The sequence below is a fragment of the Diadema antillarum genome, unplaced genomic scaffold (assembly GCF_040938485.1).
Source record: "Diadema antillarum isolate AM-2024a unplaced genomic scaffold, OU_Dant_1.0 seq00000927_RagTag, whole genome shotgun sequence".
In the NCBI taxonomy this organism is placed as follows: Eukaryota; Metazoa; Echinodermata; class Echinoidea; order Diadematoida; family Diadematidae; genus Diadema; species Diadema antillarum.
The window spans coordinates 1,401,488-1,473,576 of record NW_027271778.1 but is presented as its reverse complement, the minus strand read 5'-3'; the positions used below and the strand labels follow the sequence as shown (position 1 = coordinate 1,473,576).

The window sequence follows — 72,089 nt, the reverse complement described above, 5'->3', positions numbered from 1 at the left end:
TGGTAGTGGGATGGAAGTAATTTAGATTTACTAAAGCAATAAATTGATCGAAGAGTCAAAGGAGGGGTTGCATCCTTACAATTGCAGCTGGTTAAGCTTATGTATGTGGATCGAAAGATCAGTGACAGTCTTTATATTCTGTTGTTGGGGATATAAATTTATATTCTGCAGAGACTAGTCTATGTCTGGCTTCATGGAATCTCCTCCTAGACCATTAAATTTGAAGTAAAAAAAACAAAAGAAGTTTTAAAACTCCTTAGACAAAACAGACAGATGGATTGTTCTGTTTAAGCTTGATGTAAACCTCTGGTTCTGAGTGCCTGAATGAGCTCCGCATGGACTGCTGTGCGGGGTACCGGTAATTTATACTGTTCCATATCCTAATCAAATGTTATATTCCCTTTAATCAGACCTCCGCAAAGGAGACTCAAAGGAGTCACAGAGACTCAAGCATTTAGGGGCCATCTCACGATCTCATGCACGACACCCATTTTTCTCACCTTTGGGCGAAGTCTGCAACTTGGGCCTATAATAATGAGCTCAAAAGATTAAAGTGATAGTTGCAATTGAAGGTATATTTCCCTTTTGTCTTTCAAAATAAGTATAAAAAAAAAATAGTCATAAGTATGCACCTGATCATACCATTAAGAGCTAAAAATTGAAAAACCCCTCCCACACCCTCGCATGCCGAGATGCCAAGTCATGAAAATCTCACTCATAAAATTTTTTTGAATTTGGCATCCCTGGAGTCAATCAATGATTGCATCATAAATTACATGATTTCGGTTGTGTTCTGTGTTCTAAACAAGGACAATAATTTATGTGATTGAGATCTACAATTGATCTAGTTCTCGACTGACAACCAAGTAGCTCAACACCAGATTCTGTCTTATTACAATTTGCCTTGTATGAATATGTAAAATTCAATAACAGTTTCCTGCATCCATAACAATATGAGTTTTATAGACATTAGTGTGATTCTCACCAATTGTATATGGATAGTGACTTCATAATTCAGCTGAAGTGATATCATTCTTACTTGGTTTGTTTTTCAAAAACTTGCAGACAATATTACAAAAATTCTTAATCTGGAATTTGCACACATTATTTTGATTTTGCTGTGTTCAACTCTTTATTTCTCAATTTGTTTCATTTTATGTTGATGATCTGCTGATTATTTTTCTCCATTGCAGGGATATGGTGCTGATCATATATGGCTTTCCAAATGAAATATCAGCTCTGAGGGTAAGAATTTAGATTACAATACTTAAGCCTGATTTAAAAGGCCCACAAGTCCATGTGTCACAATAGTAATAATGATATAATAATAATAACAATAATAATAATAATAATAATAATAATAATAATAATAATAATAGTCATAATAATAATAATAATAATAGTAACAATGAAAATGATAATAATAATGAAGATAATTTATGATAATTGTAATAATATTTTCATTATTATTGCTGTGATTATGGCACATTTTTATCATATTATGTTGCCATAATTGTTATTGTAAATGCACTTTTCAAGGGAAAATGTAGTCAAACTATTGTGCACAATTTCAAACAGCATGTCCAAGACAATAATAGTGCCTAAATCTTTCTTGTTTAGTTTGAGTGGGCGTGGCAACATCCCAAGAAATCCCGGCGCTTGAGACATGTGCCTGCCAAGAAGAGCAGAGAGAACAGCTTCCAGTACCGGTTCCGCGTTGTCTCCAACATGCTGCGGACAGGTCCGTGGTGTCGCCTGCCCCTCACCATTCAGTGGCTCCTGCAGGAATACCAGCAGGACTTTGATGTTAGTCTCCGGCCTCCTGAGCACATGCCGATCTCCTATGGTCAGGTGACCAGCACAAAGGTCAGTCATTGTCTCTTAATGCAAATTTAACTGTCTTTGTAGGTTTGCAACTTGTGGACTTTCAATACCCTTTCTTTCTTCTGTGACAGACATCAATGGCTGTGAAATGTGCATGGAATATCTCCCATTAGAAACGCAAATTAGTTAATTGAAAGATTGCTTTGGCATGTGTAATTACATTTTCATTGTATCATACTTGTGCATATGTGCAGTAACAAATTGCTAAGACAATGCTCAGTTCAGCATTACTATAGGCATCTCAAATTGATGCTCATGTTTGATAGAATATCATATTAAAAAAAACTTTTAAAAACTTACTGTTTTATGTAAACCTCTTTGCATATGGTGCTTTAGTGCCTCTCAGTTCATTGAAAAAAATAAAAACCTTTATGTGGATTTTTTTGAGGCATGTGATTTTGTTGCTTTGAAATTTGGTCTCATGGTAGAGCAGCCATAACTATATTAGTAAATACAATGCCATTTTGATTGCTATGTTTCCTGCATGTTTTCACATGTACAAAGGTGCAGGATCATTGAAGCTTAATTCAACTATACTTTTCCTGTCATACATTAATCAAAAGACATTTAGATGGCATGCACTTGACATTTTTTTTTTCTGTTTTCTGTTCATACTAAATAAAGGTTGGTGACTTTGGGAACCCTAAGAGGAAGAAGAAGAGGAAGAAAGGGAAGATGGAGGCAGAGACCAGTGAGAGCACAACAGAGATGTCTGATGATGAACCCATAGCAATCCCAGCAAGCCAGACAGCCGGCAAACGATGCTTCATCTGTGCCACGAGGTTCACGGTGAGATATTTGTGTAAACCAGCTTCTGATGACTTTACAAGTGCATACACATGAAAACTGGATATCCTTTGTACATTTGATCTTGTGGACATTTTAGGTTGTTCTCTGCAATGTATACAGTGAGTGTAATACGCCAATCATTGGTGGCAGTACTTATGTTTTATAGTCGTGGTATTTTGTATTAGACATTTTTCTCATCTCTCATGAGATTAGAAAAAGAAGAGTGTTGGAGTCATGCCGAGATATATATTCAGAACTGATGATCAAATTATATAGGGAAACAGCAAACAGCACGCTCCCTTTTTATGCACATGAACATGTGTATTTTCTATAATATATTTGATTTCAGTAATATATTGTGAAATGACAGATTTCTTAGGAGTTGCATTAAATGTATGACAGTCTTATGAATATTCTTTGGGAGCAGCAGCAGATTTTATTTTTTCTGGCTTGATAAGTTTCGAAAAGAAAGGATAAATATTGATGACATAGATAGGATTTATTTCTTTCATGTAAAGTGTCTGACACTTTGATATGTTAAAGTTTATCTGGATTTCTGAAAGCATAGTTAGACTTTTTTGTCAGTCTGGTGCTACTTGTGACCTCTCACTGCACAATGTTCTTTAATGTGATCGCGGGATACTTGGTCCTGTAGTGCAAAGAATTGTAATAGGTCATAATCTTCCAAAGATAGAAAATGACAGACTGAAGCATTTAAATAGCACAAGGTAGGTCCTTTCCAGGAGTAGAAATCATCCTAAAACCAGTATGTGCTGGACTGCAAAAATCACAGGGACAAGATTGTAATGCTGATATCAATAATCTTCACTCAATGAACAAGCTTTGAATTGTATGTAGCTGTTTGCCATTCACAAGCCTTATGTAATATCTTTATCTCTTGCAGGCAGATGATTCCACACTGACATGCCTCTACCCACAATGCCAAGCAGAATATCACACGTTATGCCTCTCACAGCGCTTCCTGAGAAGAACACCAGACCAGCTTCTGCCAGTAGAGGGCGCCTGTCCAAAATGCAAAGAAGATGTTCTGTGGGGCAATCTCATCCGCAAGAAACAGGGCTGTTTTGCACAGCTCTCTCAGGTAATGCCTGTGGTAGAACCACATTGATTAAAGGTGACAATCCTTTCTTTTTTTTTTCTTTTTTTTTTTGGGGGGGGGGGGCAGCTTACTTACCAGTAATTACTGGTAAATATTTGTCAGCTGCTTCCTTTATGCCTCCATGCCACATTACATGGCTGTTCTGTAGACTTCCATATTAGATTTTTGTAATAAAGATTTCAAACCCTCTTTGTTCTTTAGACTCATCTGAGATTTTCAATTAAAAATTTACAAATTCCCTTTGTCTATAGACTCAAATAATAGATTTTCATGCAACAATTAAAGATTTTATTTTGCTTAATGATTCTTTTTAGTGCAAATTGTATAAATTACCGACATATTGTCATTGACCATAGTTTTTATATTTTGTATATATTTTATTTTCTCACTTCTTTGATTGAAAATTTTACAAGTATTTTGCCTGAAGTGAGCACCAGATAGATGAATTTCAGTTCTGAGAAAATTGTCACTGCACTCCCTTACTTCCACGTTCCCACAAATATTGAACATATTCCTTTCTCCCAAGAAAAAAAAAAAAAATTCTGGTATGGTTCTGAGTCTGCATGTATGAAGTCGAAAATCAAAGTACATGTACTTCAAAAGTCACATGACATGAAAGTGTAAATATTACAGCAGATTCATGATATTGTTTTGCACTATTTTCATTGTTTGAATGGGGATTTTACCCCAAGTACACGAGGGTTCAGTGAATGCAGAATATTACTAGGAAACATCAATGAAGCAGGTGCAAGGAAAATTGGGCAATCCATTTAGAAGTTATTAATTTTTTGAAGTGTTGGTTTTAAGCCGTGTGGCGTCATTGCTGAATAAGACGATTACAAAAATATGTGATGTCACAATACAGGAATGATTTTTCTAGGATAACGAAAGAGCCTAAGACTTACCTCTTTCAGAAGATGGGTGAATGATACTTGTTTTACCCTTAACATATGTCAGTCACAAGTCAAGGGAATGTGCATTTTAAGTGACAAATGGAATTTTGTGGAATTCTCTTTATATTTTGATTGTACCATTTCCCTGCCATGACATCACAGACTGTAGCCTTCTCATTAAACATTGACAGTAGATTGATTTAACCAAAACTTTGGAACTCCTGATTTTTGAAAGGATTGTCCTGTTCTCAAATTTGATTGATGTGTACTTCTGTATGCACATGATTCGGGTAAATTTCCCTTTAAGAGTCAGGTACATTGTACAGTGAACCCCAGTTACGACTAGCAAGCTTAAATCTGGTTACAATGAAGTAAAAATTCAGGGTGCTGTTTCATCAAGCCTTTTGTCAGATGTATTTACTGACTAACTGTTGTAAACTACCAAAATCCTTGCATATATGATTCACTGAGAACAAATTTGTCCGAAAAAATATCAGACAGAATGCAAGATGAAATTCTTCCTAGGCCCCAAATTTATCATCTGTGTATCTTTATATACTTTATCTTTTTGGCTATAAGGAAATTTTGGATGTAATAAAAGAAGACTGCTGGTCCCAAAAACTTCGGTATTACAGGAGTTGCCTGTATTACCAACAATTTAGGTTGCTGGCACATGTGATTCACTCCAGATTTTTGTAAGACACTTCGCACAGTTCTTCAGGCAGCTTGCATTTGATGTACTACTATCCTGAGCACAGGTATGCACCATATTGTCCTTTCAATTATTATTCCCTTAGATATCTGAAGAAGATGAAGCTGGACACTGGGCAGACGACTTGAGAGACTGACCATCGAGTGCAATGCATTTTTACCGGAATCCAGCCAAGGTTCAAACAGTGAAGCCCACCGTCAGCGGATGAATGCAGCCTGATGTTCATACTGAAGTCTTAATTTCGTAACCATCCAGCTAGGATCAGACTGAAAATGGACACAAAGTTAGCAAGCGATGCCTGATAGGGATGGCAAAATCCCAAGCTACCATTCACCGTGTGGAGGATCTGTCTGGCTTACGATCATATCCGAATTGGAACACAAGAGGGCACTGTAGTAGTTACAGCTCTGTTTTTGTTTAAATTCCTCCCCATCCTATCTAAAGGCAAGATGAAGGGTTGTCTTTCCCTGAAAATACAAATGTTAGACAGCAAAGAAACTTGTACACATTATGACATACCACAAAGGATTGTGCATGTGACCTTATACACTCCACAGCACTTACATTTTGGGCATATGAATTTATAAATACCTATTGGTTAAATTACAAAATTTACAAAAGACAAAAAGTCACTGCCAAATATATGTTTTGTGCAGTTAATAATTGTGTATTAGTACCCTGCACTGATTTTCTTATTTCAGTAACAATGAATTCTCCATAATCCAAGCTTCTCATTGGTATACAGTACATGGATATCTCCTTCTTTCCTTCAAGAAGCCTACCAGAGAAATTACAAAGATGGCCACCAGATAATTACACTTTGAGAAAATAGGCCTAGAGGTTCAGATACAGTTATTGGAAAGCAAACTGGAAATATGGTATCCAAATGCAATACTGGTAGGTCAATTTAAAACAAACACTGCAGAAGTATGCTTCGTTGAAATTGAAATATTCTATAGACTTTGAAAAATGTAGACACGAGGAAGTCAAAATATTGTACTGTATATGCCATATATTTAGCGAGTCTAAATTTGTGCGAATCGGGACTTCCCAACAATTTGGCGCGTGGTTAAATTCGCGATTGTGGAATACAGTACTGATCACAATAAAATGTATCCATGCATGTCACATTCACGTCAGGATCAGAGTCGATATTTTTGTGTTTTTACATTCTAGAATAGCACCCGACTCACGAAATTCACAATGATTTAAAGCATTGTGAAATATTCGCCGTAGACAGTATTCTACCAGAGTACTCAAATGTATGTATTTTTCAGCTGAATCACTATATTTTGCAATTTTCCTGGATTGAAGGTCTGCAATAGACCAGTTTGTAATTCCACTTTGCGCATGAGCAGAAAAAGGTCATTTGTACCAACAGGCATTTCAGTTTGTAAATTCACTGAGATAAGCATCTGTGATGCGATGATTATTCGTGAGATCCTCATCTAAATGGTGCTTGCCAGCTCATCCACCTGACAGCAAGAATGGTATTTTGCAACATAAAAGGAAATAAGCTGTTATTGCATTCTATACAAAACAATGAAATGGATGCCTGCTAAATTGTCAACTGATGGAGTATTCTGATCACCTGCTCTAAACGCGAGATAATTCTTTGTTTGAACATGAATTCCATAAATTGTTACGTCAGGCAAGCTTAGGCATTATGCCGCTTTGAAAACGAGTGAAGTGCCTAACCAACTGAGAAAAAAGAAAAGTCATTAGTACCAATGTGTACATGAGCTAATTACGAACTGGCTTATTGGATCAGGGTAGCATGTTGCCAGATCAAATATTCTTCATGTGACCTGCAGTGTGACTGGTAATGAAATGCGTGGCTGTAGCATGGAGCAGATGTATCACCACATCTCTTTTGTGTTTTGGACTCTAGGACACGAGTCCAGCAGCAATCACTGTGTGTTGACCACTGTCTTGACCAGTATCTTGACCAGTGTCCTGGTGAATCTAGTCATTGTGTCTTGTTTGGCAGTGTCACCCTGTGTAATTTTTTTTTTCAACATCTCTCAATGACGTGGGTGAGAGATCTTGTAGGTTTACACTGTATATGATATAACTGTGTATGTGAATTGTGCAATACATTTTTCTATTTATTTCACGTGGTGGTGTATATTTCTTACCTTTGAATACCTCTCAACTCGGATACATGTATAGCAAGTATTTTCTACACTTTGTATTTGACATTTGGCATTAGACTATTATGGCATTTCTCATTATGACAAAGTCCTTGAACCGGCAGTTTTCTTTGTTACATTAAATTTTGTCATAAGCAATCTCCCAAATACTGTAAAAGTGGATATTTTCGCACGAGTAGTTTTTTGCGCTTGGCGGTGAGATGAATGTCGTGTGTTTTTAATTTCACGGCATCAGGACATTTGACTACTGAAACATATGGCAAGCAAAAATATTTGCATGCTTTTATTTTCGCGCTAAAATGCACGAAAATTTCCACTTTTACAGTACATAGATAAACAGAAAGTAATTTTGGGATGTGAACTTTTACTTTGTCGTGTCATAATTTCGTTACAGCCATGTTGGTTATAACAGGAGTGCAATATATCACTGAAGCAGAATTGGATTTGAATGTATGATATTTCACATACTGTAGTGCACATGCTATGCATGTACATACACTGTACATGTATTTGTTTGTATGAATTATGATTTGACAATAAACCAAGATAAATCAACTACATGTACAGGCTCGTCTTGGAAGACATTCTTTTTTTTTACACATTAGGCATACAGCCAGTTGTGTCTCACTCTGTTTTGTAGTCAGGGCTTATTTTTATGAACAGTTTTTGCACAGGCCTTATTGCCATATATGACAAATACACTATGTCATTGTGATAGAAGCTTATAAGCTGGTTTCTCGGCTCTCATCGAAGTTATATGTATGCAGTTATTGTGACTAATAATAATTTGAAACACTTTATAGAAGTGGCCCCTGAAGAAAAATAATGTATGCAGTCAACTCTTTACAAGTCAAAATCACATGCACATATATTGTCAAATTTTCCCAAACTCCTAATAAATTCTTATGAAGAGTGTCTGTTGAATGATTAAATGTCAGACATTGCATACATTGAAGTACATTGTAAACACTCTTAAGTTCCAACATACTTAGTCTACTTAGAGTCATATGAATCCAGTACATGTATATTGTAAATGTACTTTTGAGTGTGTGCAAGTGGGTAGATGGGGGTTCTAGTGTGTGTGTGTGTTTATACCATTGTGCAATGTACATGTATGCTGGGACTTTCTGTGTTTGGGTTGTGCTGCAATTTTCTTTAAAAAAAAAAAAGAATAAAAAAAAAGAAACTAAATAGTATTTGACCTATATATTAGGTATTGTTTGCGTGTGGTCATGTTGAGCACAGAGCTCTGATGTTGTTTTATATGATTTGGTAAGTGGGACATATACATTATGTATGCTTCACCATAGAGGCTGGCGGTATATGTAGAGGTATGTGTTGCCACTTTGTGCACATTGCAGCTTTGTGTGCTATCCACACACACACAAGAGACAAAAACACAGCTCTAACACCATATACACTACATCGATAAACACATGCATATCATTACTTTGATGTACAAACATTAACAATGGATGTACAGTACAATTGTATGTTGATAAACACTGCATGAAACTGCATCATGGGGGGGGGGGGGGGGGGGTGGGGGTGGAAAAGGATCATTTCTGTGGATAATACGGTACAGTTGAACCTCTCGTATCCGGACAAGTCGGGACCGGGGCTCATCCGGATAAGGGATTTGGCCGGATACGGGAGACTCAATTCTTTATACATGTACATATATACATACACATGTACTGATGTAGCCCATTGATTGTAGTATAGGTGCAGAGAATGGCTAAACTGCAGCAAAAAACGTTAAGTATACTGTACAAATTTTAGTAATAATCGCTGAAATGTTGATGTTTGTTATTCTGCGTTAATAACCCCTTTGAAAATCAGTCTTGTGCTGAAAGGGCTATCCACCCTGTGAATGGAAATAAATAAATAAAATAAAATAAATAAACATTGACCGAAAATGCAATGCCTAAATTTCCCCATACAGAGGGGGCATGTTCGGTAAATACAATACGATTTGCGTCGGTAAAAAGACACGGTTTTTGTGGTAGGGTTATTTGAAATACTGATTTTGTTAAGTGCGTGGCTTAGTTTTCAAATAATACTGTTACAGCTAAATTTATCAGAATTTTAACTATCTTCTAGGAGATCTTTAGCTAAATTGAAGCATAATGTTACGCGTCTGGAGAAATTAAATAAAAATCGTTCGGTAATAGGATACACCTCCATACCACATGTAGTAATGTGTATACTGCAACCTTTTCATTGTTACACTCAGTAACAGACCCCACAATAGAGGTTTGTGTTTGCAAGAATGAAATCATTTTCTTTTATGAATTCTTGGGATGATTTACCTAAATGATTATTAAGAAATGTATCAAGTATATGTACTTCATGTGTGTTTGTGTAGGAGTTCTCATGGAGTTGGGAATCCCCCTTTCCTCCCGTAATTATATTAAAAAAAAAACATCACGGCGAGATTGCGTCCGTATAATAGAGAGATCCGGATAAAGGGAGGCCGGATAATAGAGGTTCAACTGTATATGTTGTACACCATGTGAGCATTCAACTCCTTCATGTCTATGTGTTGCAATCTCTGTTCATAAAATTTCATTTCATTTCATTTCATTTCATTTATTGTTTCTGTATGGCACAATATAATCAACTCTGATCACTTTCAGAAATAAACATATGATTCATAATAATTCATGGCTGATTTTGCACATGACAGGTAATCAAATCTTAGTGACAACACTGAAAACTTTTGTCTTGGAAGATGAACAAGTATCTTGTTCTGTGAAATACATGTACCTTCAGTGCATTCATGATTTTTAACCCGCCGAGGACGAGCTGATTTTGCTGTACAGGGGAAACTCGGTATAACGAACACTGCTATAACGAGATATCGGTTATAACGAGGACATTTTCTCGGTCCCAAATTTCCTTCCACACAAGTCTATGTAAAATGCTACTCTTATAGCGAGATCGGCTATAACGAAATAACTGCTATAACGAGATAAATTTTGTGACTTCCAAACAAAGAAAAACATAGTAAATCAACCCTGCTATAGCGAGGTAAAGCAAGATGCCTTCGGTAAAGCTTTACTTCGCCTATGCTATCATCTTCCGAGATTGTAAAGCTTGATGCGCCAAAAACTGTCTTGTATACACATAATCATTTTCTTCAATGCACTCAAGCTAGCACTGCATGTTGTAGGTGTGAAGTGTGTGTGTGCACGCACACTGATACATGCAGAAAATGTGGTGGGACGGCCATATGTATACATGACATCATCATGATGTTTGGCAGGTGTGAGGCAATCTGATGCTGTGATTGGCCTTCTACTTAGGGAATTCCCCGTCTTCACACACACGCAGTCATAATGTACATACAGAATGTGTCACATACACACACAGCATTGTGCAGATCATATTCAAGCTTTCCACACAACACACACCCATACGATAACCATGCACATACCAATCCACAGACGATCTTGATACAATCGCAAGCTATATAAATTTACAAATTCAAACATCTACAATTAATAAGAAACACATTCTTGATATTGGATTTCCTTGGCAAAAACATCTTCTTACCCATCCCATAAAGGTGAGTAATTCCCTCACACACAATATCAAGTTTTCAGTATTGATTGAAATATGATGGGTAGTCCCACATGTGCAAATTAATGTCATTATTTTATGCCTTCTTTTATGCCTACTGATATAACGAGATATCGGCTATAACGAGGAAAATGACTCGGTCCCGACCATCTCGTTATATCGAGTTTCCACTGTAGATATCTAGCTGGGTAAACTCGGAACTAGACTTCTACAGGTTAATGTCTGTGACAAACTGCAATCATAATCACATAATGAATAATAAAGTTTGTTTTATTGTTTTGAAGGTTCTTTATTACAAAACACACAGATTCTGATACACCTAAATGTCCGTTAGTTCGGAAATGAAATAGGGCTTGTTATTTGTTCCCTTGTTTCCTTGGTTTTGTTATATGTATTTGTTCGATTATGATGAAATTTCGTTATAATGAAAGAAAACTGCCGGTCCCAAGCATTTCATTATAACGGGAGTGCACCGTATGTGATCTACATGTAACTAGGCCTTATAATTTTTTTTTTTTTTTAAATGTAGGAGCCAAAATGGGCCATAGAATGTAAAAGGTTGAGAAGAACAGCTTTATAGCCAAGTTTACCCAAATATATGTGAGGATTGAGTGAATGCAGCAAAACAGTGTATTTGTAAAACTGATCAATGAAAGCTTGAGGAAAATTGTACATTCCCTTCAAAGGTTTTAGAGAATTTGTTCAGCCATTGCTGGATGACAAGAACACTAGTTTGTGATGTCATATACAGTGTATGTACGATATAAAGAAAATACTGTATAAAGAGAATTCCATTAAATTTGATTTTCTATGAAATTTATACACGTTCCTTGACTCGTTACTGACACATGTAAAGGGTAATACACATATTGTTCCCCCTGATTTCTGAAAGCGACAAGTAAAGCACTTTTATTTTGCTACAAATACAGTTCGACCTCGATTATCCGGCCATGTCGGGACCAGCCCTCATCCAGATAAGCGAATTGGCTGGATATGGGAGACACAATGTTAATGTATACAGCTGCCGTCCAAGCTGCCATCCCAGTGCACTGGCAGCTAGGCAGGTAGCGTACCCCACAACGGTGGTGATGACTGCTTACTTTTACGATGATAATGTGGTGTGAATTTATGTCAGTTCTGTCGGAAATATTGTAAGTAAAGTGTGTGAGTTTTGTAGAAATTTTAATTGAGTTTAAAGTCACTGTTGTTTCTCAATTTTTGGATGAAAAAAAAAAGTCCTTCACTGCGGGAACGCGTCCGCATAAAAGGAGACCGGGGGAGACCGGAGACCGAGGTCGAACTGTATTAAAAATACAGTGTATACACAATTTACTTAATCAGCAATGACGGCACTGAAACTTGAACAATTCATAATTTTTTAATCGATTGTCTGATTCACCTCAAACTTTCACTGATGCATTACTAATATTTGTATTGCTGCTTTCACTCAACCCACATATTTACAAGGGTAAATTATTCAGTTGTATGAGTACACACACAGTAGACTACAATATTTGATAATAATAAAATGCCATGACACCATAAAGTGTATAATTCAAACTCTGTAAACAATTTAATTTGAATGCCAGGTTCTCTTTGTTTACATGTCTGTACATATAAATACATATATTGCATGTGAACAGACATTTCAAATTTTGAACACAGCATAAAGATTTTTCAAACAAAAGCAGTTAACTTCGCACACATCATTTTTCCTTCTGCTGTTGTTGTCTGCCACAGTACAAGGTATGCATTTTGTTTATAAGATGACCATCACCTTCTTTTGCTCTAAGAGAGTAGCTGTATACAGGGTAGTATTGGAGCTTTGAATTACCAAATGTACATAAAGAAGTACATGTAGAGACATTCAAGATTAATCAATCTGATCAGATATCAAGAATATTAAAAGATTCAGGATGATTTTCAGAACACAATAACATCCTTTGTTTCGATGACTATGCAACATTCATTGAGGACAATGCTGGATGTTACTTCATTTTGTGCTTTTATCAATTTTATGTTCTGAACGACTGGAAATCAAATGAAAATAAAAGGCTTGTAAAGTTGTTGCTCCTGCCGAGTCGATGCTCATAACTACGGAATCTTGCCCGGTACTTTCCCCATCATAAAGCAGAAAGGATCCCTAAACAACAGACGTGTGATTGCTGCTGCTGGATGGCGACTGATGATGACTTGAAAATGATGGCACAGCCAAGAGTCACGATGTGGAAATAGAGGTAATCATTTTGAGGGGTAGCTTCTTCTCGTTGAGTTGGAGAGCAGCACAGGACGGGGCTCAGTGAATTCCAACACAGACAGGCAATACAAAGTGTGGCACAAACCGCAAACTGTTCCAACCATTTCTGTCGAGTCTTCATCAGCAACGTCAATAGCTGGACAGTTCTCTTGATGGATGCAGCACCTCTGGGAATCACACGGTTGTGGCAATATTTGGGATGGCTGAAGGACAACTGACACAGACTTTTCTCTCACTGTTCCCTTGCTGAACAGCATACGTATGCAGGGATGAATGGGGTTAATCATCATCCTCTTCTTCGTCACCACCTTCCAACCTCTGGAGGATGGGGCCACGGATGTCCTTCCATTGTTTCTAAGTATAAGAATGAAGAGAGTAAGACAACTGCATTTAACTTGCACACACAAGATTTTCTAACATGCTTCAAACTCTTAAAGTAGAACACCGACATACGACAGTACATCCAAAAGAAAATTACAACACTCTTCAACAGGACCTCCGCAACAATAATTTTAAAATAATAGACATCTATAGTGAATCCAGTGAAATACAATTTCAGGGTATGAAACTTGTCTAGATCTCTAATAGATCTACAACTTATTAGAATATTCTACTTACATCTTACAGAAAACCCATAATAATGCTTCAGCGGTAAAAGAGAAATGAGGATCTTTGTAGAGCATGAGCATGTCAGGAATCGACCCTTCCTTCCAAGTTCTGTTCATTGTGTTCACTCATTAATATGCCGCTCCAAGACCAAGAGCATCCAAGTGCTAAAACTAAGAAAAAGAAAACTTGGAAGAAGCCGACCCATGATGATAGCACAGGCCATGGCTATCCTATCGGCTATGACATGTCATTGTGTATACTTGGGTGACCCGCACCTCGTCATAGTTAATGTTTGCGCATATTTGAATCACATTTCGCCACTGAAATTCTTTAAAATCCAACTCACATACAGGAAAAATGCTGAAAATTCCAATGGAATCACAAGTTCACTGATCGATATCGAAAATTTGCAGCTATCGTCGTCAAACGCGAACGATGCGAAAAAGTTGTGCACTAAGGAAGGGGCCCGCAACTCGTCACCCGCGCTCCCATAGACAAAGCACGTAAAAGACGTGTGCGGGTGACCGTGATGCTCCAATAGACATACAGGTAAAAGATGCGTGCAGGGACAGTGCATGGTGATACTTACAATTGTACATGTACAAGTCTAACAGGTATAACAGTAACACGTAATCCGATTAAAATTTCAGATTTTCGCTAAAAACTGTTCGGTTTTCACAATTTGCTTGGTTGTGGTAGCCCTGCCAAGTTTCAAGCGTACTGAACACAGTTCTGGGCTTAAATTTTTGTTTAGTGCGCTCAAAACAATTTTAAGCGGGGTGACAGTATTCGGGCCCCTGACGAGGTGCGGGCACCTCACTGGTATACAACTCAGTTAACCGGTTACAACAATTCACATTTCTCTAGACATATTCTATCAAGAACACAAAGAAGACCAGACATTCATATAAATCATATAGAAACCTCTGTACGTTATCAACCACATCAAAGTGTTCTTGACCATTTGCCATCGCAAAGCTAAAAAGTTTCGGAGCGAGGAATGTCCAACATCATTTTCACAGTCTGGTGTGCTATCTTATTGCATGCAATGTCATGAAGAAGGTCACTTACGCCTGGGTTCATGTTGTCGAATACTCCGTCGCCAAGTCTGTCAAAGATCCTCTCAAAGAAAAATGCTCCTACCAATATTGAGAGGGCAAATGTCGAGGATCTTCTGAACAGGTTGTTGTATATTGTTTTTGACAAAGACATGGTGACTTCAATGAAATCCCTCACTTGAACGAGACGGAGGAAACACGAAATTTGGCGTCAGATTTACTCTGAAGCTGCAGTACAACTCGCCGGTTATCGTGCGTAATAATATACATGCGTTGTGGCAGTCTAGTCTAGTCTAGTCTAGTAGAAATCCGCTACACGGACTAGTGGTAGATGGTACCGGCGAAAGGTCATGGTTCAATATACGAGTTTGCATGGAATATAGAAAGCTGTTTTGTTTTTCATGAGAGCCAGCATAAGATCAGCAAAAATAAATTATAGAATACAATGAAATAAATTGAAGATCACTCACATCATTAATGAATTAAAGAAACATGTTTAATTTTGTTTAATGCATTCGAACATTGAATAGCGTTACTGGCTAGGAACTTCGTGTCACTTTATAACGTAGCATAGATTTGCCAAGTATAGTCTATATTCCCAGACCGTTTTTTTGTTGTCTTTGCAATTATACATAGGTAAATTATCATAATTCACTTAGTACCACTCATTGCATTATAGATTGTGATACCACAGAGACAGCAATTCAACTTGTTTTTATTGTACAACGTGACAAAAATCATCATTGGCTAAAAAACACACAAAACAAGATGTTCAGCAGACGTTTACTCAACACACAACGCATCATCCACGTGCAAACCCTCAAATATCCTTCAACACATATTTCTCATACATAAGAATATACATTAATTCACACAAACCTTATAAAATAATAAGTAATTCAGTAATCTTTATTTTATTTCATTCAAGATACCTACAGAATCGTTGCATGAATCATAAGCATTCGCTTTAAAAATATGTGAAAATAGAAAATTCAGTACAATCATCAATCATTTCAAAACAAATAATTACGTACCTCATACGAGGATCATTTCTAAAGAGTGTAATAGAAGTTAACATATTATTATTGTATCATGAAGAAAAAAAAAACACAATACACACTTTTCCCATGATGTTGATTCACCCCCAATCTGATGATGCCAAAACAACAACTGATATTTTGTTATTACATGTGCTGTACAACGTAACCAAGAATGGTTCTTTTTAGTGTGTAACATTTCCGCACTTATAGGGAATATTGAGACACACATGTCATTCTTTATTTCATTGAATGGAATTCAATGCAATTTCTATCGCAATCTTATATAATTCTAATGAATTGAAATCAGCTAGCTGTTATAACCCTTATCTAACTAAGAACCTGCATTATGGGATTGTTATACGTATATTCTATAGCTCCTATTATTAGTATATGCTTAGAAAGGTTAGGATATTTCCGCCATTATTCTACCCCTATATACCTTGTTCTTGGAATTCTTGTGTCACGTTTTTTTCTCGACATACTTCTGACGAGATCGCTGTTTCTGCTGAACGTTTTTGTCTGTTCTGTTCTCTTACCGTTATGTTAGTTTGGTCTCATTTTGTCTCGTCTCATAAGGACTCATAGTCAACTCTCCGTTGTACTGTATACCCCTATTTCAATCCCGTTTCATGTTTACTCGTGTGTATACGTGTCTGTTCTTGTTGATCTGTCTTTCTAGTCGGCTTCCAGGCTTTTTCCTTGCTTTCAACTGATGTTTTTCTTCTGAGGGACCCACATCCTATAAGCTTTGTCTTTTTAGTGGGTTCCTCCATTTTTCAAATTTTGCATATCGCTTACTTACTTCTATTATTCACTTGAGTTATATGACTTTTATCGTAAGGTGCCACAATCATTGTATATTCTTTTCATCCTACATTGTTTTCGCACCTTATTTTCTGTTTTATAAAAAAATGTTTATATGCTCTTGTCGAAAAATGAAATAAGCTTGAAAATGACTTGAATTGAATGAGAATTGTATCATACAGCAAAATCCAACACTCTCTCCTGTGCATGCACTATATAGCTGTCGATAGCCCACAGAAATATTCACTGTATTTATAACGCACTTTAAAGTTAAAACTGTCTACACTTCTAAATGCATGATTTCATTAAAATGTTCACGGATCAATAATTGTATCTTAAAAATAAACATGTATCTTCTTTTTTCTTCCTTAGATATCAGATGATAATGAATTTTTAATAGATCCTCTCGAAAGTATTTATCAATCATACCAGTAGCAGAGCAACGTCTTAACAATTCTTACAATACACAAAGACAATCGACACAAGTTTTCCACCAGTGGCGGATCCAGAGGGGGGCGCACCGGGCCCGCGCTCCCTCCTTAGTTATTGTTAAAACAAAAGAAATAGAAAGAAAAAGAGTGAAATGAAACCGGGAAGTAGCACCAGAAATATTGTTTGCACCCCCCCCCCCCCCTCTTACGGAATTCCTGAATCCGCCCCTGTCCACTGTTAATGGATCAAGGGAACACATGCAACTTCCCCCTCCCACACCACCCCCTTTGGACAATCTTAACTATGTATACAGTGAATTTAAGACACACAATGTCATGTGGAAAAAGATGTGATAGACACCACATACAATCAGAAATTACTTTGAGTTTGGGTGGAAAATTCATGTTCTTACTTTTTGTTTGACAATTTTCCAATTATTCCCCTCAAAAGTGTTTACCAAATTTTTGAATTTCAGTTCTGAAAATACAAGTTAAGCTCCCTCGTGCAATGTGCATGGGGGGGGGGGGGTATATACTCCCTCCCATTGCCACCCTAGCTCTCCCTTAATTCTGTCCATCTCCGTAGACAAGGTATAGACTTAGTGCAATAATTGAAGACACAGACACGGAAAAGGGGGGTCATATAGATACCACATTAGCTATTTACGTTGCCTCTGAATATTATTATGTTTTTTTACTTTTTGATTGACGATTTTACAAAATATTCTTCCAAAAAGTGTGCACTGCACATGGATCGTTGGATTTCACTTCTGAAAATGCAAGATCTCCCTCGGGACCAGTGGGAGGGAGGTTTCCCCCTTCCCCTCTTCGTTCGAACTTCCCTCGCTATACAGTGTTCCCCCAAGAACATAACATAGGGCCTACTCTTGATCCGGGGAGGGGGGGGGGGTCCTGCTTACGGCCATGCTCCGCCTCCCTTCCCACCCCCGTGAAAACGGATCGACGTCTCTAATCCCAACTTTGAAAAAGGTATACTTGTGCATGCGCATCGTGCAATTATATAGGAGTGAGGTTTCCGTTATAATCATTATGTTCTGTTATGTAACGTATGATCTTGAAAAAAATTTCTCCAGCACGGCAGTGATAATGACAATTTTGACTCCCAGGTTGCTCCTGAAAAAAAAAAAAAGTTCATTTCCACATTTATACGTTTGCATCATTATACATCTAAAGATCAGTAGTGACAATTTAATATTTGAAAATTCAGGGTATGCAGACTTTATATAATATTTCATGATGCAGAATGGATTTAATTCAGTCACATTCATATTGGATGATTATAACTTTATTAAGTGCGAGGGAACCTACAGAAAAGCAGATGCTTGCGGGGGTATAGGTCCCCAGAAAAAAAAAAAGTCAAACATAATCACTCACACGCACACACTGCACGCACGCGAAGTGCACCTGGACAAACATGCGTGCACACTTTTTTTTTTCAACGATGTTTATTCTGTTCCATTCAAAGTAATAGAAAAAAAATAACAATTTTCATTTGCTACAATTGAAATGACGAAAATATACATTTGTGATCATAATAGCAAATTTGCTATTGCTGTACATAATGACATAACAAAAATTACACTTTCATGAAAATTATCAATTTACATACAGTCACTTCCCCTATGCTCTCAAAAAAATTGCTTAAATTTAACAGTGATAATTCAATTCTTCTAGCATTAATCTTAATAATCATCCAAATGAATTATGCAGCAAAATTATACAGTAATGAATAATGGAACCATATTATTTATCAACCAATACCCGCCCACCTACTAACTCATATCCCTTACTGAGTCCCTATGACCACCCCCACCAGTTCCCTCCCTTCCTGTTTCCTCCCCCACCCCTATCTGTACACATGCAACACACAAACACACACAAACACACACATACACACACACATACACATGCACCTAATTTGGTTAACTGCTCTTGCCTACACATCACAATATAGTAAATATAGTTATATAATCAGCCCGCCAACAGGCTGACAGGAACGCATGGGAAAGGAGGGGGAGAAAATACAAAACAACACAAGAGAAAAAAAAGAAGAAGAAGAAGAAGAGGAGGAGGAATGAAGGAAAGGGAAAAAATGAAGAAAAGAAAGAGTGGAATACTATGGAAACATTACTATTTTCATAAAAGTCACAGACGTTGCACGTAGCTTCAGACTGGTTTATTCAACGAAGTCTCAAAATATTCCCATTTTTGTAAATGTACATGTAGCTTCCCAGCCTTGGTCGCAAGGATTTTTTCCTCATTTATTAATTCAACAATAATCTTTTGCATCTTTTCTCCAGTGGGTAACTTATTTCCCGTTCTAGATTTAAAAATGATGTATTTTGTTAAAATAATCAAAGTATTTACACATTTTGATCTATTTGAATAACCAGAGATTCCCCCAAATATATCTCTCCAATTCATATTCCTTAACTCATTTATATCAAAATAATTAATTATGAATTCCCATAACGGTTTCACTTTAACACAGTGTAAAAATAAATGCAGATAAGTTTCAGGCTCATGTTGGCAGAAGGAACAAAGGCTGTCTGTTACAAAACCAAACTTCATTAAACGCTCCTTAGTGTAAACTACGCCATGTAACATCATAAATTGAAATTCTCTATATTTTCTTATCAATGTACACTTACTCGGTTTAATAAAAAGATCTTTTATTTCTTTGTTTGTATAATCATAGCTACTGTGGTCATCTTTGATTTGTAAAACATAAGATGACTGTAAATCTTCCACCATAGCCTCATATATTTTTCTCGATTTTAAAACTTGCAAATTTACTCTCTTACCAGAAAAAATCAATTTTAAGTCAAAGTTTGTGGAATCAACTTGCTGAAGTGTACCTGCTCTCATAGAATCCTTCCATTTCTGGGGTATAGCATTAAATATATCATTCAGTTTAAGCAATTCTTCTACCTTAAAACCAAGACCCAAGCTTTGAAAATGTGACTGAGATCTCAAATGACCGTTATCTAATATATCTTGTATTGTAATTATTCCTGCATCAAATAAATCTCTATGAAAAAACATCCTACCTGCTATACGTACACTCCTATTATTAAATATTATTGGATTTACAACCTCATTTTCCAATTGTCTATATTTATAGATATCGAGCCAAACCTTCAATATTTCCGAATAAAAAGGTGGTACATTATCTGTCATAATAGATGAATCAAAGTCACACATAAACAGGAATCTACCTCCTACAGTACTAAAACAGAAGTCAAAAAATAATTTCCACCCAACTTCTTTTTCTCCATATAGAAGGCGTTTTAGCCACATAATACGTTGTGCCTTAACAAATAACCGAAAGTTCGTCATTCTTAAACCCCCAAACTCATAATCTTGATACATAATATTTCTCTTTATACGGTCTTTGCCATGCCATAAGAAATCAAAGGTAATTTTTTCGACTTCTGAAAATACCCACTGAGGAACAACAATAAGTGATGCTACATAATTCAATTTTGACAAGGCGAATGTTTTCATAAGATGTATTTTTCCCATAAGTGTTAAATCTCTTTCTTTCCACCATCCTAAAAGACTTTTTATCTTACTTAATATTTCTTTAAAATTTAAATTCTCTTTTGCCTTAACATCTAAGGAAAAATAAATTCCTAATATTTTGATTTCTTGAACAAAATTCCCAAACAAATGAATATTTGGCCTATCTTTTTCCTCCCCAAGCCATAAGAAATTAGTCTTCCCTTTATTTATTTTGAGACCACTTATTTTCCCAAATTCATCAAATAAAAATTGTAACCTTTTAATTGAACCCTCATCTTTCACAAACAAAGAAATATCATCCGCGTATAAAATTTGTTTTATTTCATTTTGACCAAATTTAATTCCATTAATATCCTTATCTTTTCTAATAGCTCCAGCTAAAGTTTCCATAGCTAATAAAAATATATATGGAGACAGAGGATCACCCTGCCTCACACCCCGTTTGATATTAAAGTACACACCCACACACCCACACCCACACACACACTCACACACACACACACCAACAACAATAATAACAACAAAGAGAAACGGAAAGAGAAAACACCAGCAAGACCGTCATAGGGACAGCATTATAGAAAATAATGTGATGGGTGCTTGCAGGTGCGAGAGAAAAGAAAATAATTTATAATTATGAAAAGATAAGAAACTAGAAATGAGACCATTTGGACCTCTTCAAGTACCATGCCGAGGAGTCTAAATCAGTACCAGGTATTACGTATGAATATCATTTATCGGTTCGTGTGATAACCAGAGCACTGAAAAAAAGGAAAAAAATATTTTTAAGCTTTCGTTTGAATGTATAACATCATCGTATTTGTTGCATTTCGGTATTAGGATAATCCAAAAGTTTCGGGATATTATCAATAAAAATATTTTGCAATACCAGTATTTGGAGTCTAGTTTTTTAGTATACATATCACTCTGACTTGTTGAATATTTATGTATTTCTCTTTTTTTTCTATATTTGTATATGTGTATTAACATGAACGGATACTCTTCCTTGTGGTACGATGATGACCTGTATATCTTTATTATGGGGCGTGATAGGGGAAGGACTTTGACAAAGAAGGTTGGGTATATTCCTCATCTCTGTAGGCCTATAATACTGAATACTATCAGCGACATCGTGCTGTATATCGGGGTCATCCCACTAGACCGACACCCACGAATCCGTCATACAGCCCACGAGTTCGACATTGAAAGCAGGTCCATGAGTCATACAGCTCACGAGTCTTACAGCCCATGAGTTCGACACTATAGGCAAATAAAGCCCATGAGTTCGACACTAGGTGAAAACAGCCCACGAGTTCGACAGATGTAACACGGGTGTCGAGGTTCGAAACCGTATTTAAACCGTAACTCGCCGCCTACGCTACCAGAAATAAAATATCTGCCAGTGCGTACGCGCGGGCATCGCAGCACATTCGTGTACTTATGCTTGTTGAAGAGCTTACACGGCAAGTTACGGAATAAACCAAGTTATGGTTTAAGGGTCCGACACACGGGGTCGGTCTCGTGGGCCTTGCATTGTTAGCTTAGTGTCGAACTAATGGGCTGTATGACTCGTGAGATGTATTACTCATGGGCTGTATATGACTCGTGAGCTACGACTCGTGGGTTGTATGACTCGTGGGTGTCGGTCTCGTGACGTGCACCCGCTGTATCATTGCAATGAACATTTTTCATTGAAATCTGTATTTTCTTATACTATTTCATAAATTCATACTCAAAGGTAAAACATATGATACAAACAAATCGATGCTTATACAATAAGGTGTGTATACCCAAACGACACGATTTCTTATATTTAAATTTGACCTCTGATCTTATTAATCCATCAGGTCATGTAGATGAAGTTTGGTGCAGAAATGATCGTCACCTTCAACTAAATATTCATTGCCTATCTCATTTTGGAGGAAAAGTAGATACTGATATAGAACAGGTTAAATCATTTAATCCGTATACACAAATTCAGGAAGAAATGTACAATATTTGACAATTTGAGCAAGTGTGTTGAGACAGGAAACTGTATCTTCTAAAATGTGGTGCCTAACGAGAATGTTATAATTTTATCAATAAGAAGCTTTGGAAAATTCTGCGTCAGATAGAAATAATATAAACGAACTAAGAGGCTCAAAATAAATATTTCATTTCATTATTTTACTTCCAACAGAAAACAAATATATATAGGGCCTATATTGAGTTGATCCAACAGAGATTGTGAAATGAAAACAACAAAGTAAAGATTATGATGTCGCCAGATACAGGACCTATAGACGACTGTGATTTCCCGGATTTGATGAATTTCGAAACAACAAAAGCAATTAATATCAGGATCCCCAGGAAAATGTTTAAAAAAGCGATCATTTAGAGATCTGTGACTGTCTAATGTAGATCATTGTGATGACTTCATCACACTCACGAAAATGTAGCAAGAGCTAAAGACAAATTATGTAAACTGTATACCATCCAATTTTATAAGGAAAGAAACGTTGAAAGTAAGAGAATGTTAATCAGAGGGGTCAAGGTTGAGGTGATGTGGATTTCTTCGATCTGTCTCCCTCTACAAATGAAATTTGTAAGATCTCAACTGCTGATATTTGATTTAACAAACATGTCGGAAAAAAGAACCAGGGAACTGGAACCTATTAGTTGCGTTCTTACATATTTCATTTGTATAAGAGGGAGACAAATTGAAGAAAATTCACACCTTGAAAGAAAGATTATTAACATAATCCGTTCCCCCGACTGTCGCAACAAAAAAAGACGATTTTAAAGTGAGCGTTCAAAGCATCTGATGTAAAATATGATTCAGATTTCCCTGCAAGTTAAAGGGGAATTATATCATAATCAATGTTTCCACCCCTCACTGAGAAATAGGTCATAATATTTTCATGTCGGCGACGTTTTGTATATCATTTTGAATTTACGAATGACACTAGCAGGGGCGGATCCAGGAATTTTGTAATCAGGGGAGGCGCCTTGACAAAATTAAAGGGGGGCGCTCGCCCCCATTTTTTCTTTTTATTTCTTTTGTTTTAACACTGAGGGCCCTAATGCGCCCCCTCTGGATCCGCCACTGTCGGACTAGCATGATTAATCCGGATTTTAAAAAGAATATGATTATAAGAAAGACCTGCGCGGAAGTAAATGTAGGTCACACCTACTCTACTTTCGCACACACACACACACACACAAAATTAATTGAATAAGAAAATAATCATGTCACAGCACACTGATCGCTATGTAAGCTGGTCGCAAGCTGGTCATAGCATCAATAATGGGTCTCAATAAGGCGTCTAGTTATCTGGCGACTCAATACGTCATGTAGTTCACATCTATATTACGCAAAAATGTCCTTGCGTCACAACTTGCATGCGCTTGAACCAGGAAGCAAATAGCGTTATTGACTGACGAGGGGCAGTACGGCCAACCATCAATACGGTCGATCTTCGGCTCCGTTCGGAGTTTATTATGGTCTCCAGCATCCAGAGGGATATGGATGGGTGTTGGTGGTGCTTAGTACACGCAGTGCCAGTGTAGAGTAGATTTACTTAGATTCGAGATCCCAGAACACGATTGGAACTGTGTCACTTATCTCAGCTTGCGTGATGTCTCAAATTCCAAGTTTTGCGAGGGAATTTCCGATTCATTGGGCCATATGGCATAATCATCTGGAAGATTTGAATAAGGCCTTACATCAGAAAGAGGTAAAAAATTACCACTGAGAATTGTGGGGGATGTACCGATGTGTCGAGGGTATCACCATCGCCAGTCTTACCAGGCATTTTATACCAACCTCAAGGCTGGGCAGATGCACATCTGATAAGACTCTAACTTGTTAGAACTGCATGTGCTGTGGTACTGAGACCACGAGGAACAGTATTAGTATTCATTGCCATCTGATATTTAAAATAGAAAGAAGAAAAGACATTTGATCTGTATTATATCTCTGTGAACATTTGAATGATAAATCACGTTGTGTTATAAAGAAATACAGTGTCACTGTCACAGTGTCAAGTGAAGATTTCTGTGGGTGTGGGGAACCGACAGGTGATGTAACTAACTACATTGTTGGCTTTTGACAATGAAGTTTTTATTTCAGATGTTATCTAATTTTCACTTTATATGTCAGTGAGAATGTCACCATTCCTGGAAAATGTGCAAAATTCAAGATGTCTAGATCATTTTAGGACAGTCGTATTTTTTTTTTCTCATTTCAATCAAACAATCACTGTTCTGTTGTGTTGGTGTATTTATGTTACTAAAAAGCTGTCCTAACTAATTATATTTTAGTGTTTACAAATGTCAGCTCAACGATAGATTTCACTTTCGCCTTAACATGAAAATGAAAAATAGTGACCGTTTACCAATCGCTGGCCAATGTGAATTAAAGCAACACATCGGCATATTGTTAACTGATTTGTCTGAATGTTTTGTAGCTAACGTTAGGTACCAACAACTGATAGTGATAAAAACTCAAAGGTGATTTGGATGGTTCCCTGATGCTGCCATAGAAATGACATATCATGATTGTCGAACATTGCATGTACTGATAAGTGATATCAAATCCATTTAAGTGATCGCAGAAGTAGCAAATTTGATGTAAGCTCTTGTAGACCATGTATTGTGTCTTGTGATATTAGATTTTTGTTGGTCAATTCATATTTTGACTGCTTGTCTAGAATACCCCAAATCGTAATGATTAGTTTCTATGTTGTGACTTGAAAATTTGATTTGAGTACGTTTTTTAAAGTTCCGCATTTGATATTTGTCGACATGGATGACCCTGAAAATACTTGCATTAAGAAAATGATATAGTTTATAGTATCTTAGTACCATGTAATATGTTTCTGTTTATCTTGTTTTGCTGTTCAAATGTGAAAAAAAAAAAATTTGCATCAATTTTTTGACAAGGTTGGGTGTATAGAGATTTTATATAGAAATTGATATTACAATGATACCACAATATTTCAACATACATACATTTCAAAAGTACACCATTTGTTAGCCATAAGTAACATATCTGAGACATATACCATGTGTCAAAAGTCTAGTCTTTACTTACCAATTTTTGTATACTAAGATGTCAAATAGATCTTCCACTGTAAAGCATTCCCTTGCAAGTGTGAAAGCTTGTCAGGTTTCCCATAGCCTGTAAAAATTAATCTTCACCTTTATCAATAGAGATGTCTCTATTTTTCCTCCTCTGTCATCGATGAATTGCTTGCCATCTGTTTTTATGGCCTAAAAATCAAAATATCAAGAGCAGCATTGAAAAAAAAAATTGTTCTGTTCATTCATTCTATTCATTATCACATTGAATGCTTTACATGAGAGTAGACGTGATGTGAATAACATTTTCTACAGGCCTTAAGAAGAGAGATTGGTAAATGTGTATTGGATAATGTATTCCATGAATAATACATGTTTTATGATATACATATATTACAAACAATAATATGTGAATATGAAGCTAGAATATGAGCAAAGTGAAAAAATGCTGAAAAGAATGTAAAATTGGAAACTTATTGTCAATGAGTAGAGATATTTCCTAATCCCCTCATCTCTCTTGTGTCACCATGACCTTCCACTTGACAACTTGATTACTGAGTGCTGATTGAAAAGCTTGGTAGTCAATGAATAGTGCCTTATAATGTTAAGGGTTAATCGACCATTATTTTCTACATTCTAAGTTCTCATATTTTCATCAAAGGTCTATGTATGCTTTTGTTTTACTACTTTTCATTTAAAAAAAACTCATTTTGCTTAGTACCAGTACCGGTATATTTTCTTTCTGGATAATATGATTTTGACCTCCACCTTCTTTTCATTTCTTGACCCACAATACAGAATGACATAGAGAAGAAGGACCCCAGAGGCAGGACCCCTCTTCACCTGGCCGTTACCCTCGGTCACATCGAGTGTGTCCGTATTCTCCTGGGCTATGACGCTGATGTGACCATAGAGAACAAGGGAGGATGGACTGGTAGGAGGAACACTAACAAACAATACCAAAGATCACAGTGGTCATCAATGTCAAGTATTTTTTTAGAAACACAAACTAAAAACAAAATGGTCGACATGAGTGTAAGTACAGCAGAGAGTGTCTTTTGCCAGCTGTTATTGAGAATAGAATGCCGTGGCATGCATGTTGAACTTCATTTGATTTGTTCGTCGATAAAGAAAAACGTTGTACTGTTCCTACATAGCTATAGCACGATGGATAATGCAGTTTGTGTCCTTATTTGATTCCATGACCAGCAGTCAAATAATTCAATAGTTTGTGATTCTTGTTTACAAGATTTTTTATTTTGATATTATGATTAAAATGCTGCACATTAAAGTACTGTAAAAGTGGTTATTTTCACGCGACTTATTTTTTGAGCTCGGCCGGGTAAGAAAAGTTTTGCATGTTTTTAATTTTGCGGAATCAAGACATCAGCTACTGAAACATATCCATGGCATTCGAAAATATTTGTGTGCTTTTATTTTTGCGCTAGTTTCTGATTGCTCGAAATGCGTGAAAATTTCCACTTTTACAGTCATTACAGTAATGTCCCCTGGGATAAATGTTGTGATTTGATCTCTGACTGACCTGTGACTTGTGAAACTCAAACTGTGAACTTTGCACTTATTTTTGACTGGCAGTTATCCAAGAGGCAGTGAGTACGGGGGACCCGGAGTTGGTCTACCTCATCCTGCAGCACCGGGACCACCAGAGAGCGACAGCCAGGATCGGGGGCATCCCCGAGCTACTGGAGAAGCTGCGTCAGGCGCCAGACTTCTACGTGGAGATGAAGTGGGAGTTTACCAGCTGGGGTGAGGGGAGGGTCATGATGACATGTATAGAGAGTAATCAACCCTGTTTGCGGCAGGCCTTGTACAGGGTGCCTATTTGTGGCAGGGGCCATTTCATTTCATTCATTGATGAAAAGGTCCAATCAGGTTTCACATCCCATAACACTTGTGAGTAACTCCTGCTTGTGTTCTAAAGTGGGACTAACCACACATGATGTTCATTAGCTGTTTTATGAATGAAACTGCCCCTGCCATAAATAAGCACCCTGCCACAAACTGGGTTGATTACTCTAGATGCCTTCAACCAAGGGGGTGGGGGGAGGGGGGAGGGGGGAGTATTTCATGTGATGAAACACTTTGTCCAACAAATTTGTTGTACAAGTTTGCTCTCAGCCAATCACATGCAAGGATTTCAGTAGCTTATAACATATTGTCAGGAAAACAAATATCTGACAAAATGCTTCATGAAATACCTCCCAGGCCACAACCAGGCTCTATGCTGTTTCTTTCCATTTGGAAGGGGTAAATATTTACATTTTTTGCATCATTTCCACAGGGCAGGAGAAAAAAATACATTTCTGAAAGTATATCTCCTTTGTTTAGTTGCAAGGTGTGTGCATTGTACCCTACCGTACATGAAAGTCATTGTCTATGATAGGAATAGAAGTATAGATACAGCACATTCTTCTTTCTTTTGGTCATCAAAGGAAATGTACATCTTATATCCAATGCTACTATCCCAAGAAAAGTACATGTTCTGATGTGTGTAACATTTCAATGATTTTACAAAGCTATTGCTCATACCATCAACACACAAGAGATGAACAGCCATATCATTTGTATCACTTATGTCAGCCCCATTGCAAATGTAAAGACCAAATCTGCCATTGTTTATTAAGAGTTTTTACATTGCAGTGCCCCTTGTGTCCAGGATGTGCCCGAGCGACACGTACCGAGTGTGGAAGAGCGGTCCCAACGTCAGGATTGACACAACTCTCATAGGATTCGAGAATATGAACTGGGTGCGGGGAAGCCGCAGCTACATCTTCAAAAATGAAGGTAAGCAGCACTCGTCCTCAGTGAGCTTCAATCACTCTTTTTTTTTGTCTTCTCTAATCTTTAGGCTATTGTTAAAGTGGAAATTTTTCACATTTCACGCATGATGAAACTAGCGTGAAAATAAAAGCATGCAATTTAAAAAATATTTTATGAATAATAACATTTTATATATGATTCCACAAACATTAAAAATGCACAAACTTCATCTTACCCAGAAAGAAAATATACATTGTAATTTCTTACCAACCAGAGTGGTACCACCTTTTATGTAGAGACCCAACTCTCGATCAAACATTTTTCCACCCTCCAGATCGAAACCGGTTTGACTTCATGGAGATCGACCACGATGCCAAGGCCGTGTACTCCGAGACCTTGGAGCTGCAGGCGCACCACGATATCTCCCGCATGCAGCCCTCGGAGGCTGCTGTGGCCCAGAGACTGACCTCACCGCTGGTCAACACCTTCATTGACACGGACAAGATCGAATTCACCAGGTCAGCACAATGACCACTCTCCTATAGGGAGACGAGTCACTATTCGTACACATGTTTGAATTTGTACAACCTCAAGCTCTCATTCAGTGGGGATGGGAAGCATGATTTGTGTCACCTGTAGAAACGTTACTGTAAAGCAGGAAATTTTTCGGCATTTAAGATTTCACAATTTGGAGCTCTTGGCCTTTTTCACAGCATGAAATTTTTGCGAATTGACACTGGCATTCAATGCACATAGTGAAGACTAGAACTTTCGCATATATTTTAGTTTCTGGTATTACAGTATGCAAATGTTGCTAGCAGTGGAATCCAATATTGTCTTGCTGTGAGAGGAGGTGACTGTAGCAGCCCTGAAATGTACTTAGAGAAGAAACATTTTTTTTGAAAAGGAACTGGTTAAACTTGTTTCCATGTCTCGTACTGTCATTTCTCAGATAATTTTGATGTTGTCGACTAGTGAAATGAAAAGTTAAACAGCAAAAAAAGAAAAAAAACCATTGCTGAATGTTTTCGTACACTTTAAAAGTTAAACTTTTATTGATTTTACAGACTAGTAAGATTATGTTTATATACCGAGTGACAAGATTAATATCAGCATTGTGGTCTTGAAGTGGTGTCCATCACTGAAAGGTGCTTGTACAAAATATGTATCATCTTGCATCTCCTTTGTGTTATAAAATAAGGACAGCAAAATTCTGAAAGTTATTCTTTGCCATACCTTCTTTCATACATGTGTGATGCTTGTGCAAAAAATAAATAAATAAGTAAATCAAAAATTGTAAAATATCTTATCACAAAAGGGCTTGAATTGGCTCAAACTAAACCATTTTAACCTTCTTCAAGAAGTTTCACTCATAATGCCTAGGGCATCACCATTTGTCCACTGCAGAACAAAGGATATGCCTAACATGCCTGCTAGGGTAAAGTCTGTGATTTCTCCAATGGATGGTTTCAATGATTCAGTTGTCACTGATGAGGAATTCAATACTTAATTTTAATACTCAGAAGATGAGTTTTACGTAATTGATTTGATATCAAAATGAAAGATAGTTGAGGGTTTTACTGTTTGGCCACCACAGAACAAAGGCCGGGATCTGGGGATGGAGACACGACAAGGTGGAGGCCATCAATGAGTACGAGTGCAAAGTCTTCACTGCCAACAACGTCCAGCTGGTCACCAAGAGCAGGACGGAGCATCTCACCAAGGAAGACAAGGACAAGGTCAAAGGTCAGAGTCTGGCAAAGTCTCTGTCTGTGTGTAGTTGGTGTTTTTTTTAATGATTTGTCTTTGTTTGTGTGTGTTGCTGTCTAGGGTAGCACCAAGTCAAATTCCTCCCCCCCCCTCCCCCCCCCCCCCCCACCCCCCGAAAAATGCATTTCCCCAAAACTTTCTAAGCATTTTGCATGCTAAATACCATCTACATGCATCTCGATATGTGGAACAAATGTAATTCTCATTTGTTCACGAGTTTTGGCATGACATACATTGTTGAAATGCTGCCCTTCCAGCAATTTTCCACGTATGCACAATATCTTCATTTCTTAATCACACACGCACACACACACACACACACACACACACAAAATGAGCCATTTGATGTTTGTGTGACATGCATCTACACAAGTTCATTTCATGTGACATTTATACTGCAATGTTTTCTGAAGCTGTATGTATGGTAATGTATGCACCCACTCAAGTTAAGTTCATTTGACATTTATACTGTAATCTTTTCCAAAGCTGTTTATCTGATAATATATGCATCCACACAAGTTATTTTCATTTTACATTTATATTGCAATGTTTTCTGAAGCATATGTATGTATATGTATGCATCCTCACAAGTTAATTTCATTTGACATTTATACTGAAATGTTTTCTGAAGCTCATAAACTACTTGTGCTGTTTCTCTCTCTCTCTTAGCTGACGGACCTTCGTTTTCATCGCCTCTCCAGTCGATACTAGGTGTGGTAGAGCAGCAGGAGCAAGAGGCTGGTGCTAATGGGGTAGGTTGCCTAGCAACCCAATCAGAGTGCATCAAAGGGCCTGCTGCTTAATCAGTTCACTTTTCCATGCACAGATGTTTGGTCTTTGCATCCCTGTGGCACTCTGTGGATAGGTTGCGGAACAAATTGACACGTGAAACATTCAGCCGTAGGGGCCTATTCTTCTATTCAAGTTTATGCCAAATATGCGATATCATGAACATTAAATCACTGATACATGTAATGTTGTTGTCTTTACGTATTTTATTGGAAAGAATTTGTCACATCTCGCACAGGAGGAGTGGGACTTATTCATGAAATTAGGAAAGAATACCTCAGGAATTCCAAATTTGCCATGATGATGATGATGATGATGATGATCCACAGCATTTGTATAGTGCCATCTCTCTGTTGTAGAAACATTCAAAGGCACAGACTCCTCCGAGAGAGTTAGAATAGTAAGCAGTTGAATGCCTGGTGAAAAATGTGAGTCTTGAGTGAGGCTTTGAAGTGATCCAGTTTGTCAATTTCACAGAGAAAAGATGGGAGGGAGCTCCATAGGTGAGGAGCGATAGAGGAAAATGCTTGGTCTCCATATCCCTTGAGATGTGTAATGGGCATCTGGAGAGTAAGGCCAGATGAACAGAGGCCAGGGTGAGGCTGACACTGCTTGATTAGGGAAGACAGGTATCCTTGGGCCTGACTGTATATCAGATGTGGTAAGATTATGGAAATCTAGACATCATGTCACAATAAGGTTGCCAGTGACTTACGGAGTGCTCATCCCGTTTTTTTCAGCCGGAGGTGTCCCAGACGGGGTGTGCCACCAACCCCTGTGCCATCCCTCCGGAGTCCTACTTCAACGCCATGGTCCCCCTGGAGGGAAGGGACATTGGCCGGCCCAAGGAGACCACCACCAAGGTGCAGAAGTTCCGGGCCACCCTGTGGCTGTCGGAGGATCATCCTCTGTCCCTCCAGGAGCAGGTCCTACCCATCATAGACCTCATGGCCATCAGCAACGCCCACTTTGCCAAGCTGCGGGACTTCATCACCCTGCAGCTACCCGCTGGGTTCCCCGTCAAAATTGGTGAGTGGTTGCACTGGCCCAACACCACCCTCTCCATGATGAGGAGGGTTATGTGACCTTGCACTTTTAATCTACCATACACTGACAGAATGAAAAAAAGAAAAAGAAAGGTTAGACATTGCTGTTTCAAAAGCAATTTCATTCAATTTATCACAACAATCCTGTAGGAGTCACTTAATTTAGATGAGATCTCATCATTTTTTTTATAGGGTGTGTACAGTTCTGGTCAAGGTGAGGATTTAGCTTTTAACATTTTGCGAGATATTTAGAAACCACTCTATGAGATGTCAAAGAGCATGCAGTTCTAAGGGGAATCAAAAGTTTATTCGATGAAAACCAGTTTTGAAATGGCTGAGCTATCCAAAAACAAGGTGAAACAAAGAGATCCTAATAAAGTTGTGGCATGTCGCCTTTTATTATTAGCACTTTTTTGGATATCTCAGCCTTTTGAAAACCAATTTTCATCAAATAAACGTTGAATCTTTCTTAGAATTACATGCTCTTTCATATTTCATAAGAGGTTATTCATTATCGCACTCAGGAATGTTCAAGACATGAATCCCCACCTCAACCAGTACTGTACATTCCCTTTAATTAAAATTGATATATATTCATCTGCATACATGCATACGTATGCTTTAGAAATATGGATGCATGCTATCATTCATTTACATTTCCTTTCATTGAGCTACAGTTTGAAATTTTTTGATATGTCAGTTGCTTGCATGCCACTGTTGATCACTACAGACGCACAATGGAGCCTGAAGTAAGGAGTGTGCTTTGTTTGAGCGAAGTGCAACTGATACTTCCAGTTCAGCCTGCCTAAGGGAGATTAAGTGTTTCATGAGTAGCAGTGTAATGAGAGGGCTGGTTTCAACTGAAAATACGAAGAGGTTTTCTAAAGTGCACTAGTTTCCTTTCCTGAAGCCATTTAAACATTTTGCCTTCCAGAAATCCCTATCTTCCATGTGATCAATGCCTGCATCACATTTGGCAACCTCTACGCCAAGAAGCAGCCAGTCGAGGGCGTGTCCAATGAGGTCATAGAGAGTCTGTCCACTGAACCGCCCACTTCCCCTGGTGAAGATGGGGAGGCGGAGTCAGCGGGTGCCAAGCCCCTCCCACCAGCCACCATCTGTGTTGTGGACCCTCATGTCTTTGACATACCACCAAGTATGTGTATGGCCATCTATCTTTACAGAAACAGTTACTCCTAAAATGAAAGCATGTTTATTGTAACTAAGATATGGAAGAGTTTAATGGGGAGACATATTTATACTGCTTTTAGTCACAGGAATCAAAGTACTGTGTATGCATTTAAGTTGAGGAAATTCAGTTACAATGTGTCATGGTAAGGGTGTGTTTTGCAGTATTGATTACTGGTATGTGCATCTCTTGCGCTTACATCAAACCCAGAAGGAAAAAGCCTATGTAGACTCTTGCTGCATCACAAAAATTATGGGTCTGAATGCTGTATGTACAATAGTATGACACTTATGATAGCTTTCTATGGCTGAATGATGAAATCTTTATAGAATGTCATATGAAAACTGATACAGAAGACTTCATCTTTTTTTAATAATCAAGAAATTGTTCTAAAACAGAGTTAGAAAAAAGACCTGATAATGTCTTTTGCTACTTTCTAACATAAGGATGATTATTCTTTTATGAGGAGAGTACGGTATGAAAATATTGCACAGATTACAGTAGCTTCTGTTGAAGTAAGTCAGTTGCACAGCTAATGTGTGGAAATGAGAGAGTTGCAGATTAGACTTTCTTTTTAAGTTTTAAACCTTGTTTCCCCCCCCCCCCCCCTCTTGTTTTGGTCAGATTATTCAAGATACAGGGCTGGTGAGAGTCAGGTGAGATATGGTGAAGATGAACTCCTTCAGCTAGCCATCCAGCAGAGTCTACTGGAACAACAATCTCACGGCCAGGATGAGGTCAGTTTGCCCCAACCTGTCTCACACTGTGATATATTTCTGCCCTCGATTTATAGATATGTGTACTTCTTACTGCACAATGTATCATGGTATGGGCATTTGTGTGTATATAAATATTGCTTGATTTGAGACCATCAAGAAAGAAAGATGTACAGATATTTTGTTTACTTTACTTGAACATTGAATATGTGGACTACCAGTACTGCAAAATATATCATGGTATGGGCATTTGTTAGCGTATAAATATCACATGATTTGCGACCGTCCAGAACGAAAGATGTATAGATGTTATGTTTACTTTACTTTTAACATGCAAAGCTATAAGATTTCTAGTAAAGCTCCTGCAAAATGTAGCCATAGATTAGCAGTAAGCTTTATCATTGTTGTGTGATTTATTTCCTCAGGTTGCCTTTTTGGATGCCTTGGGAGAAAGAGAGCAGCCCCAGTCCATTGAAGACAGACTCCTGGAAAGGTAGAAATGAGGCCAATTGTAGGATCTCTTTAGTCAAATTTGTTTGATAATTAAATTCATAATTTGTCACCCTGTGATGAGCATCATGGGTGTGTGACTTTTAAAGTTGAGTTGAATAAATTTGCAGTGTGAAGAAAAATAAATTGATGCAGATTCTTTATGGGTTTGTTTCACATTGCATATCTCACTTTTTTTTTTTTTTTTTTTGGGGGGGGGGTAATTTTAACACTATTGAGTTTTGTTACAGTAGTATGCCATTTATATCTCAAATTTTGTGAGTCACCTACAAATTGCAGTATTTATGAAACGACATCTCATAAAAGTATTGCCACTCTTGACACAATGCTGTGTATATCATGCATAATGTGGAAAATTGCATACTTTCTTATGAAAAGGAATAACTTTCATTTTTTCCTCAATACCATGGTTTTTATCACGAATTCAAGCACTCGTGAAATGGTCTTCACGAGTGCTCCAATATGCAAAATGTTATGCCTGTGAAATATATATATACAATAAAACCAAATCTGTGTTGTTCTGTGTTGCAAGCCCAAGCTGTAGACATGTCTGTGAAATATGGGAGATGGGTGAGAGCACACAATGCACAATTATCTAAATTGAGGTGGATGCATTGTGACCAGCATTACAAGTTTTACTGTCTTGAAACTTTGCTACTTTTGTCTTTCTTGATTTCTATCAGAGCCTTTCGGGAGATTTTGTTGCTGGGGAGAAGGGTGAGAGTACATAATGCACAATTATGTAGATTTAGGTGGATGCATTGTGACCAGCAATATGAGTTTTACTGTCTTGAAACTTTCTACTCTATATTGTGCCTCTGCCACAAAGTGGTGCCGGAGGCACTATGTTTTCGGATTGTCCATCCGTCCGTCCGTCCATCCGTAATCAATTTTGTGGACAGCGTAACTAAAAAACCTTTTGAGGAAGCATAATGGAACTTGGCATGTATGTGTATTAGGGGATGAAGTTGTGCCTATCAACTTATTGGTGCACATGCTCAAGGTCAAAGGTCAAACGGTCAAGGTCAAATGTTCAAAATTTCATTATTTCCCCCATATCTATGCAATGCCTAAAGATATTTTCTTGAAACTTAGCGTAGACATGTACTACCCAATTAAGATTCTTTGGTGAGAGTTTTGGGTCATGTGGTCAAAGGTCAAAAGGTCAAGTTAAAATGTTAACATTTTACTTTTTTCTCCATATCTTGGGAACGGTTCAAGCTATCTGCATGGAACATAATATATATGCATGTACTGACTGGCAATGATTATGTTGGGAATTTTGGGTTCATTGGGTCAAAGGTCAAGGGTCAAAGGTCAACTCTTCAAAATTTTATTATTTCCCTCATATCTATGCAATGCCTGCAGGATTTTTTTTTTACTTGGTGTATAGATGTATTACCCAGTAGAGATTCTCTGGGAATTTTTTTTTCTTTTTTTCACCAGAGGTAAAAGGTCAAAAGATCAAAAATCAAGCGAAAGTGCAAAACTTTACTTCTTCCTTCATATCTGGGAATTTGCTCAAGTTATCTTAAATTATGCATGGTCTACCTGACAGTGATTCTCTTATGAATTTTAGGGTCATAGGGTCAAAGGTCAAGGATCAAAGGCCAGGTGAAAATGGTAATAATTTAGTATTCTATGAAGAAATTGCATTTTTATTCCAAAAAATTATTTTAAAAGGGTCGAAGTCAAGTAAGAGTCCTTGCATCCCCAAATATGCTCTCTCATTCATCCATTAAACCTATTAGTCAAGGAAGGTAAACATTCAACACATTTGTGACAAACATATCATTTTAATAGTTTGTCAATTATGCGAAACTGTCATCACACATTGTCCACATGTACTATGGACATATTAGGAGAATCAGGCATTATAGCGGAGGCATGCCAGTTGCCATAGCGTCATTTCTAGTTTTCTTTCGTTATTTTTCACAGAGCAATCCAGGAGAGTTTGCTCCTGTCACAGACAGACGAAAGTAACAATCCATCCACGGACCGCCCCCAGTCACCGCCAGCGGCCAATCACGTGTCGGCCGCGGACAGCGCCCCATTGCCACCACCCATCACTACCTCACCGCTACCGGCTCGACCCCCCACGGAGGGCATCCCGGCCGTTGCCAGGGACGACGACCTCCAGCTGGCCCTGGAGCTGTCCGAGAGGGAGCGCCTGGAGGGGGAGCGGAGGAGGAAGGAGGAGGAGGCGGAGCTTCAGAGGATCATTCAGCTCTCCCTGACAGAGAAATGACAGGGTGGCTCCTCCCCCAGACCAGTGTGGGAGTCGACTCCAGGGGGGTGCCACGCCCCTTTTGTGTGCGGAGTTGGAAACGGACTCATGAACACCGACCAAGAACCAGTGCTTCAAACCTACGTCCACACCGTGTGCGGAATACTCTTCTTGGCTTTGCTGGATAGTGTCTCCACCTGTCTTGTTCCTGCTGCAGCTTCGTTCTAAGTCTCACAGAAAGGAGAAACCAAAAAATAGATGTGTTGCGCAACAGCTCTTTAAAGGATAAGATTAGTTCTCGAATTTGTAGAGTGTACTCCAAGGCATTGTTGTGTTCATAGGAATAGGGCAGGCCAGGAAATTCTTGGCTTCAGTGAAGTAGAACTCAACTGCAATGTTTATGTTATTTGACATTGATGTCAAGTGATGCAGAGCCATCTGTGGTAAAGCTCATCTCTGGATACTTACACTCCTCCTCAAACTGGGTAAGTGATACCTGGTACCCCGTCTCGGTTTTCATGTGAATGTGATTGATTAATTAAAACTGAAATTGTCGTATGTCATAGTGAGATTATATCACCTAAACAATGTTAATCATACAAGTGACACACGGTGTAGAGTGGAAAGATTAATGTGTTGGACCTCACTTTAGAGCAAGAGTCTTGCTTAGGAGAATAGCATAAACCAAAAAGTAGCCAACGAGTGAGGACAGTAGTTTACCCCATGATTCATCATGCCTCCCTCCATACAGCATGTAGATAAAACTGAATATACAGCAAAATAGTGAAGAGTATAATTCAACAAAGAGTTATTTGTGTGTGTCTGAACATCTAGGAAGTGTTTGTATATTTTGTGGTTTCAGCCAAGATGTTATTCTAAATCATATGGATGTATGTGCAGAAAAAAAAAATGTATACATTGTATAATTTCATGCTACGACATATGTAAATTTGTCTAAATTATGAAAATATTAAACTCTTACAAGGGTGGTTTTTTTTTCTCGAGAGTGATAGAAGTTTGGTCTATTTTGTTAATAATCCATTCCTTCAGAAGAGTCTACAGCATATTCTTCTTTCTTTCTTCCTATTTTTGTTTATTTGTTACGATTACATAAGATGTCATCACAATAAATGTCCCAAGCATACAGCACAATCACTTGACCTGCTGCTACTGAAACCAAAATTACTAATTTCGTGCAAAACCCCAACACGGTGCCACGTTCTTGCCAGGGAGTTTTGCTCGTTTAACCCAGAACCCTGTATAACGTATGAGGTTTTATGAAAATGTGACATGGTGTGAAATTTCAGTGGCTACCGTAAGATCATGAAGTGTTGAAGTCGGTATACCATCTTATTCAGCAAGAGTAGAAGACCATTTTCCCCATTCCACTGTGAGAAATGCTCATTAAGGCATTTTGGCAAAGATAAATTGTCATTTTACTGTCCGGTCCACTTATGACAGGCTACTTTATATTATTGTATTTTTTGCTTGTTTTTTAATAAAGTTTCTGTATCATTGAATTACTACAGCTGCACAATAAATCTAACTGCAGATAAATATGGTCCTGACACTTTGTATAAAGGTCTAGTCATAAATTTTGCCCCTTTATAGTTAGTCATGTTTTGTTTGTGGCGAGAGAAAGTTTGATATTTCATGATTTATAGGCTCTTAGATTAGCAAAGATTCTTAAAAGAGAAAAAGAAAACACCCCCCCCCCCCCAAAAAAAAAAAAAAAAAAAAAAAGACAAATGAGAGAAAGATTTTTTTTCTTACAGGGGAGTGAATATCAATCTCAAGGCTTTGTTAATCCCCAAATAGTCCTCATTCCTTTCCAAGGCTTTTCATCCAACCAATCTTTATATACCCAAAGTTGATGAATTGCATTTCACTCTCCTTTTTTTTCTGCTTTTGTTGTTGTAACATATGAAGCTGCTTGCAACAGGGGCTGAGTTACGAGTATTTAATGGTTCAATGAATTACATATAAGATTAACTCTCATTCAGAATTTTATTAGTAGTGTATCTTTCATATTTATTTTGTGTCTTTGTATGTATAGGTGACTCAGAAATTATGTATTTCATGTGGTGGTTAATTTGTTTTTCTATGTTGTGCCATTGTCCCTTTTATGCAGACAAGCGATATAAGTTACGTCAAAGTCCAATATCTTAAAATACCCATATGGGAATTAATTGGACCTGGATTTGATGTGATGAATGATGTAATGTAATGATGATTGCAGTCACATGACCAGAACAACTACTATATATGCCGAATATTTCACGAGGTTTTTAATATCTCGAATTTTGTGAGTCGGGTGCTATTTGCGAAATTAAAACCATCCAAAAATATAAGCTCTGATCCCGACATGAATGTGACGTGCATGCATACATTTCTTTGTTCAGGACTGTATACTCCACAATCGCGAATTCAACCACTTGCGAAATTGTTGGGAAATCCCAATTCGTGAAATTTTAGACTCGCTAAATATATGGCGCATACAGTATTTTGAGGCATAAAGGGGACGTTGGAAGTGACACAGAATTGACCAAGACTTCATAAGGCCTGTGAATAATGTATGCTGTGTGATAATGGAACTGATTTCACTTCTTGTGATCAGCTCTCTGTTCATGTTGAAGGCAAAAACATAGTTTCCATATTAAAGCATGTTAAAACAGTTGATTTTCACTCTAGAATGGACATATCTGCATAAAAAATGTGTGAAATAATGCTGTGACAACATGATTTCATTTGGGTAAGGGCAAAAATGTGAAGTATTAGCCATATAGGTACACTGGCCAACAAGATTGTAGTTTGATATCGATAATTAGACAATTCGAGCCATGCAATAATTATCCTACCCATGCAAATTGAAATTTAATGACTTAGCCCAGGCCTGGCCCTCAAAGGGGTTGTATTGAAAGGGGTATAAGACGCTAGTTTGGGTTATGTTGACTGTTCTCTCTCTCTCTCTCTCTCTCTCTCTCTCTCTCTCTCTGCGTTGTGTTGCAAAGTAGCTTTAGATTTCGGGAGGATGCAGCCTGTACAAAGTAAAATAGCACCCCATATGTCATAATGGCGTCAAGTAGCTCTCTGTGTCATGAATTTGAGCAGATGCTATAAAAAATGGCCTAGAACTGTTGTGAAAACTCAGACGATGCCAGATTGATTTTGATAAGCGGTCTTGCGCATGCGCCGAAGAGATCGGTTTTTTTTTACTCTTAATGTCCGCTTTGCAGATCTAAAGCTCCCTATAAGCTTCCTTTTCCCTGTCACTCTCTGAGGCTCTATTACATATCATGGGAAGAAGGCAGAGCAAAATTATCATTTTTTGCACAGCTTTGTGTGAGCAGTAGCTGACCCTGTCGATCACAATGCGGCACTGCTACAAATTCACTATCATACTGAAGGGGGGGGGGGGGGAATTATCTTGTTCCTGATTGGTCACAAGGCAAGTTAACAGTGTCCTGAATGTGCTATTCTTTTATTCTTATCTATACTGGATAGGTCACTGGCTTTTATGACCAGGCCGGCAAGTTTAAAGGGATGGTATAGTTTTGGTTGAGATGGGGCTTCAGGTTTCAAACTTTTTTGTGTGAGGTAATGAGAAACCTCTTTTGAAATATAAAAGAGCAAACACTTCTAAGAGAAATTCAAAGTTTATTTGATGAAAATAAGTTTTGAAATGGCTGAGATCTCCAAAACACAGAGGTCCTAGTAAATGGTAGGACTCACCATTATTATATAGAACCAGTTTGTTTTACTTTGCTTTGGACATCTCAGCCATTTCAAAGCCAATTTCCATCAAGTAGACTTTGAATACCTCTCTCATTAATATTTCATAAGTGGCTTCTAATCATCTCACACAAAGTTAAAATCTGAATCCCAACCTCAGTCAAAACTATACCATCCCTTTAAGGGCACATAAAGTTATGTTTAGTCTCAAGTCTCTTTACTCCTTTGTTCCAGAAATGATCGTTAGATTTTGAAAGTCTACCACAAGGTACCAATTGCAAGTTAAAGTGAGGGCAGATGTATGCATGTATTTATAGAAATAGTTTTATTCATGTATGTGGAGCTCTTTGATATTATGAAAAAAAAAATATGTGCAATATTCTTTGCTGGTACATGTAGCAGCGTTGTATTTATGCAGAATATGCAGTTATTGTTTTAGCATTTGACTACAAGTTTGCATTTGTATATTTTCAGTGCTGAATCGACAGAGTTTTGTGAAAAAATTTTAATTGCATAGTGAGCACAATGTATCACATTTGTAGGAATATGTGCATGTGTATGTACATATATATATATATATATATATATATATATATACATATAAATAAATAAAAAAATATATATGCATACATATAAAAGTCCATATGAATTTGTCAGTGGTACCTGGTATTTGGAGGAAAAGTTCTATCATAGATTATTATTACTGTACGCATGTCTTGATAATTACATGTATTACACCTCAAGCATGGTACAGGTACATTTTGTTGAGAGAAATCAGAAATCTAGCTCACAGGCTGGGTGTAGTTGTTTTTCAAACCTGGGGGCGTTTCCACCATCTTATTTGCAAGTAATGGGTTGATTAAAAAAAAAGTAGTAAACAAACCATTTGATAAAAGACTGTTCATACTCTCTTTGTCTCGATGTGCAAGTTCCCTTTTGTAATGACAGCTGAGGCCACTTTTATCATTCCTAATTTTTTGTCTTCTATGAGTGTAGGAATATTGTGTGTTCATTTGTATAAAACCTGACCACAGAACCAGTGGAGGCACACTGATGTGGTCAAACCTTTGGTATGTTTTCAGAAGTGTATATGACATCCATGCAATCAGTGTAGATAGAGTATAGACCTGCAGGAAACAACATCGTTTGACAATCTAACAAACTGGCGTACTCTGAAGGAAGCTGAACCGTAGAGTGACTGATCATTATTTTGAGGTTTTTCAGCCAGAAATAACGTAATGTTTTACACTTTTATAAGAGAAAAATTTGATTTTTGCCATTTTTTTTTTCTACACAGTCAATGGAAAAATGGACAAAAATTGGGCATCACCAGCTCACTCATTTACATACTCATATCAACCATTTCAAAAACTATATGGCAAAAATTAGCAAACGTTCACAATGTCATAACTTCCCTAATTCTTATCTGATTTTGGTCAAATTGTCACTGTTGTGCTGAGAAGATTTTACTCCTCTGTCCAGACTGACTTATCTATCTGGTCCAGAATCAGTGCCCTTTAATGTCATCGTTATCACTGTTATTAGTAGCATTTAAATCAGTTTTAGTGGAGATATTTTACAGGAGTTTCCACTATAATGTTTGTGCACAAGTAATGCACAAGATGGTTAACCACAGTTGATGTGTCATGTACATCTATTGGCATAAAAACATCTCTGTGTGGTCTTGGGCCTTTTGATAAAAAAAAACACGAAAACAAAAACTGGGCTGATATCTACCAGCCAATGTGATACCAAAATTTGTGCGAACTCTAAATTCAAGCAGGATCAGAATGGTAAAGTCTTGCCCCAAGTCTTGCTTGCATAATATTTTATTTTATTATTATTATATTTTTTTTTATAAAGAATAGTGACATCTTTCGGTGCTTGGATTGGGTTTTTTCAAGACGGATTTCAGTGTGTACGTTACATAATTTGTATCACTTGTATCCTTGCATTCAAAATGCATACATTGTCAACTCATTAAAATACAGAACTTGTTTTTATGATAAATGAGGCTTACTTTGTAATGTATGATAGACCATCGCAGAGGTACTTTTAGTAACGTGCGTGATTCGTGTTGAATTGCCAGCAAAGAAGAAACGAGAATACACCATCAGCTTTGACACCTGTACGTAGTGCGATATATTTGACGGAGGTCACCGAAGGACATTGTTCCCTGAGAACCAAGTTGCATTCCAAGACCTGAATCAAAACCAGTGGAAAAGATCTATGAATAGTTCTACATCTTACAAATATCTGACTCATAAGAGAAGTGACAGGTCAAGCAGCCATACAAGGTGACATACGTATCACAGTGAGTAAAGTCACCTTTTGCCTATGTCATTGAAATTATAATGTTTTTGGTTTTCAGTGTTATGGATGCTGTATATTACAAAATACATACATGTATTTTCATAATAATTTTGTGCAGACTCATCAAGTGTAATACTTAAATTGCACTTCCCTCAAAAAAGAAACAGTCCATAAGAAACAAAAATGTATTTAGTGTATACAAAAAATGAGTAATGCCGCATTCATCAGACTGCCCATGACTTATTTCGTGGTCCCTGGAATATTACATGATAGAGCACATACTGTGAATTAATTTTCTTTGTTAATAATACCTGGTCCAATTACACTCCAGTTACCCTTTCATATTTTGCATTGATTTCAGCAATGTCGAAGGTAATAACTCCGGAAGGAAAGTTTGCCTTCAGGTAACACTGCCTTTAGGTCAGAACATGATACTGTAAAAGTGGATATTTTTGCGCGACTAATTTTTTTGCGCTCGGCTGGTATAAGGAGTTTCGCATGTCTTTCATTCCACGGAATCAAGATATGAACTACTGGAACATATGGCAAGCAGAAATATTCGCGTGCTTTTATTTTCGCGCTTGTTTGTGGTTGCGCGAAAATTTCAACACCACAAAAATTTCCTCTCTTACTGTATTACAAGTTGAGTAGGAGCATTAGAGGAACTTGAATGTAGCATGGCATCAGAGTACTGCCCCTGGTTGCCATGACTACAATCCAATATTAAGTCTCCAGTAGTGCTCTGGTAGTCTGACAGTATGGGGTGAAAGGGTCGTACTTCATCCTCACAAAAGATTTAGATATGCATACTGTCGAACTAGTAAAGACTATTGCGTAATTTAAGTTTTGCCTCGAATCCGGCCAATTATAGTGGACATCGTATATGTTTATGATTTCACAGACAAGAATATTTCTGCTCATATTCTATCACATGATATGATTGTATATGTGCTAGTACGGTGGAGTGCAAAGTTAGCAAAGATATTCGCAATGCAAAATACTCCATGTTTGCAGTTTGCTATAGTTAAAGCAGGACTAGATCACAAAATCATTCATGTACTGCATGGCTTGGACAGTATGTTGTTCTACACCTAGCAAGGCACCAGCAGATTACCATTTAGTGGGGAACAATATGGCAAGGAATGTTGGAAAGAGTCAAACTTTGAATATGCCGCTGGGTTTGCACTCAAATTAGCAGTGGGAGATGTGACACATTATAAATTGTAATAGCATCTTGTTCTTGACATGGACATTGCTGTCTATTTTCTCATTTATAAAGGCACAATTTCTCTTCTTTTTTTTTTCCAGGAGTATGGCAGAATTTCAGTGGGAGCTGGAGTAGTATTTTGTTGTATTTCTGTGTAATTTGTGAAAATATCAATTCATTCATGTGTATGGAAGTTGTGGACTGTTTTTGTTTATTTTTGTGGTGCAAATGAACTGATTTAATCTTATTTGAAATTATTTTCTGTGGCCTCATTCATGAAACCAAATGAGACTTATGTGGAGATATAAAAGATATTAAATATGAAATATGCTATTCAGGCAATACATCTTGCCTCTATGGTTTATTTCACTGTTTATGACCCAATTCAGTGAAATTGCACTTAGTGTACTGTATGTGTGTAGTGTTTGCATGTGTGTTTGTGCGCATGTCTGTTGTGTGTGTGTGTGTGTGCACTTGCTCATGGTGTAAAACGAGGACACACATACGAACTTTACATTTAAACCGAGGACACACAGAGAACCGAGGACCAAAATTCTTATGGGTGAAACAGGTCCTCAGTTTCCATCATAGACGCATATGTGTGTGTGTGTGTGTGTGTGTGTATGTGTGCGTGTGTGCGTGTGTGTGTGTGTGTGTGTGTGTATGGTGTGTGTGTGAGGAAGAAGAGAACAAGATGTGGTAATCACACTGGACTCTTTGTGTGATGGATGTGTGACACCACCACGTTACATCAGTCAGATCCTACAGGCAGAGAATGAGGGGGTGATAAAAAAAGAGGGGGTAATAGAAAAAAAGAAGAATATCTGAAGATGACGGATGAAGCAATCTAGGTGGATAGGGTGTCTCTCAATCACAGAGATGGTGGCATAACTAATGAAGATATGCAACCTTCTCCACCATCATCGCTAGCTTTGTGAAATGTCAGTTTACCCATACATGACATTGTGTTGTGTGCATTATGCATGCTAGTATATAATGCTGGATATGTTTATGCATTCAAATTTGTATTACAATCTCAATAATATGCTGATTGCTGTGTCTTATCATAGCATTATTTCTCCTTACAGGGAATTTATATGGTTTTGGTTGAGACATAACTTCAGGTTTCTAACATTTTTGTTGAGATAATGAGAAACCTCTTATGAAATGTGAACATGCATGTAATAAGAGGAATTCGACGTTATTTGATGAAAATTGGTTTTGAAATGGCTGAGATATCAAAAACAGAGCAATCCTGACAAAAGGTGGGACCCATCTTTTACTACAATAGCATTGTTTTACTTTGTTTTGGACGTCTCGGCCATTCCAAAACTGTTTCTCGTCAAATAAACTTTGAATTCCTCTTAGAGTGGTATTGCTCTGTACTATTTCATAAGTGGTTTCTTTGTACACGTATCTCACAAAAAGTTAAAAGCCCAATCCCCTATTTCCGCCAATACTATAACATCCCTTTAAAAACAAAATCACCTGGTTAAGTCCAGATCAACATGGAAGTGAAGTTAAACAACTTTGACAACATGAAATCCTTGATTACTATTAAAAGCAACCTCTAGAGTTGCTTTAACAGACTATCTAAAATATGCAAAAGTACTAACAAAACACACATACATTAGCTGGCACCCCTATCAAACTCACTTCATGATGCACTTCTAGCATTTTTACTAGCATTCAGGGTACCGGGAAGTCTTTTTTTTTTTTTTTTTTACTGATTATTCCTATTTTCTGTAATTGTAACACAATTAGACATTTCATTCATTACAGAGTGAATCAAATTTTACTGTACTACATAGCAAAGCTTTAATATACATGTACATGTACATCCACATCAATACTTAAACTGTTACATTATGCAACATTCAATTGATCTATATGGTTTTCAGAACAGTAAAATAATGACTGCAATAAAAAACTGGATATTCATCCCCTCCCCCCCCCCCCCCCCAAAAAAAAAAAAAGTCTAGAGCATTGCAAGTAAAACTTAATTATCATGTGTCAATTATAACATAGCATCAGTACTGCTTTGAAAACATCATTACTTTGAGCTGTCGTAACTAAAAACACAACAATTGACAATGAAAAATAGAGGCATTAGAATATCATTAAATAAAACAAGAAAACTAGCATGACTGGTATTCTGTGTATTTCAGTCACACTAGCATTACACATAAACCCTGTGCACAGCTTCAAGAACCCCTCCCCTCTGGACTGAAGGAAACTGTGTACTATTGGTCACCTCAGGAAAATGGTGGTATCAAGTTGAGTCATTATAAAATAAAATGCCATATAAACAGTATTCAAATTAACACCTAAATTCATCCTTTGTTATCTCATTCTGCCTCACTTATTCAAAAAAACCCAACGTAAATCAAAGGATACAAAGTGATTTTTTTAGTGTCACTCACTCAGAGTCATCAATAAAGAAAAATTACCTAAAGAGTTCATCCCAGATTTGGACCAACAAAATAGATAAAAATGAGAAAGATAAACTGTAATAATAACGTCAGTAAAGAAAGCAAATAAATTATGTTTGTTTCTTTTTCTCTCTTTCATATATGTTTCTCAGTCAAATTCTAAATTAAAAATGAAATTGTAGAGTAAATATAAAATTGTCCACAGTGCTTTCTGATGCCTTTGATAAAAATGGTTGCTTCTATCAGGTCCATTAAATGTTTGTTCATCATTTGAATGACAAAGAACTGAACTGTGATTAACAAAGTAATTTCATGTCTGGTCAATAATTTCTTTGGTCTGGTTACAACCTAACATGTACATTGCATCTAACTCTATAAGAACTGACCGTCTAATTCTACATATTTGCTAATACCATGTATTAATTCTCTATAGGGATCCACACATATTAAAGCTTACACTGCTTACTTTAGCAAGATTATATTCATACCTCTTCTGTACTATTCACTTAGTTTTATATTCTTTTCTTGTTTAAATCAATCTTTCTATCAGTCTATTTCTATATTAGTTATATATTTTAGTGGCTCTGAAAAAAGAGGTCAAATAAACATTATAGTGCCTTGTCATAATTCAGTGTAGTATGTAGATCATATAAAAATTGAATGCCATTTGTCAATATCAAAATCCTGAAGTATTATTTGCTGAAATAATGTTGACAATGGTGCCGAAGACTGCAATTTGAGAAAAACCTGACAAGGCACAGTCAAAACCTTGGTCGGGAAAAGGATACCTTCATGTATGTTCTTGAAAAGTTAGTCATTCATGATCACATTCACCAAGTGAATGGACATCACGTCACAGAAATTTATCACGTGTGTGAATATTAGACAACCTGCGGGATCTCTGATCGTCACATGACCACATTTAACATTTTAAAATCATGTGACATATTTTCATATCAAATTTACACTTTTGGTGCAGCAAAGCCTGTGATGTACATCGAATGACTGCCACGTACTGCACATCAAACAAGAATTGACAAAAAAGCATCACACAAGCAGCAAATGGAAATTTGACTTTCACCCTAATCAGGCTGGGGGGGGCGGAATCCGCCCCCCCTCGACGTTTCGCGCAATATCTTCGCAACACGATAAGCTCCCGCCGCGATGTTTCATGACTTTTTTCTTTCAAGTATCGCGCAACTTTTGAGACCCAAATTGTTGCGCCCGCGCGTACCGTTTTGACGCGACGCCCGCTCAAAAAAAATTTGTCAACCCCAAAATTGCTCCAAAATGTGATTTTGTATACAAATCCAATGCAAATTGTGTTTTTTCAATTAATTCACATAAAAATTCATATCTTCACTTAGAATGGCCGAAATTAATTCATTTTAGCATAATAATGCTTCGAAAAATGTCTGTGACAAATTTTGGTCAAAAAACAAACAAAAACAAAAGGTCAAAAAACAAAGAAATACATAAGAAATTCAAAAAAACAATAAAATACATAAGAAATTGATTTCGATACAGATTTTTTTTTATCCTATGTCTCAGAAGAATGATAAAAGAAACATTTTAAAAAAGAAATTAGCTTAATTGGAGCATTAATAAGTGATTTAGAGCCCAAAACTGATTTTATGCATAAATTACAATAATTAATTAATGTAAAATATAAGAAAATTTTTTCGGAGAAAGCAACCATACATTTTGATAGAATACGTCGCGGGCGTCGCATGTGCTGATTTTCGGCGCAAACGTGCGTTCCATAGGCGAGATCTGAAGGGGGGGCGGAATCCCCCCCCCCCCCCCCCCCCCCCCCCCCCCAGATATAGCATAGCCAAAAAAGCCCAGCCTGATTAGGGTTAATCCCTAGAATCAGAATCATTTCTGGAAGAGCATATCAGTTCTTGCTGGAAAATTGTGCTATGAAACCAATCCCTTCAATTACATGCCATAAACCTTTTTTTTTTTTTCAGTTCAACTGACATGAAACTAGTTGATAAATCCACACATAAACATGAACAAATGGGACTGCGTGAATAATCAGCCATTGCAAACGCACACAGATGAGGTTCTTTGATCATCAAATATTTTCAAGGGTTAGACTTCTGAAAACATGAAGAAAACTGTGGTTCATTAATCATGGTATACCTCTCAAAAACATGACCAGCATGTATAATGAAGGCAAGTTTTCAATATGATATTCCAACTCATATATATCATCATGGAGTACATATACAGAGGTACCAACATATTTTGCCAAGGAATGAAATGTAGAATATGAAAATAGTCATTATGGTGATATGGCAAGTACTGCATGAGACAACATCATCAACTGACAACCATTTTGTTCAAACATTTGTGAGACTATCTACAGGGTAAATACAAACGTTATAGTGCATGATTCAACATTATGACATACTTCATGGCAAAATTATCATAAAACTATAATTGTACTTTGATAGAGTGATAAGACATATTGCAGTTCCTTCAAGCATTACTTGAAATTAACAGTGGTTGCCCACAATCGTTTCACCCATATCCAACACAATGCCTTCTTCCATACCTGATTTCACATACAAAGCTATAATGGTATGTTCACATTGATCATCATTGTTAAAGGGGAGGTCCAGGCCAGTTTTTTAGTTTAATAGTCTGATAAGAAAGAGTAAAATCTCTTAAGCACAACAGCAGAAATTCTATCAAAATCAGATCACAATTTAGGAAGTTATGAAACTTCCATGACTTGCTCATTTTTGTACAACAGTTCTTGAACAGTTGATATGAATACATAAATGAGTGAGTTGATGATGTCATGACCTTACAATTTTCCAATGATCATGTATAAAAAGATTGTGAAAAAATTATGATATTTAAGTACAAAACAGAATATTAATCCTGATTGAATAACTTCAGAATAATGATCACTAAGATTTATCAGGATATGAGATTGGGGCATAATTGTGTTTGATAAAAATGTGAAATTCCATGGTTTTATGCACATAATTTTTGACAACTTGTGAGGGGATGACATCACAAATTCACTATTTGCATATCCATACCGACTGTTCAAAGACTGTTTTGTGAGAAGTAGCAAAACTTCACAATTTCACAATTTCCTTTATAATTTTCATCCATTCTGATCAAACTTTCACTGTTGTGCTCGTAAGATTTTACTCTTTCTCTGTAGACTAACTATTGTCCCACATTTCCCCTCTAAGAATTCTCATTAACTTTGAACAACAGGATTGCTGGGGTCATGACCCTCTTTTTTAATCTTGAGAGAGAAATCAACTACAGAGTAACCCTGAGTCAGTCTGCTCGTGGAGATGACATCAATGTTTGGCTTCATGAAGTCTCGTATCGTCTCTTCCGTTATCCCTCCACTGGCTTCCAAAGTGATGTGAGGAAATTCGCCCTTTAGCTGGGCAGCAGCAGAGCTGGCAGCCTGAGTCAGATATCACATATAAAGGAGAGAAACAATGAGAGAATACATCACCAAACTTTTAACTGAGTTTCACATTCTTACTTGCCTCACAAGGTTTTTAGCCCTGTTCATGAACCCCCATCCCCCTCCCCCCCAAAAAAAACAACAACAACAACACAAAACAAAACAAAACAAAACAAACAAAAACTTATTATATTTGGGCATAATGATAGTAAACAATAACATCTTCCTAATTTCATAACTGATCGTCCATCAATTTCATACTGTACAAGTTTGTAAGATGTATCATGATACATGATTCTCTAAATGATCTGGTATAACTGTACACTTTTGGGGGAAATATACTGTTAAACTAAGAAACCTCAGCTTCATTTGTGGTGCATATTATTATTACCGTTATTACTTTTTGGTGGTGGTGGTGGTGGTAGTAGTGTTGATGGTGGGGGTGACATTCTGTGGTATTTTCTCAAAACTCATGCCTGCTATATTTCCCCTCATGTATCACTGCACGTTGACTGCTATCTAAATAGACTTGTGTCAGATCCTGCTCGAGTATAATATGTTTAAACAGTCTTTAGTGATTGGAGGAAATCTCACCTCTGGTGTGAAGTTGTCCAACATGATGATCTCTGCTCCGGCCAATGCCGCCTCGCGGGCCTCCTCTAGACTGCGGCATTCCACCTCAATCTTGATTGAGAATCCTCCGGTCTGTCTGGCATTCTTCACTGCCTGAGAGGCAGAGAGAAGGTCACACAAATAATGCAATATTATAGCTTCTCCCACAATCCATGCACAAACTTTTCATCACTGATATACGAGTGTTTTGCTGTGAGATCAAAGTGCTTAATTCTTGGTATGGTATGAAACTAGATAAAATCTTAAACTTGTAGACAGGTATCTTTCAATACAAAATTCCTCCAGTCAATGTTGATTTTATTTTCAGAAAGCAGTGTTGGTTTATCAAGAATTATGAATATGCTTGTTAATTAGTAATGACAAAATCTAGCTGACCTCCGATAAACAGAACCATCGGGCTAGAAAGTTTCTCATGATAAGTCATAATTTTACTTTCAAGTTTATTATCCATGGATACTGCAAAATGATACCATTTACCACTTATACTTGTGTATACAGAAATTTCCAAAGGAGTTATTCTTCCTATGCAAAATAAATGCCTTTGTGGCCATGAACAAAATTAATGAACTCAAAGTTTTGCTCTTGATCTTATTTTACAAGATTGTCATACTCAAAGAAGGGGATTAATTTGATGAGTAGGTTGTGGGAACAAAATTCTAACTAGACTCTACAGCATTGAAACTTCAGAACAAGACTACAAAGGAAGTTATTTTCAGTATAATCCTCTAAAACATTTCATGCAACATGGCTTTTCATTTGTCTTTTTTTTTCAGAGTGAATTAGACACAAATCTGAGGAGGAATTGTTATAATGTGCATGTACTGTACGAGATGAAATTTTCGCGGTGGTTTTATTTTCGCGAATTTCGCAAATCGCCTTTGAACAGCGAAAATAACAACATGCGAAAATAACAACGCGAAAAAAACTAAGTTCAGTTATACCCTCGCAACCATGAAATTAGCAACAAGCAAAAATGTCCTCCAAAAAAAGCAGCAATTCGCTAAAATATCTGTACGCGAAAATTTCAGCTCGTACAGTATACATTCTCATCACTTCAGTGTTGTTCAGAGGCCTAGAGGTATGGAATTTATGACTGGCAGGGAGAAAAAAAGAGATGACAAAGAAAAGATTGATAAACAAAAACATGAATGGTAGAGCAGAGAATAAGAGACGAGGAAGCACTTTAATTACGTCCAAATTATAAACAGAGTCATAAATGTCACTGGTTTTTAATACACCTTTATGATAATCCCATCAAAAACTCATCTCCTTCGAGCATATGAATTCCCACAGAATCTCACCTGTGTAATGCTTCCTGCAGACCAAATGTGATTATCTTTCAGCATTATCATGGATGACAGGTCGTATCTATGGGTGGCAGCCCCGCCCACCAACAGGGAGTACTTCTCCACAATCCGAAAGCCCGGGGTTGTCTTCCTCGTTCCAGCCACTTGTCCAGTCCATGCCGATTCCTTGGCTATACTTGTGAGCCTCGAAGCTGCAGTTGCTACTCCGCTTGCTCTCGCCAGGCAATTCAGGGCAGATCTTTCGCCCACGAGAATAGATCGGGCTCTACCTTTAACGGTAGCCACTTCACATACTGGATTTAAGAAGGTGCCTTCCACCTTGCACCATTCCACCTCACAGCCTAATTCGCGAAATACGGCGTTGAAGAACGGCACGCCCGCCAGAACCCCGGGAGACTTGCAGAGGAGAACCGCTGTCTCTTCCTTCTCGCCGACCACATATCCCCCGTAATCAAAACTCGGAATGTCCTCTCGAAGCCATGATTGAACAAGATCCGAGATCGCTGCTGGCGATAGCAGACACTCTAGAGTTTGCCCTGCTGCCATCATGGTTCTGGACAACAATGCTAGTCGGAATATCGTTGAAACCGACTGATTCTCGCGTCCAAGCTCTCAGTGAAAAGCTTCCGTGGCGTGGGAAGCCAACCACCGGCCGATGGTAGTACTATGGTATGGTATTGGTGTGATGACGCGCAGCTAGCTTGCAGCTTCCGATTACCAACAACCAAACTGAGATTACACTGTACATTTGTATACATGGGTACGGGTTGCATCACGACAGCACGTCACATCCTGCGCCGCCGCCGGCCCTGGGATCCATGTGGTTTATACATTCCTCATACTGTCTCACGTCGTCTGCTACCATTCGGGAGTGTCACCTTCCTCCAGTCATATGGCAAACAGTTTGACTTGTTTTCCCGAAATAATTACGTTGGTGAAGAGATAATACTTAGGTTTACTTAATACGGATTATACAGGAAAGAAAATGTTGGAAAATGGTGTAAATAAGGTTTTTATCCTTGTTTTGTTTTCTGGTATGGAGCCCGCATGGCTGGACTTTACCTTACGCGTGCGCTCCTCGCGCGCTCTTGCGCCATAACCCGGAAGTATTACTACGCAGTTACACGACTGTGCTTTCATTATGCAGGGCTGCGATTGCATCAAAGCAGACTCGTGTGTACAAAGACATGACGGGCCTGCACGCACGCAGCGAGCTCACAATCAAAACAACAAGTAGGATCGTTCGGATCTGGGAGGAAGGTGACAATGCAATGTATGATGTTGGCCGTCGAAGTATTACATCTTTAAACTTCAAGATCTGTCGCCCTGCCATCAGCAATTACTTTCAGACACGACTTCGTTGGAACTTAAAACATAGCATTGGCAGTTGCCGTCAGCTTAGCGTCCTAATGTCTGTTTCTTTGTGTGTGATTCGTCTGTCTGTCAACAACGAATCTGAATTGCCGACATCGTTGTTGTATTCAAGATGTGAGTGAGCTTCGATCCCATCTCGAAATTCTTGTTAAATATTCATTGTAATTCTTTTGCCATGCTTACCAAGAAATTTTCTTCTTCCTTTTCTTTTCCTCCACTTGTTCATTTTTATTTTTCATTTGCAATCCGCATTCTATAGATTTAATCTGTTTTCTTCAATCCAATAGTCAAGTGAAGATCGTTGCAGAGAATTCTGAGAGACATCATTTGTATAATCAGATGACTGTGTGTGTTTACAGGATGCAGGGAGGCGGGATGGAGGGAGTGCACTCATGCATTTCATGGCCATGGGGCGGAGGGGGGGGGGGGGGGGATGCTGCTGTGGATACTGAATACAGCTACAGTTGATTGATGTATGGTCTATCGGGCACAAGAAAGCATCTTTCGGTAATCATGTAGAAATGCACACCTACCGTACGTTGGTCGCGAACACAGACTGCGACGTAAGTAGTGCACCGATTTCGCAGAGAACGATGTCAACGATTATAATCGATTCTGGTAGTCTCTAATTAGCCGCTTACTAACAATATCGAACTTGACTCGTGCCTGCGTGTAGCCCCTACTTTCTTTTTCGTATTTTTTTTTTCTTATTGTTTAATAGCTCACCTGAGTCGAAGGCTCAAGTGAGCTATTGTGATAGTTCTTTGTTTTCATTGCCACTATCATGATTATCACTATTCAAATTATTGATACGATTATTCATACCAGGATTAAGACATCGATCCTTTCTTTTAAAATTGTGGCAAGTATTGATTTTATCATGACAAAAGTTGATAATAATAATTCAAATTGAATAGTGTTGAAGGGAATAGAATGAAATTGAAGGAAAAGTGGAAGAAAAAAGGTTAGGCTATTAGGAGGGAGAGAGAAAGAGAGAAAAAAGAAGATGAGAAGGAAGTTGAATTCAAAGGGGATTTGTTTCTAGTAATCTTCATAGTTTATAGGCCTAAATTAATGAGAATAGTATTACAAAAAGTGTATGTTATACGTACATCATGTATTAATATTGTGGACTTCTCATAAAGTGCTCATTTTACCTAAAAAGAAACAGAATATTGAAATTGAAACTGTAATATGTTTTTGATTGATAAGTTCAACTTATAGTAGAAAGTAATTGTTTTTATGATAGTATTTATTTTTCCATTTCATTTTTTTAAATTATGTATACAAAAACTGCAACCCCAGTATTTGCTTTTGTTTTGTAGTAAAAATCCATTTTATTGTGCAATATTCATGATGGATAATTCCCATTTTTTCATATATCTTTTACTGTTTTGTACACATATTATCCGTCCATCATTAAGTCAGCAAAAATGTTGACAGATATACAGTCACACGCAGGAGAAAATTTACTAAAACAATAAAAAACAGACGCATCAAGATCACTTTCTTTCTTCCACATTTTACTGTCGAGCCGACGTAATTATTGTGGTTAAACACCAAACAAGCGGCTGTATTACAGACTACAACGATCGATTATCATTGTTATATCGCTCTTCCACATAATCGATCATCCATCATGCTACGCTGACACGGCCGTCGATCGGCGTACTTTTGAGTCAAAATTAGCTACTTTTCTTCTGTAATTGACTATGAAATTTCATGAAACTGTCAGATATGGTTCATCTTGACATTTCTGATAGCCACAAGAAGTTTTCATTGACAAATTAAGGAAGGAAATGGTAGGTGTGCATTTCTACATGATTACCCATCTTTCTGATCAATTTTCTTTGCAAAGCAAAGTACAAAGTTACAAGTAAATATTCTAGTGCAGTCCCAATACAATGTATAAACAAAGGACTGGCAGATAGTTGATGGAGCATGTGTTCAGTGTATAAAATCTCACCAGCGACCCCAACACATACTGTGTTACTACTTACATCGCGCTGCGCCGGGGTTAGCGTTCAGTAAAAGCCACTGATGATATCCAAAGATGCTCTATAAATGTTAGTATTAAAAGTAATTAAAACAGGCCCATACATAATTTGACCATAACCCTGCCCAAAATCTGAACGCCATCGACATGTAGAAACCTAGGCTTCTAACACTATCAGTAATGCTTTTAAGCATGTGCGGAATCCAATTTTGGCACAAGAGGTCGAATCTTAGGGTGTAATGTAAATTCTTATGATAGTTTGATGTTTTATCATACTTGTGATATAAATCATTAAATGTTTTCTGCACATGTCATTTTACATTGTCACCCACTACTGTTTAGCTGTGACTAAATGAAATTGTAATGTTAATGTCAGGAGTGATGGTCTTTGTACATTCTACAACATCCAGGGTGCTACATAATCAAATTCGGGCAAGCGTGTTTGAACAATAAGAACAAATGCTTGCCCGAATTGGGCAAGCAAAAAGTTTTGAAGCCGCCTGTTTTTCACTTATTCCCCCCCAACATACCCACAAAATCAACCATACAGATGCCCAAAGATATTGGCTGTTCACTGATGCAACACACTTTATATTTCATTTCAGCAACTTTCCAACACATACGTGAAGAAGCCACAATGCAATGTGATGGCATCACTTGATCGGACAGAGTTTATTACTCCATTGTGTTTAGGCGTGCCAATCAATGTGTGCTGTTTATTCAAATGATTGTGTTTTATTAGGCCCTTGACTAGCACATGTTTTTCTACATGATTTCCTTATATTTTGGAATCTTATTCGGGCAAGTCAAATTCATGTTCGGGCAAGTGTTTTGCAGCAAATTTGGAAACCTGCTTGCCCAACGTAACCGGGCAAGTGGATTAATAAAGTTATGTAGCACCCTGACATCCATGAAAATTTACTTTGAATTTGTGCCCCATTGCAGCCAGATCACCGAACATGGCAGAGAGCCCCCCACTCCTCACATCCAGTCCCCCTCCGGCCCTGATGGCCAAGCCACGCCAGGATGCCCTCAAGCACAAGCCTCAGGTTGCCTGGGAACGGGTGGAGGACGGCCGCAGCCACCCAGTTGGAGCCAGGGAGGATAGCTTGGAGACGGTTGTGGAAAAGTGTGTTGGGAATAGGGAGGAAAAGGGAATCAGGATAGAAACATATTCTGTGGAAGGTAAATATCCATGAAAGATTTAATTTACTTGTATTAAGATATCCCAATTAATATGTTCAAATGGAGATGTATGGAATATCTTGTGTCAGTTATGTTCAGGCCTATTGTTTTATTTATTTTACTGGAGTACCACATTGTATCCTGTCTAAAGACATCTCTAGCTCTTAAAGTTCTAATGATGAGTTAAAGATTAGAAAATAGCTTGAATGATTGTTTGAGCTGTCCAATTGTTAATCTTAATGGATTGCTTAAAAAAAGGGCCATTGACTGTGATGACATTGCAACCATCATCCTTTCTGTATTTTACAGTCAAGGCTGTTAAAGAGAAAAGTTATGCATCTTGGAAAAATTCTCCAGGTAAAGTAATACAAAACCTTGCAAGTATGGTTAATATTTGTGAAACCCAGTCAAACATTGAGAAAGGGATGAATTATGCTCAAATCGTTTTTAAATCAAGATTACAAAAATCATTACATGTAACATAACTTTCTGGAAAATTTGTCTCAGATAATCAGTATCATGTAGTGTTGGACAAACTCACCTTGCACATTTTCTGCAGAAAAGTTACTTCCAGTGGTCTTTCTTTTTTCCCCAGAGCGGTACGAGGATGAGGTAACAAGTCAGAGCTCAGAGCCGAAAGCCAACTATGCCAGTGTTGTTTCCAACACCAAGCCGAAGGACAGACCCACGGGATCTGAGAAGCCCAGCCACCCGTCTGCAAGTGCTGTGGTGAGCGTTACGGCCCCTACGGGGGATGTCAGTAAGGACACAAATAGTGACTCCATCAGCGAAATCACCTCCCCAGACTTAACGGATGAAGATTCGTTGACCTCGGACAAGAGCAGGGGTGAGCAGTCGGAGGGCAAATTCCACAAGGGGAAGAAAGCTGAAGTGAGGCGCAGCTCTTCCCTGAAGGAGCAGAGGAGTTTGGCGTCTTCAAGTGTGGGCAGAGAACGGCGGGGCTCCTCTGGTGCTAGTCCTCCTACTGTGTCATCAGATACAAGCGAGGGAGGCAGGTCTAGTAAAAGTCCAATTGCATCATTTAGGAGGAGAATCCCATTCTTTTCCGGAAACCCTGTTGTGGATATCACCAAAGGCATCGTACATCTCTTCAAGGAAAAGTGAGTACTTTTGGAGGCACATGGTTTATTTCATGTTGACTCTTTCATGACTTTTGTGCCATTTCAGACATTTTCCTACCACAAAGTATGATCTGTTCACTGTGTGTGATTTTTTTTTTTAAATACTGGATTATTCATTCATTTTAATGGTTAATGATAGTTGTTTTCTGTATGCTGAATGATAATTTGTTCACTGAAACACTTAACCCGTTGAGGATGAGTCCCGAGTATACTCGGGCAAGTGTCTATGGGAAATGCGTGTTGTAACAAAATCAGCCCGTCCTTAACGGGTTAATGACCTGTACACCCACAACTGAAGAAACATATTTTGGAAGTAGATGCGTTAAGCTGTTGTTTGTTTTTTAAACAAAGAATATATAAAACCAATATACTTGTGTATATGACAATGAACTATGTAGCTTAATAGTGTATAGACCAAACATGCATCTTGATTAAATTTTTGTTGTGCAGAGACAGATACAGACAAGATAATATTTTATCATCAATAACAGTACAGTTACTTCCAATGGATCAAAGGTGTATGTGTACAACTTGCAGCAAAGTGATGTTTATGCAAATGTTTACATGATTGTGGACATTACTTAGACACACAACTTGATATTTCTTATGGAGACTTACTGGAAGTGTTGGGTTCAGTGTTTACGTGTAACAACACATTGTAATTCCATGCTTTTTGTTCCCGAAAAGTGTTATGAATGAAATTACCAAATATTAACTGCTGTGTTTATGGGACTTGTCTAATTTGATAATAACTTGTATTATATGCAATGTGCATTGTACTGAGAACATGAGACTGGAACAAGCAGGTGAAATGGGGAGCTCATTGCAGGGCAGGGGGCCACAAACATCTGATACTTCAATTAGCCAGTGAATTGATTTATTGAATTCAATATGATTTTTGTACCTTTGTTTGTTTACTTCACAGAGATTTTTTTTTCTTTAACTCTGCTCCTATATACTCCTGTTAAAGGGATGGTATAGTTTTGTTGAGATGGGGCTTCAGGTATCCAACTTTTTTTTAGAGAGACAATGAAAAACCTCTAAAATATGAAATATGAAAACGCATGTAATTCTAAGAGGGATTCAAAGTTTATTTCATGAAAATTGATCTTGAAATGTCTGAGATGTCCAAAACAAAGGGATCTTAATAAAAGGTGGGACCCATCTTCGCTTTTTTTTTTTATTTCCTTTTTGTTGTTGTTGATATCTCAGCCATTTCAAAACCAATTTTCATCAAATTATGAATTCCTCTTTGAATTGTATGCTCTGTAAAGTTTCATAAGTGGTCTCTTAACCTGTTGAGGACGAGTCCCGAGTATACTCGGGGAAGTGTCTATGGGAAAAGCATGTTGTAGCAAAATCAAACCGTCCTCAACGGGTTAAGTATCTTTCAAAAAGTTAAAAGCTCAATCCTCATATCAACCAATACTATATCATCCCTTTAAGCACAAACTGCTTGCATTATGCAAGGTAAACTATGTATGATTATGTGGACGATTATCACCAGAAGTGTTTATTTGCAGTCAAATGACCTCTCTTGACGAGGGCATTCATCGGAGTGACATGATCTGTGCTCTGGCTGTCCCTGCATCCCTCATCTGCCACGACCTGCTCCAGTTCTTTGCTCCCCTGGCCGAGGGCATCGAACATGTCCGCATCATTCGAGACTCCAACCCAAACCAGTACATGACCCTCATCAAGTTCAGAAATCAAGTGAGTATCTGCTCCGTGTAGGGGATTTCTCAAAGCAAATCATTTAGCAAATTATAAGACTTTCTTTTGTAGGCAGTGATTGTACAGTGCGACTCACAAAACACCCCGACATTGATTGTTTTACCATGATATATTGTTTATATTGAGAAATATGAAAATGAACTGAAAAAGAATTGAAAAGGTGCAAAATACTTTGTGGGATCATTGAAATCATTTTGTATTTCAGATCAGCACTACATGAGATAAAGAAATAACAAACTAAAATACAAAATCTATGTGTGTAAAATACATTAATATGTTTTCTTTTCATTTCCAGAGCCATGCAGATGAATTCTACAAGGAATACAATGGCAAACCTTACAATTCATTCGATGACTTCATCTGCTACTTGGTGTATGTCTCTAGAGTAGAATGCATGAAGTCATGTGAAGTGAGTACTGCTTCTACCCCTTTCTCTGAACTCTGTCATAGTATGTATCCCATTGCACTAATTGTGCATAATCCAGAATACTTGCATGTTTCTATGCACATGTGAAGTGTAAACTTGCGTTTATCCTTGAAAAGCATTTGTAAGTAAGACTCTGAATGTGCATTCAAACTAAAGGGATAATGGCAGCGATATTTTTGTGTACTTTTGATGGTGACGTAACTGCCAAAATCATAGTCTGTATATCATTTTGAACAGTCTTTCTGCAAATATTGTACTGTACGAGCTGAAATTTTCGCATACAGATATTTTCGCAAATTGCTACTTGGAGGACATTTTCGCATGTTGTTAATTTCGCAGTTGCGAGGGTCTAACTGAACTTAGTTATTCGCGCGTTGTTATTTTCGCTGTTCAAAGGCAATTCGCGAAATTCACGAAATTAAAACCACCGCGAAAATTTCAGCTCATACAGTAATTCAGGCAATGTATGTATGAGATTTACATTTAACTCTTGTATAGAACTAGTCACTTAAAAAAAAATTAAAAAAATAAAAAGTGGAAAATAAAATATTGGTTACATTGATGAGGCAGCAATATGAAAGTTTAAGATATTAGTGTCATTTGATTAATTTGTGCATCACTGGTACTAACCAGGAGGATCAACTGTGTATGGTGTTTTGCTCCCCACACTACAGGGTGCTAGTCTTGCCACACCAGGCCTCACCGAGCTGCCAACGTGTAATATCTGTCTGGAGCGCATGGAGGACTCTGTGGAGGGCATCCTGACCATTCTGTGCAATCATACTTTCCATGGCAGCTGCCTGACCAAATGGGGAGACACAAGGTGAGGGAAGGGTGTGATGGGAAGACTACACAACATGATAGTGGGCTAACATTGGAGGGCTGGGTCAGGATTGAACAAAACAAAACAAAAACAAAATCCAACAACAATAACAGCAACAACCACAACAAAACAGAAAATACAAAAGAACAGAGACAGAACAAAAACAAATAATACAAAAACAAAAAAGTCACAATTCCTGAGCAAGATGTGTGAAAGTGTATATGTGGCCCAACAACATTTCTGAAACAAAGAAATAGAATAGAGGCTAGAATACGTCCATGAGAAAAAACAAATTCAAAGTTTGTATGTTTTTATTCTATAATGTGATGGTACTTTAAGCAGGCAATTTGGTACCTGTCTCCATGTATCTTTTTTCATGTCATTACATATGCAAATTTACATTTTTTGTTGTCATTACTTAGATGTCACACTCCTGTGACTGCTTCGTTGTCCGAATTCATATGAATGTCTATTAGTCTTCTTTAATATGTTTTTATTTCTCTTCCTATTTGCATCTCAATTCCTGGACTTGCTTTGTTGCAGCTGCCCAGTCTGTAGATATAACCAAACCCCAGAGCCTTCAGTTGACAACAAGTGTTTTCAGTGTGGTGCCCAAGAGGTTAGTGAGATAGAGCAAGCATACAAGCTAGTCTTGTCCTACACCAACCCTTCCTGTCATTAGCTTATTCTTATTTCACACATAATATCCTGTCATTAGCTCACCCCATCCCCCCCCCCCAAAAAAAAAAAAAAAAATCAGAGACGATCCTATTTCACACATACCCTGTTAATAGCCCACCCCCACCCCAAAATGAAAAAAAAAAAAATATCAGAGACAGTCCTATTTTACACATATTCTGACTGTGTTCCAAGTTTGACATTTTTTACCATCTAGATATTGATGTCATTGATATCTTATATACATATATATATATATATATATTCATTGTTTCATTTTTAATGTTGTGTGTGTGTGTGTGTATTTGTAATTTACCTTTTGTGTTGTAGGAAATTCTTGGCATTTTGTGTTGTAAATTATGACTTTGTGAAGAGATATTATTTTGTGTAAAGATGTCTGGAACTTATTTATTCAATGAATTAATGTTATGTGTGTTGTTTTGTTATCTTTTGTGTCTCAGCTTGGAATGTGTGCTATATTTATGTGTAATTATGTATGCCTCTTGATTCATGAAGATTTTCCATGTTATGGGCAATAAAATAAATGAATGAATGAATAATCATTTTCTAGTTGATGTCATTAAAATTTTGGCCCCTGTTTTGTATTCACTTTTTAGAGTCTATGGATATGTCTAGTGTGTGGTCACATAGGGTGTGGTCGGTACGTAGAGGCGCATGCTTATCGCCACTTTGAAGACACCCAGCATACTTACGCCATGCAGCTGGGCAAACAGAGAGTGTGGGATTATGCTGGAGGTGAGTTTCTTCATGGGGCATCACTAACCAGTGTTTACCCAGGAGGTGATTGTCCTCAGGGGCAATTGCCCTGATACAGTTCTTCATCACTGCAATATTTCCTTTATATTCCTGTAAACCTGCTATTCTTCACAGTGAATATCGTAATAGTGGTTTGTGTAAATATTTTGAAGCAAGTTCATTTGTAGAATCTTTACGAATAATCAGTTTGTGAAACTAAACATCTGCTTGCGCTGTTCTCAAAACTTTTTTTTTTTTTTTTATACAAACATGACATCAAAAGATGAAGTAGATATCACGTATTAGGCATTGCCAATTCAAAAATAATTGGAATTAACAACCTTCTCGTTCTCAGCTGTTGATCTTCAATCATCTTGTTAGATTCAGTTGATATGCATCGATTATACAGAGCTTATGCTGTTGTAATATTGTTCATTGCAGACAACTACGTGCACAGGTTGGTGCAGAGCAAGAGTGATGGCAAACCAGTGGAGTGGGAGCGGGCCAATGGAGACGAAGTGTGCGAAGAAAAGTTTGATGCTCTTACCTTGGAGGTAAGGTCCTATGCCAAACTGTTGTGGAGACATGGTAGATTGTTTGATTATGGGACAGAGTTTGAATTTTACCATATTCCTGTATTTCCACTAGAAACAAAAACAAATAAACAAAATATTCCAAAGTCATTCTGCAAGATTCAGAAAATGAAAAATAGAATGAAGCACAAATATACAGATTTCAATGATAGATCATAAAAGCCCAAAATACTAATTAGAATGCAAACTCCAAGGCACAACATTATCTAATGTGAAAGTAACCTAAATCAATTAGAAATATCGGAAAATGACATCTCGAAAATTATAGTACTTTAAACATGTAAAAGGAAGGTGTTGATTGATTAACAGGTCCTGAAATGCAAACTCCTGAGCGCATTTGATTGATTGTCTTTACAAAATTTGTTTCCCACAAATTACTGCTAATTACTGTACAGAAATGATGGAGTAATACCTATATAGTGATAGTTGCCTTTGTATGTTAATACTCTCATCAATGCTTGATCATAACAATGGGTAAAACAAAATGCACCACATATAAAGAGTACATAGTAATCACTTTATAAACAAGTTGACACATTGACAGTCTATTGGAGGGGGTGCAATTCCTTTTGTGTGTATCATTGCTGTGTACTATGGTCTGCAACATTCTCAAAGACAAATATTCCATATAATTAGTGGTAACTATTGTTTCCTAATAGATTGAAATGTTTAGATATATGCCTTGCATTTAAGCAAAAACTATGATATCAATATTCATCCCCAACAGTGGTCATTATTATACATATAGAAGTAACCAACAGATCTAAAAAATTCAAATAATATTGCCACGATGTTGGATGAGATGAAAGGTGGTGTACAGGTACAAGTAGTGGAAAGCTCCCTCTTCATCTTTATCTAGCTTCATCAATTCATTCATTCATTCATTCATTCATTCATTCATTCATTCATTCATTCATTCATTCATTCATTCGTTTTATGTCATTCTTCAGATAAAAATTATAAAATAACAAGCAGTCATATATACTAAATATCAGGTATAAAAATGTAAAAAAAACAAAAAACATTTCAGCAGTCAAATACAGTAGAACAAACAGTGCATTATGATCAAGAAAAATTATATAGGATGTATCAGTAAAAGCCTATGAGGCTTGACAGGTAGATACACCCATTATGTATGACATAAAAATAACTACAGCACAAAATTACTCAATGTGTGTTTGTGCGTGAGCGTGTGTGGATGTGTGCATGTAAAGAATATTTAACAGGAGGTTGAGTTAAACATAAAAAGACAAAAGATGAAACTTATACTTAATTTTTAATGAGTTCAGAAATTGAATATTGTGTAAGTTGAATTGTATTCCATCTTTGTATGAAAATGAATTTGAGAAATGAAATCAATTAATCTCTCTTCTTCATTTGAAAATGAATTTTATGCATTTGATAAACTTTGTTGAACAGTGATTTCACAATGTTATACCTCAAAATGAGTCTTAATCAGGGACTACCTCTTATTTACATAATTATTAGCTATCAATAAACACAATTTTAAAAGGCAGCATGGATAGTAAATTCTAGGCCTTTTACTGTTTATTAATTCAAACTAAACAGTGCTAAATTAGGGGAGAGAAATCAGGACATGTCAGCAGAAGGATAATATGCTGGCCAGTGTCCTTGTGGGGATATTACTATTGCCTGCTTGGATTTCCATGGAAGTGAAATACTGAGACATTTTTAGTCATATGTGGTCAATGTATTTGATACTCACAAACTTTGTTTAATAATCTTGATTGTATTCTGATTTGGTTCAATAGAATAACATTGTAACATTAGATCCTGCCATGTCTATGAACGGGCTTAAAGATAATATAAAGTTTTGGTACCTCAAAAGTTTCCCTGAATTTCCTTGTCTTAGTTTGTGTTTCAGGTTAAAGTACCTTTCATATAACTAACACTGTGAGACTTACTCGCCCCAAAGTGCTCTCATGTCTTGTAATCATGCAATTAACTGCGACCAGCAGCCCCATACGCATAGCGACCAGCAGTCCCATACGCATAGCGTAATGGGGCTTCGCATTGTAGCATTCAGGATCATGACAGATTTAGTATCGCGGGTAAATATCAACTCAAAATCCAAAAATGTCTTCAATTTGAAGACTAACCAGTTAACTTGAAGTATTGGAAACAGGCTTCGGGCAACGTTTGGTTCTGCCAATAGTCCCTTTTTGTTAGAATTGATGACTGAATGTGACTCGGTCGAGAGGACCTTGGGAGAGCTACATACACTGAATACTACGGCCAGCGCATGCGCACACATCACATGCGCACAAATTTCAAATCCATGAACGGATAAGATGTCTGTGTGCGCAGGCGCTGGCCGTCAATTCAGTGTAGCTCTCCCAAGGTCCTCTCGACTGAGTCACATTCAGTCATCAATTCGAACAGAAAGGGACTATTGGCAAAACCAAACGTTGCCTGAAGCCTGTTTTCAATACTTCAACTTAACTGATAAGTCTTCAAATTGAAGAAATTTTTGGATTTTAAGTTGATATTTACCCGCAATACTAAATCTGTCATGATCCTGAATGCTACAATGCAAAGCCCCATTTAGCTGTGCGTATGGGGCTGCCGGTCGCAGTTATCATGCAATAATGGTTTCGTACAATACGTGTACTACCTCGCCGCCGTACGGCGGCGCATACTAGTAAACGGCTCTGGTATGAAACCAGTATTGCATGATTACTAAGACATGAGAGCACTTTTGGGCGAGTAAGTCTCACAGTGTTAGTTATATGAAAGGTACTGTAACCTGAAATACAAGCTAAGACAAGGAAATTCAGGGAAACTTTTGAGGTACCAAAACTTTATATTATCTTTAACTCTTGGCCCAGAAAAGCCATGTCCGGATGGTTGAAATATTAATTCACCTCAGCATTATCGGTAAATATTTCTGAACCACTTAAATCGTGGTAATTCCTTCAATTTAATATGTAATAAGAAAATACTGATAAATTTGATTGATAAAAATAACTCTATTTTGTTCCATGCCCATGGCTAAGATGCACAATTGATAAACAAATCACAACTAAAAACATTTGTTGATTGATTTTTGATACATAGATTTCGCTATAAAGAAAAAAAAAATCATTCACATTCTTCTCTCAAAAACCGAATTTAAACCCCATGAAGAGATATCTATACATATGTTTATTATGAACATCCATTACCTTCACTATTGTTCTTTCTTTCTGTCCAGTACACATACCTTTTGAACAGTCAGCTGGAGTCGCAGAGATTGTATTATGAGGAGAAGATGACCAGGATAGAGACCGATGCACTTTCTCAGGTAAAATCTTTCCCCAGTGCTTGCTATATTCACATCATGCAGTGCCAAAAAATAGAGTTTGTAATACACGAGTATATTGCACTGTGCAACAACTGTAAAATATAATATATTGGAGGCATGAAATTTTCGTGAATTAGAGCTGATGGAATTTTTTCGCGGCATGAAATTTTCGCGAATTGCCACTGGCATTCAGTGCATATAGTGTAAACAAAAACTTTCACATGCGTTGTAATTTTGCCAATCTTGGCTCTTGGGAAATTAAAATGCACACAAACATTCAACGTTTTACAGTATATTGGACCATAACCACACTCTGAGGAGACAACAGTTTGTTTTGGCTCTTGCATATCTGGCTGTGTTAACCTGCAGAGTATTGAAAGAATATTGAAACTTTGCGACGTCATGTAGTACTTCATATACCCTTTTTGGATTCCTCTGGAAATAGGTAGCCTCCCCTCACAACATACTCTCTCTACTACCTTGACCCTCAGACCAGATGCTACCACACCATACAGTGATTATACCCTTCCTTCCATGCTGTCTGTCAAGTTTACAACAGTTTGTATAATGCCCTTGTCCCTCTAATGGCCCCGCACAGTCAGAGATGCCAAATGTTAATTTTTTTTCAGTATTTTGTTTTTGTTTTGTTTTATCTTTGTTTTTTGTTGGGTTTTTTTTTTGTCTAAAATACTGCAGAGCTCATCTGAAATTCCCTGGTGACATGTTCCAAAATACATGTAGTAGTGCTATACATGTCTTTTACATGAAAAGTGAAAATACTGTTTTTCCACTAAAAATACACTGCTGTTTTCAATGTTGGCATCTCTGCCCAGTGCCTGTGTGATTGGCACCATAATGTGTAAATCTGTTTTGTAATGCAGAAGTACTGATAAATAGGTGTGTGACTATCACTCCGGGATCTTATCATGAATGTCCATGATGCAACCCAATGACTTGTGACTCTCTCTGACCCAAGGTATCCGACGTGGAGGTTCGGTCCAGGAAGATGATGGAGGAGCGAGACCGGATGGAGAGAGAGCTCCTGAAGACGAGCAAGGAGAAGCAAGTGGCTGAGAAGAAGGCGGCCTTCCTGTCGGATAAGCTTGGCAAGGTGCTAGGGCAGCTATCTGAAGAGCTGGAGGTGAGTTTCGGCGAGGCCAGTGTGTTGATGTTATGTGCTGTGTCATATCATGTAAAGAGACTCTGGCCAACTGCTGAATTGCATGCCATGTTGTTACTTGGGGTAGTACGCATTAGAGAGTTAGTGTGTATGCTCAGACGTCATAATCAAAGTAAGCTAATAAAGTAGAGCTTAGTTCAGAATGGGCACTGTGTATGTCCTCTCTTTGGTAACGATATGGCTCTACGCAAGTCACAAAACTAGCAATTGACCATTCGCAGGCTTCAAAACTCAAAAAGTTGAAACCTGAGTTGGCCAGACTCTCTCTCTCTCTATGCAGTTGGATATGGCACTGGTTATGTGATGTCGATAGTCTTTTGTACCAGGATTTTGTATTGTATGAGTATTTGGCTTCTTGTCTATAAAACAGTGCACTCCCATTACAACGAAGTCCTCAGGACAGGCAGTTTCCTTTTGTTATGTTAACATTTTGTTATATCCAAACAGGAAAAAATTTATAGACATAATGCACCTGAATTTCTACTTCGTTGTTATAAGAATTTCATTATAACCATGATCATTATAATGGAAGCTCACTGTTGTGTAAATCTTCTCTCCTTCATTGAATTTTCAATGATTTCATTGCAAAGATTGAAGTGTTGAAGTCTCAAGCAGAAAGAAGTTACCAGTAATGAAGATGTGTAATCACCATCGAATCGCCAAATGTGCATGTTAGCTTAACCCTAACCAGGCCGGGCTTTTTTGGGTGTTCTGTGGCCGGGGAGGGGTTGATTGAACCCCCTCCCCCCCCCCCCCGAGATCTCGGCCATCGATTGCGCAATCGCCATGAAATTTGGCACGTGCATTACCTGCGGCGTAATCTACCAAGCTATACAAAAAGAAATGGAAATTTTCATCATAATAATTAATTATGCTAATATATGCATAAAATCATACATTTTGCTCTAAATCAGAAATTAAAGCTCCTAGAATCCTAATTTTTGGTGAAGACATTCTGTGCAGCATTCCTAACAATGTACTCGAAAAAAAAATTTGGTATCCAAATCAATTTCTTATGTATTCTATTGTTTTATGAATTTCTTATGTATTTCTTTGTTTTTTCGACCTTCTGTTTTATCTTTTTTTTTCGCAAAATTTATGACAGAACCTATATCAAGCATAATCATGCTAAAATTGATTAGTTTCAGTGTATAAAAGTGAAAATAATCATATCTTTATGAATAAGAAGAGAAAACTCCATTTGCATAGACTTTATACACAAAATCACGTTTTTGAGCCATTGTCGGTCTGACAGGCATGTATAAAACGTTATGCAGTGTCGTAACGGTATGCACGATTTTCGCAAAAATGGTGTCAAAAGATGCACGAGACTTGAAAGTAAAAAGTCAGCGAACGGCGCGGTCAAAAAATTTCGCACGGCGGAGTAGTCGCGAAAAACGTCGAGGGGGGGGTTGATTCAACCCCCCCCCGGCCTTTTTAGGGTTAACAGACCTTCATTTTCAACTCAAATGATACTACACTTATTTGTGTTCAGAACCCCCATCCATATGTGTGAAAATACACTCAGGCTTCTGTACAAACCAAGTTTGAAGCTCTACTGTCATGCTGCCATTTGAATGTTAAAAACACCAGTGTAAAGATTTTTACTGTCCATCCCATCTTGTGTTTGAATAGATGAACAAGTGTCTGCGAGCCAACCAGTCGGTCTGGCAGGAGAAAGTGATCAGCCTAGAAACAAAGTTGGAGGAAGAGAGCAAGCAGAAGTCTGCAGTGAGTATCACAAAGCCTTTTCTTCTCGATGGCTGGGACTAACTTAGAAAATATACTGCTGGAAACTTCGGTGGTTATCATTGCATTAACTTTGAGAAGCTCCAATAATAGCATGTTGGCTGTATCATTAATGAAATATGATATGATGCATTTAAGGTTTGTTTGGTTTTTTTTGCTCTCTACATCAACCTTCTTTGACTTGAACCCAGGCAAACCATATCAATAAATATTGTGTATTCTTTTTACTACAATATAACACAACACTTTGTTCTACTGATTCCATGGACTTCATTGCATCCTGAGTCTATTTTGTCTGTCACTACTACATTCTGTAGTAGTGTACATGCTGTAAGCATTATGTGTGCGTCAGGGATAGGAGCTGTTATATCATTATGTATCAAAGATAAAAATATGAAACAGATGCAGCTGTACTTGAATGTAGAAAAGGGGCATCTTATCATCATCAGAGTTACACACATTTGTACTGTGTATATCATGATATCTGATATGGGATGTGTGCTCAGCATTGCCAGTAGAGAGCTTATTGTAAGGTTGATTGTGTACCTTTTTGTAAAGTATTCAAATATTTTTGATACAGTACATTCATTGTACTGAAGCAAGCACTATTGAAGCACTCAAGCAGATTGCCCCTCTATAGAAGTTTCTAGCAAGTTTAAATCTGTCGCATGTTAGTGTGTACAGCTTTTGCAGTCATTACGCATAACTCTGTTTCTGTCTGTGTTTGACTTGTCTTTTTTCTGTCTCTCTGTCATATGTCTGTCTACATGTCTGGCCGTCTGTCTGTCCATCTGTGTCTGCTTGTGTGTTTGCCTGTTTGTCTGTCTGGCTACTTATATATCTGCCTTCCTGCCTATGTCTGTCGGTCTGTCTGTCTGTCAACCTGTCTGTGTGTGTGGTGTGTCCTGCAGGAGATCAGTGATCTGAAGGACCAGCTGCGTGATGTCATGTTCTTCATAGAGGCTCAGGAGACACTGAACAAGACCCCCGAGAGGACGAGACAGGAGATTCAGGAGGGACAGATCACCATTGGAGCCTCCCCGTCCCCAGAGGGCCGGCCATCCAGGAGGGGCAGGAAGAAGGGAAAATGACCGCTCTCTTCAAGTCCCAGTGCTGACAGACGCTAAGACCATGGGCGTGTTTCATACAGATCGAGCGAAAGTTGCGTTCAATCACAAATTACATTTCATAAACAACTTTGCGATTGAGTGCAAGTTAAGCTCAGTCTGTTGGAAGTTACGCTTGAATTTTTGTTGAAATTAAACATAAATGTCTTTATGAAACAGGACTAATGCTCAATATTGAACTTACGTTTGATTCACCAAGTTATGCTCAATAAATTGAGGGCAAGATCAATTGCAACTCTTTATGAAACAGGCGACAGGGGTCCACTCATGAAGTCAGGACGTCAAAGTCTTTACATAAATCTCAGAGTGGCCAAAGTCGCTCATAATAAGATTGTGTAGGTATATGAGACTTTCAAATCTGTTTCATGAAGTTTCTCCTAAGTGTGTCTTAAGAGCGAGAAGTCTCTCATTAGACTTTCTTGAAACGGACCCTGGTAGAGTGTGGAATACCATGGTGTGGGAAGGTGGGCCTGGCAAAGAAATATTAGAGAATCCCCGCAATGAATTGTGTACAGCCTTATCAATGATACGCCAGTATGTGTGTATTAAGTACAATGTATGCACACAGTCAACGAATCTCAATTGGAGTCGACTGTTGCCGATGAGCGTACACTTCCATGCACATATTCACTGACCGGTGTTATTCATGGTTTTCAAATGTACCCCAGTGGGCTGTGAATGAATCAATCCACCCATGAATCCCCACACTACCATATCTTTAATATATTGTGGGAAATATTTGCAATCACTTATAATGTAAGACCAAGAATTTTGTAAACAGTTATGTTCAGAATACTTCGATCCAAGATGTTGTACAACTTTGTATCACAATTTGTGTAATCCATTCTGTGCTAGGCATGGTAAACTTCCTGTGTGTAGGAAACATTAATCTGTCCAGGCAGTGCTGCGATAGTTATAATCATGAAGTAGTATTAAATTTTAGCAAGTACCTATGTACTTTGACAATTGTATCACACAAAATGAGCTCTACAAATCAGGTTCCATGCTCTGTAAACAAATAGCACTTGGATCCCCACGCATACTCTGGCTGACCATCAACTGCTTATAACAACAGTGTAAAACAGTGTAAACAATGAAAATTTGCTTGCTGTCTAGTGAGTATCTCATCCTTGGATGGCATGTGAAGATTTATAAAGATTAAGTTTGGGAGAATGATGTGTCAGTGAGGGTAAATCTTGTTATCAGAAAGTGAAATTTTAGGTCAAAGCTACTGTAAAAGTGAAAATTTTCGCGGTGTTGAAATTTTTGCTTGTACTTGATGTCTTGATTCTGCGGAATTAAAAATATGCGAAACTCTTCTCACTCGGCAAAGCGCGAAAAATTAGTCGAGCGAAAATATCCACTTTTACAGTATCGAGATCATTTTTTTTTAATTGTCAAAAGTCAAAGGTGTCAATGTAGCTATATCCTTCTGCATGAGCAAGCAGCAAGTCGTTATACAGCATATTATACATTAGTTTTAAGATATGAACTGGTGGTATGTTCCTCACAAGGCGACAGTTGGCTCTCTAAACAGGGAAATTTGAAGAGTACTGCTGTATAATACACTAGTTACGATATTAACCGAATATGTCAACATCATATCATATAGAAGAAATCTTGTAAACTGTAATGCTATGGTAATTGCTGCCATGCCAAAATTTACCTCAGTGTATTGTGTACTAGTATGACCCAAGTCTGCATCAGACTTCTGACCTCATACCTTTCCTACTGTCCCCTTAAAGACAAATCTAATGTGATGTTGATATGAAGAACCAAGGTTGGGTCTTAGGCACATTTCTCTTTTGATGTCATTTCAGTATTCATGTCATCAAGTTATGCTTCCAGTCATAAGAATTGTTGTAGGAAAAAAAAAAAATTAACTCAAACATTACATTTCACTTCATAAATAATCAATGCTATCAATACAACATGTAAAGCTGAGCTAGCAATATAAAAGTGTATCTCTCTCCACATCCCTG

At 37.6% G+C, this 72,089-nt stretch overlaps 4 protein-coding genes across 4 annotated transcripts in view; 3 read left to right on the top strand and 1 right to left on the bottom strand.

Annotated features, from left to right (window-relative positions):
- Window positions 1-5,852, top strand: part of LOC139741426 (structure-specific endonuclease subunit slx1-like) — a 6,385-nt gene extending 533 nt beyond the window's left edge. The window contains exons 2-6 of the mRNA XM_071652011.1: window positions 1,194-1,245; window positions 1,621-1,866; window positions 2,509-2,673; window positions 3,578-3,775; window positions 5,484-5,852. Of these exons, the coding sequence (XP_071508112.1) occupies window positions 1,194-1,245; window positions 1,621-1,866; window positions 2,509-2,673; window positions 3,578-3,775; window positions 5,484-5,534 (712 nt within the window). The 3' untranslated portion in view covers window positions 5,535-5,852. The remainder of the gene's footprint in view (window positions 1-1,193; window positions 1,246-1,620; window positions 1,867-2,508; window positions 2,674-3,577; window positions 3,776-5,483) is intronic.
- An 18,596-nt stretch (window positions 5,853-24,448) lies between these two features.
- Window positions 24,449-37,940, top strand: LOC139741425 (ankyrin repeat domain-containing protein 13D-like). Its single transcript, XM_071652010.1, has 12 exons — window positions 24,449-24,594; window positions 26,738-26,873; window positions 27,536-27,706; window positions 28,601-28,744; window positions 29,055-29,238; window positions 30,318-30,466; window positions 31,160-31,242; window positions 32,020-32,308; window positions 33,260-33,481; window positions 34,139-34,251; window positions 34,656-34,723; window positions 36,679-37,940. Exons 1-12 carry the CDS (start codon window positions 24,496-24,498, stop codon window positions 36,986-36,988), a joined length of 1,968 nt encoding a protein of 655 aa, XP_071508111.1. The 5' UTR covers window positions 24,449-24,495; the 3' UTR covers window positions 36,989-37,940.
- An 11,937-nt stretch (window positions 37,941-49,877) lies between these two features.
- LOC139741424 (nicotinate-nucleotide pyrophosphorylase [carboxylating]-like) lies at window positions 49,878-52,630 on the bottom strand. The gene is made up of 3 exons (XM_071652009.1): window positions 52,034-52,630; window positions 50,694-50,825; window positions 49,878-50,096 (listed from the first exon to the last, which is right to left on the bottom strand). Exons 1-3 carry the CDS (start codon window positions 52,586-52,588, stop codon window positions 49,878-49,880), a joined length of 906 nt encoding a protein of 301 aa, XP_071508110.1. The 5' UTR covers window positions 52,589-52,630.
- A 668-nt stretch (window positions 52,631-53,298) lies between these two features.
- Window positions 53,299-71,258, top strand: LOC139741422 (BRCA1-associated protein-like). Its single transcript, XM_071652008.1, has 13 exons — window positions 53,299-53,527; window positions 56,355-56,594; window positions 57,190-57,715; window positions 59,260-59,449; window positions 59,766-59,879; window positions 60,572-60,720; window positions 61,264-61,339; window positions 62,016-62,154; window positions 62,596-62,708; window positions 65,962-66,051; window positions 67,028-67,192; window positions 68,867-68,962; window positions 69,892-71,258. The coding sequence occupies exons 1-13, from the start codon at window positions 53,311-53,313 to the stop codon at window positions 70,069-70,071; spliced, it is 2,295 nt and encodes a 764-aa protein (XP_071508109.1). The 5' UTR covers window positions 53,299-53,310; the 3' UTR covers window positions 70,072-71,258.
- Window positions 71,259-72,089: the final 831 nt, after the last annotated feature.

What these genes read in the sequence shown, in the direction of transcription:
- LOC139741425 (XM_071652010.1), top strand. Translation starts at nt 24,496, where the DNA reads ATGTCTCAAATTCCAAGTTTTGCGAGGGAATTTCCGATTCATTGGGCC. An exon ending in TGTCTTTGACATACCACCAA is followed by an intron (nt 33,482 to 34,138) that starts GTATGTGTATGG and finishes TGTTTTGGTCAG; the next exon opens with ATTATTCAAGATACAGGGCT. An exon ending in AATCTCACGGCCAGGATGAG is followed by an intron (nt 34,252 to 34,655) that starts GTCAGTTTGCCC and finishes TTATTTCCTCAG; the next exon opens with GTTGCCTTTTTGGATGCCTT.
- LOC139741424 (XM_071652009.1), bottom strand. Translation starts at nt 52,588, where the DNA reads ATGATGGCAGCAGGGCAAACTCTAGAGTGTCTGCTATCGCCAGCAGCG. An exon ending in CTGCAGGAAGCATTACACAG is followed by an intron (nt 50,826 to 52,033) that starts GTGAGATTCTGT and finishes TCTGCCTCTCAG; the next exon opens with GCAGTGAAGAATGCCAGACA. An exon ending in TGGACAACTTCACACCAGAG is followed by an intron (nt 50,097 to 50,693) that starts GTGAGATTTCCT and finishes TATCTGACTCAG; the next exon opens with GCTGCCAGCTCTGCTGCTGC.
- LOC139741422 (XM_071652008.1), top strand. Translation starts at nt 53,311, where the DNA reads ATGTATGATGTTGGCCGTCGAAGTATTACATCTTTAAACTTCAAGATC. An exon ending in AGAAACATATTCTGTGGAAG is followed by an intron (nt 56,595 to 57,189) that starts GTAAATATCCAT and finishes TTTTTTCCCCAG; the next exon opens with AGCGGTACGAGGATGAGGTA. An exon ending in ACCAAATGGGGAGACACAAG is followed by an intron (nt 60,721 to 61,263) that starts GTGAGGGAAGGG and finishes GCTTTGTTGCAG; the next exon opens with CTGCCCAGTCTGTAGATATA.